Source organism: Salvelinus namaycush, chromosome 4 (assembly GCF_016432855.1).
Source record: "Salvelinus namaycush isolate Seneca chromosome 4, SaNama_1.0, whole genome shotgun sequence".
NCBI lineage: Eukaryota > Metazoa > Chordata > Actinopteri > Salmoniformes > Salmonidae > Salvelinus > Salvelinus namaycush.
This window is the reverse complement of record NC_052310.1, coordinates 31,787,142-31,859,230: the sequence shown is the minus strand read 5'-3', so window position 1 is coordinate 31,859,230 and position 72,089 is coordinate 31,787,142. Positions and strand designations below refer to the sequence as shown.

Below are 72,089 nucleotides of genomic sequence, written 5' to 3'. Positions count from 1 at the left end.
CTAGCATAGCGTCACAATTAAATAGTAGCATCTAAATATCATTAAATCACAAGTCCAAGACACCAAATGAAAGATACAGATCTTGTGAATAAAGCCACCATTTCAGATTTTTAAAATGTTTTACAGGGAAGACAAAATATGTAAATCTATTAGCTAACCATGTTAGCAAAAGACACCATTTTTCTTTGTCCACCATTTTTTCTCAACACCAGTAGCTATCACCAATTCGGCTAAACTAAGATATTGATAGCCACTAACCAAGAAAAAACCTCATCAGATGACAGTCTGATAACATATTTATTGTATAGGATAGGTTTTGTTAGAAAAATGTGCATATTTCAGGTATAAATCATAGTTTACAATTGCACCCACCATCACAAATCGACTAGAATAAATACACAGAGCAACGTGTATTACCAATTTACTCATCATAAAACATTTCTTAAAAATACACAGCACATAGCAATGGAAAGACACAGATCTTGTGAATTCAGACAATATTTCAGATGTTCTAAGTGTTTTACAGCGAAAACACAATAAATCGTTATATTAGCATACCACATGTGCAAACGTTACCAGAGCATTGATTCTAGCCAAAGAGAGCGATAACGTAATCATCGCCAAAATATATTAATTTTTTCACTAACCTTCTCAGAATTCTTCCGATGACACTCCTGTAACATCATATTACAACATACATATAGAGTTTGTTCGAAAATGTGCATATTTAGCCACCAAAATCATGGTTAGACAATGACAAAAGTAGCCCAGCTGGTCAGAAAATGTCGTGCGCCATATTAGACAGTGATCTAGTCTTATACATAAATACTCATAAACGTGACTAAAAAAATATAGGGTGGACAGCGATTGATAGACAATTTAATTCTTAATACAATCGCTGAATTACATTTTTTAAATTATCCTTACTTTTCAATACAGGTTGCGCCAAGCGAAGCTACATCTAACAAAATGGTGGCATAAGCGATTAACATTTTTCGACAGAAACACGATTTATCATAATAAATTGTTCTTACTTTGAGCTGTTCTTCCATCAGAATCTTGGGCAAAGAATCCTTTCTTGGGTCTAATCGTCTTTTGGTCGAAAGCTGTCCTCTTGCCATGTGGAAATGCCCACTGCGTTCGGCATGAACTGGAAACGTGCCCAGAGGTTCAAAGTGTCTCAGAAAGCAATGCCTCAAAATCGCACTAAACGGATATAAATTGCTATAAAACGGTTTAAATTAACTACCTTATGATGTTTTTAACACCTATAACGAGCAAAAACATGACCGGAGAAATATTACTGGCTAAACTAAAGCTTGGAAAAAGAGCAGGTCCGTGTCCACCTTGCATCAGGCGCAGCTGGAAAAGGGACACTACCTACACGTTGTGTTGTTTTATAGAGGCTCTGATTGCGCAATCGACTCCATTCAAAGCGTCACCACGTAATGACATCCAGGGGAAGACGTAAGCAGTGTTTGTATCCTCATAGCATTCACAGGGACCTTTAAACTGACTCCAGATCAGGGGCCAAGATGTCTGAAATCTGACTCCATGTCAGGGAAAGTGCTGTAGAATGAGTTCTGTTCCACTCAGAGACAAAATTTCAACGGCTATAGAAACTAGAGAGTGTTTTCTATCCAATAATAACAATAATATGCATATTGTACGAGCAAGAATTGAGTACGAGGCCGTTTGAAATGGGCACCTATTATCTGGCTACTCAATACTGCCCCTGCAGCCATAAAAAGTTAAAGTGACTAGTGTTCCATTCATTGATTCCTAGTCTATGCCTATAGGCAGCAGCCTCTAATGTGCTAGTGATGGCTGTTTAACAGTCTGATGGCCTTGAGATAGAAGCTGTTTTTCAGTCTCTCGGTCCCAGCTTTGATGCACCTGTACTGACCTCTCCTTCTGGATGATAGTGGGGTGAACAAGCAGTGGCTCTGGTGGTTGACGTCCTTGATTTTTTTGGCCTTCCTGTGACATCGGGTCCTGTAGGTGTCCTGGAGGCCGGAAAGCTTTGCGGTTGCGGGCGGTGCAGTTGTCGTACCAGTCGGTGATACAGCCGGACAGGATGCTTTCAATTGTGCATCTGTAAAAATTTGTGAGAGTTTTAGGTGACAATCCTAATTTCTTTAGTCTCCTGAGGTTGAAGAGGCTCTGTTTGCGCCTTCTTCACCACACTGTCTTTGTGGGTGGTCCATTTCAGTTTGTCAGTGATGTGTACGCCAAGGAACTTGAAGCTTTCCACCTTCTCCACTGCGGTCCCGTCGATGTAGATAGGGGTGTGCACCCTCTGCGGTTTCCTGAAGTCCACGATCATCTCATTTGTTTTGTTGACGTTGAGTGAGAGGTCGTTTTCCAGGCACCACACTCCCAGAGCCGGTGCCATTATGGTGGCATAATGGCACATTTTGTATCTTTGGCTTTGGGGAATGGAATTGACAGTGTTTAGTGGGACTGTGCATTTGATACATTATGATACAGAGAAGAAAACACTTTACTCATAAATTAGCTATGCATTCTGCTCTGTCTTTTACAGTATATGGTCTTCATGCTGCATTCAGAGAAATGGCAGGATACATTTGACAGGTTTATATTAAGTTCTGGTGTGTTAACTTTTCCCATAAGCCTGCATCACCCCAAATGAACTAACAGCCAAAACATGGACATTACATTAGAGTAAAAACACACCAAGCTACAGACTTACTTTATATTACAACATGTGTGCTAATGAATATAGGAGAAACAGTAACCACAGGAAGAACATATGGTCCTGTTAGAAAGGAATGATCTGTGCTATTCTCAATTTAAGTGAATCTCTAAATAATTGTCTTTAGCTCGGGCTGGAACTTTCCAGTTTGGGTTGTGGGGAGAATGTGTGTCCATTGTTGTGTTTGGAGGGGGTTAATAGTGAGTTTAACAGGATGCAGATGTGAAGTCCACTTCCAGACATTTGGCTTTAGCCCACCAGAGCAAATGTTTGTGTGTGTGTGTATGATGTGTGTGAGAGAGTGTGTATGATTGTAGAGGTTTGTGGGCATTTAAATTAATTGAACCAGGGAGGCCGATGAGCACTGTTTACACTGAGATCTGAATACAGAGAGAGAGGAATATCACACAGACACATGTTGACTTATCTCACACAGATGGATACTGAGCGAGAGAGAGAAAGAGAGAGGGAGAGAGAGAGTGTTTAATGTGGGCTGTCTGAGTTTTTGGTTGAGAAGAAAAGAGCGCAATAGAGAGCTTCTAACTACACCTGAACAGTTCTGTGATGTGTCAGATAGGGGCCAGCCATTATCTGTATTGAGTCCACGGGCTGTTGTTTTGTCTCTTTGGGGTGATGGTGGTGTTTTATCATATAATGACTAGTGTCTGTAAGTGACCTAACAGCCCTGAATCAACAAGCTCTTACAGTCTCACTGCAGAGTTAGACGTTTTTGCACTTTTCTCCAAACATCACATTTCAAAGTGTTTTTGACACCCTGGGTTGCTCCTTCTACCACTGGGATTGAACACATGACCTTCGGAGCTGGAGTCATGGGATTATGTTATGCCAATCCACCACTCCTGTTCACAGTGCCCTAGCGAAACCCAAGCCTACTTGATGCTAATAGCGCTCACTGTTGCCCCTTGTGGCCGGTTTCAAGGCATTTCACGGAAGTCCTCAGGACATGGACATCTGGCTGCTCTGAATATATGAACATGTCTTGTCTAAGCAAACACACACAATCTAAGCTAACAATTGCCACTCAACCCAATGCAGCTGGTTCTAAACTCTAAAACATAGACACATTCATTAAATTATGAAGAGAAAACATTTCAACATCTTCCGGCAACTAGAGTTTAGTTTCATCCTAAAGGTAAATGGACATCTGTCTAAACATATTTGCTATAGGTTACATAATCAACTTTGGCACTGTTTCGAAACACAATTGTTAAAGAGCATTCTTTCTGTGCTTTAACTGGTTTGAGTTTTTTTTTTAAAACAAACCGGCATTGCCTAATGTGACACCAGTCTCTCTCTCTCTCTCTCTCTCTCTCTCTCTCGCTCTCTCGCTCTCTCGCTCTCTCTCTCTCTCTCTCTCTCTCTCTCTCTCTCTCTCTCTATCCCACCCGGACGACGCTAGGCCAATTGTGCGTCGCCCCACGGCCCTCCCGGTCGCGGCCGGCTGCGACAGAGCCTGGGCGCGAACCTAGGGAGAGTTTTTTAAATTTAACTAGGCAAGTCAGTTAAGAACAAATTCTTATTTACAATGAAGGCCTACCCCGGCAAAACCCGGGCGATGCTGGGCCAATTGTGCGCCGCCCTATGGGACTCCTAATCACGGCCAGTTGTGATACAGCCTGGAATCGAACCAGGGTCTGTAGTGACACCTTTAGCACTGAGATGCAGTGCCTTAGGCTCCCGAGTGGCGCAGCAGTCTATCTTTTTGGTCTGTAAACTAATTTAGCACCTGGTGATGTCACCAGGCAGGCCAAAACTCCACCCCACCATGACTTGCTGTTATTTCAGGTGGTCTTTTCAAACAGCTCTTACACTAAAAGAACATTATCATAATTTTCACAATTTCGCAGTATTAGTCCAACCTCATAGTGTGGAAATACATATAAAACACAGGATAATCTAGGTTTTGACTGCACTGGACCTTTAAAGTAACGTTCCAGGGTTTCCATATTGTTTAAAAGCAGCTTTTTTAATGTTTGAAAGATGTAATCAATGATTTTCTAAATGCCTATACCCTATGACGTTTTTACTAAATCGTAGACGAAAGTCGTCATAAAACTTGATGAAATACACAGAGGGTTTGGCTACAACCGGTGGTGTGGGCACATGCCAGTCATTAAAAATATTCATGACAAGTGAAACAGCTGACTGGCTTGGTTAGCCAATGAGCCAACGTGACATATGAGAAAATAGCAAGCATTTTTTTAAACAGTCTGTTTGAGATATATATACGTTTGACGTGTTTTTTTTCTGTTTACATGAGGCATGTGTGTGTTTGTGCGAGCGTGTGCGTGTTTGCACGGGTGTACCACACTTTGTACTTAACTCTGAGCAGATGATTAATGTTACTGGTTGGTGTTTATCTTCACCCTGTCTTACTGTCTAGAGATCGGGTGTGTCTGTGTGTCTCTCGGTCGGTATGTGTCTTCTGTGGTATTTCTCACTCCATGGGTCCAACTCTTCCTCTTAGTGTGAGTCATTAGTTAAAGTGCTTTCAAATTACAAGACAGCTGAATCTCTTTGGAGTGGGTTTGTGTGTGTGTGTGTGCGTGTGTGTGTAAATCAGAGGGAAGTAAATGTCTGTATGTTTGACAGTGGGGCAGAGGCACAGCGTCTTTCATATCTTTGGAGAAAACTGTAACAAATGCCTTAGAGGACACACACGCAGATATACTGCCCTCTGTTTGCGTTTACGACTGCCGACCAATCTGTAAATCTACAGACAAGTGACACAAACCACACCACATTGGAAAAATCAAAGACTCAAACAAACATTTGGATTACTCTTATTTCATCTCAGAAATGACTGCTTCCCTAAATATTTTAAACATCCACCGAGGTGAATCTTACCACAATCCAAATAACATCAAAACATGAAGAATTTCCTGACAAATAAAGAGAGAATGTCTCATTCCTAACCATTGCAAACCATTCCTTAACTTATCATTCCTTTTGGTATTTTCTTCATCAAAGGGTATTATATTATATTCAAGATATTATAATGTCACGGGGGGAAATGGCTGCCGTTTTAAGGGCTCCTATTGTGGACCGCCTCTACCATCAGTCCTATTAGTCAACGTGCAATCATTGGATAATAAACTGAATGAGCTCCGATCAAGTCTATCCTACCAATGGGACATTAAAAACTGTAATATCTTATGTTTCACCGAGTCGCGCCTGAATGACCTGGATAACATACAGCTGGCTGGGTTTTCTGTGCATCGGCAATATAGAACAGCTGCCTCCGGTAAGACAAGGGGTGGCAGTCTGTATCTATTTGTCAAAAACAGCTGGTGTACAGCTATGTACATGAAGTCTCGACTTATTAATGAAGTCTCAAGGTATTTCTCGCCTGAGATGGAGTATGTCATGATAAGCTGTAGACCAAACTATTTAACCAAGAGAGTTTTCATCTATATTTTTGGTAGCTGTCTATTTACCACCACAAACTCATACTGGCACTAAGAAGACACTCAATGAGCTGTATAAGGCCATAAGCAAACAAAAAAAAATTCATCCAGAGGTGGCGCTCCTAGTGGCCGGGGACTTTAATGATGGGAAACTTACATCATTTCTACCAGCATGTTAAATGTGCAACCAGAGAAAAAAAAACTCTAGAACACCTTTACTCCACACACAGAGATGTGTACAAAGCTCTCCCTGACCCTCCATTTGGCAAATCTGACCATAATTATATCCTCCTAATTCCGGATTACAAGCAAAAACTAAAGCAGGAAGTACCAGTGACTCGCTCAATACGGAAGTGGTCAGATGACGAAGATGCTAAGCTACAGGCCTGTTTTGCTAGCACAGACTGGAATATGTTCCGGGATTCCTTCGATGGCATTGAGCAGTACACCACATCAGTCACTGGCTTCATCAATAAGTGCATGAATCCCCACAGTGACCGTACGTACATACCCAACCAGAAGCCATGGATTACAGGCAAACAAACCATCAAACAGGCAAAGCGTCAATACAGGATGAAGATTTAATCCTACTACACTGGCTCTGACGCTCATCGGAAGTTGGCAGAGCTTGCAAACTATTACGGACTACAAAGGGAAGCACAGCCGCGAGCTACGCAGTGACACAAGCTAAATTACTTCTATTCACACTTTGAGACAAGCAACACTGAAGCATGCATGAGAGCACCAGCTATTTCAGACGACTGTGTGTTCACACTCACCATAGCCAATGTGAGTAAGACCTTTTTATTATTTTTTATTTAAACTTTATTTAGCTAGGGAAGTTACAATGACAATTTGCATACAGCCCCAACAGATCCGCAGATGACGCAATCTCTATTGCACTCCACACTGACCTGGACAAAAGGAACACCTATGTGAGAATGCTATTCGTTGACTACAGCTCAGCATTCAACACCATTGTGCCTTCGAAGCACATACTAAGACATACTAAGCTAAGGACTGTGGAACTAAACACCTCCCTCTGCAACTGGATTCTGGACGTCCTGATGGGCCGCCCCCAGGTGGTAAGGGTAGGTAACAACAGATCTGCCACGCTGATCCTCAACACGGGGGCCCCTCAGGGGTGAGTGCTCAGTCCCCTCCTGTTCACCCATGACTGCACGGTCAAGCACGACTCCAACACCATCATTAAGTTTGCCGATGACACAACAGTGGTAGGCCTGATTACCAACAACAATGAGACAGCCTATAGGGAGGATGTCAGAGACCTGGCAGTGTGGTCTCTGACCTCCTCCCTAAAGGAGACGATTGTGGACTACAGGAAAAGGGAGGGGCAAACACTCCCCCATTTTCATCGACGGGGCTGTAGTGGAGCAGGTTCAGAGCTTCAAGTTCCTTGGTGTCCACATCACCAATGAACTTGTTATGGTCCAAAAACATCAAGACAGTTGTAAAGAGGCCACGACAATGCCTATTCCCCCTCGGGAGACTGAAAAGATTTGTCATGGGTCTGCATGTCTTTAAAAAGTTCTACAGCTGCACCATTGAGAGCATCCTGACTGTTTGCATCTCCGCCTTGTATGGCAACTGCTCAGCCTCCGATCACAAGGCACTACAGAGGGTACATACGGCCCAGTACATCACTGGGGACAAGCTTCCTGCCACCCAGGACCTCCACACCAAGTGGTGTCAGAGGAAGGCCCTAAAAATGGCCAAAGACTCCAGACACCCTAGTCATAGACTATTCTCTCTGCTACCGCACGGCAAGCGGTACCAGAGTACAAAGTCTAGGTCAAAAAGGCTTCTTAACAGCTTCTACCCCCAAGCCATAAGACTCCTGAACAGCTATCCAAATTGCTACCCGGACTATTTGCATTGCCCCCCCCCCCCCCCCCCCCCCCCTTTTTACGCTGCTGCTACTCTGTTTATTATCTATGCATAGTCATTTTACCTCTACCTACATGTACATATTACCTCAATTACCTCTTTACCGGAACCCCCTGTATATAGCCTTGTCACTGTTATTATATTGTTGTCTTTAATTATTTGTTATCTTTCTATTTTCTTATTTGTTTCATTTAAATGTTTTATTTATTTATTGTTTACTTCACTTTATTTAATATATACTTTCTTAACACTTATTTTTTCTTAACTGCATTGTTGGGCTTGTAAGTAAGCACCTGTTGTATTCGGCGCATGTGACAAATACAATTTGATTTGATTTGATTCAGATGGCTGAGGTATGGATGACTGCATGCATTATAGCAGGGAGGCCAGTTTCCATAGAGCAATCGTGTGTTAGGGAGCACTCAGGCGACTGGCCCAATGGGGGCTCTACATGGCTTCATAATGACTCTGCTGTCTTGAGGGTCTGCTAGTTGTGTCTTTGTCTCTTTTTCTCTCTAACTCTTCTGGAGAGTCAAGCTCCCAAACCTTACAGACCAATACACACACAAACACACACAAACCACCATATGGACCACCACTACAGTGGTCAGAGACATTGTTTAGTCTCAATAAGGTTCCATGATTAACTACTCATGCTGTGATTGTAATAAGTCCTTTTGTTCACCCAACATAGAATACCTCACAATCAAATGCCGACCATATTACTTCCCAAGAAAATGATCTTCGGTTATAGTCACAGCCGTGTAATATTCCCTCTCAAGCCGATACCACGACGGCCCTAAAATAAATACAGTGGACTCTATGCAAACTGGAAACTACATATCCTGTGGCCGCATTTATTGAAGATGGAGTTTTTAACAAAGCTAATTTGAGGAAAAGCTACCGAAGTTCTACCAACACATTGACTGTAGCACTCGCTCTGAGAAAACATTGGACCCCTGCTACTCAACTTTTTGAAATGCCTACAAAGCCCTCCCCCGCCCTCACTTTGGCAAATCTGATCATGACTCTATTTTGCTCCTCCCTTTCTATAGGCAGAAACTCAAACAGGAAGTACCCATGCTATGGACTATTCAACGCTGGTCTGACCAATCAGAATTCATGCTTCAAGATTGTTTTGATTACGCGGACTGGGATATGTTCCGGGTAGCCTCTGAAAATAATATTGACGAATACATGGATACGGTGACTGAGTTTATCAGGAAATCTATAGGAGATGTTGACTGTGACTATTAAAACGTACCCAAACCAGAAACCGTGGATAGATGGCAGCATTCACTCAAAACTGAAAGAGCGAACCACAGCAATTAACCATGGCAAGGTGACTGGGAATATCGCCGAATACAGACAATGTAGTTATTCCCTCCGTAAGGAAATCAAACAGGTAAAACGTTAATACAGAGATAAAGTGGAGTTGCAATTCAGCGGCTCAGACACAAAACGTACACTACCGTTCAAAAGTTTGGGGTCACTTAGAAGTGTCCTTGTTTTTAAAAGAAAAGCATTTTTTTCTCCATTTAAAATAACATAAAATTGATCAGAAATACAGTGTAGACATTGTTAATGTTGTAAATGACTATTGTAGCTGGAAACAGCCAACTTTTTAATGAAATATCTACATAGGCGTACAGAGGCCCATTATCAGCAACCATCACTCCTGTGTTCCAATGGCACGTTGTGTTAGCTAATCCAAGATTATCATTTTAAAAGGCTAAATGATCATTAGAAAACCCTTTTGCAATTATGTTAGCACAGCTGAAAACTGTTGTGCTAATTAAAGAAGCAATAAAACTGGCCTTCTTTAGACTAATTGAGTATCTGGAGAACCAGCATTTGTGGGTTCGATTAGAGGCTCAAAATGGCCAGGAACAAAATAACTTTCTTCTGAAACTCGTCAGTCTATTCTTGTTCTGAGAAATGAAGGCTATTCCATTTGAGAAATTGCCAAGGAACTGAAGATCTCGTACAAAGCTGTGTACTACTCCCTTCACAGAACAGTGCAAACTGGCTCTAACCAGAATAGAAAGAGGAGTGGGAGGCCCCAGTACACAACTGAGCAAGAGGACAAGTACATAAGAATGTCTAGTTTGAGAAACAGACGCCTCACAAGTCCTCAACTGGCAGCTTCATTAAATAATAGCAGTCATGTGTGATCAGGGAGTCAAGGAGGGGGCTGAGCACGCACCCTTGTGGGGCCCCTGTGTTTAGGATCAGCGAAGTAGAGGTGTTGTTTCCTACCTTCACCACCTGGGGGCGGTCCGTCAGGAAGTCCATGACCCAGTTGCACAGGGTGGGGTTCAGACCAAGTTCAGACCCGAGCTTAATGATGAGCTTGGAGGGTACTATGGTGTTGAATGCTGAGCTATAATCAATGAACAGCATTCTTACATCGGTATTCCTCTTGTCCAGATGGGATAGGGCAGTGTGCAGTGCGATGGCAATTGCATGGTCTGTGGATCTATTGGGGCGGTAACCAAATTGAAGTGGGTCTAGGGTGTCAGGTAAGGTAGAGGTGATTTGGTTCTTGACTAGTCTCTCAAAGCACTTCATGATGACAGAAGTGAGTGCTACGGGGCAATAGTAATTTAGTTCAGTTACCTTTGTTTTCTTGCGTACAGGAACAATAGTGGACATCTTGAAGCATGTGGGGACAGTAGACTGGGATAGGGAGAGATTGAATATGTCCGTAAACACTCCAGTCAGCTGGTCTGCACATGCTCTGAGGACGTGGCTAGGGGTGCCGTTTGGGCCGGCAGCCTTGCGAGGGTTAACACGCGTAAATGTCTTACTCACGTCGGCCACAGAGAATGAGAGCATTGGAAGCTGGCCGCATAGGTGGCACTGTGTTATCCTCAAAGTGAGCGAGATGCAAGATGTCGGTGTGCGCGACGTGGCTGGTTTTCCTTTTGTAGTCTGTGATTGTTTGTAGAACCTGCCACATAAACTACAGTTCAAAAGTTTGTGTCACTTATAAATGTCCTTGTTTTTGAAAGAAAAGCATATTTTTTGTCTATTAAAATAACATCAAATTGATCAGAAATACAGTGTAGACATTGTTGATGTTGTAAATGACTATTGTAGCTGGAAACGGCAGATTTTTTAATGGAATATTTACATGGGCGTAAATAATACCCGCAAAACACCAGTCTCAACGTCAACAGTGAAGAGGCGACTCCGGGATGCTGGCCTTCTAGGCAGAGTTCCTCTGTCCAGATTCTGTGTTCTTTTGCCCATCTTAATCTTTTATTTTTATTGGCCAGTCTGAGATATGGCTTTTTCTTTGCAACTCTGCCTAGAAGGCCAGCATCCCGGAGTAGCCTCTTCACTGTTGACGTTGTGACTGGTGTTTTGCGGGTCAAGTTTGCAGATGACACAACAGTAGTAGGCCTGATTACTAACATTACTAACAACTAACAAACGAGAAAGCCTACAGGGAGGAGGTGAGGGCCCTAGGAGTGTGGTGCCAGGAAAATAACCTCTCCCTCAACGTCAACAAAACAAAGGAGCTGACCTAAAACCCTGACAAACTTTTACAGATAAACAATTGAGAGCGTCCTGTCGGGCTGTATCTCCGCCTACTACGGCAACAGCAGCGCCTGCAACCGCAGGGCTCTCCAGAGAGTGGTGCAGTCCGCCCAACGCATCACCGGGGGCAAACTATCTGCACTCTAGGACACCTACAGCACCCGATGTCACAGGAAGGCCAAAATATCATCAAGGACAACAACCACCCGAGCCACTGCCTGTTCACCCTGCTATCATCCAGAAGGCGAGGTCAGTACAGGTGCATCAAAGCTGCGCCCGAGAGACTGAAAAACAGCTTCTATCTCAAGGCCATCAGACTGTTAAATAGCAATCACTAGCAACTTAGAGGCTGCTGCCCTATATACATGGACTTGAAATCACTGGCCACATTAATAATGGAACACTAGTCACTTTAATAATGTTTACATATTTTGCATTACTCATCTCATATGTATATACTGTATTCTATTCTACTGTATTTTAGTATATGCCGCTCCGACATTGCTCGTCGAAATATTTATACATTCTTAATTCCATTCCTTTACTTTAGATTTGTTTGTATTGTGTGTATTTTTGTAAAATTGTTAGATATTACCTGTTAGATATTACTGCACTGTTGGAGCTAGAAACACAAGCATTTTGCTACACCCAAAATAACATCTGCTAAACATGTGTATGTGACCAATACAATTTGATTGGATTTGATTTAAGGGTTGCAGTGGTTTGACAGGCCCCTGGTGTTGTGGTGTTTAGTGTGGCAAGACACCAACAGTTAATCTGGTCAGTCATGACGTGTTAGTTAAACTGATATACAGTTTTTTCTCAAGCCCTGTTGAAAGTTCATATCTAAACAATGTCGCAAACGTTGAAATGTGGATCCTTCCATTGTCAGTTGTTGTTAAAGCTACTCTGTCTTTTGGCTAAATGCTTCTCTGTCTGTGTGGGTTGTGTGCCTGTCTCTCGTTGTGTTGTTTATACATGTTTGGCGTAGATCTGGCAGAGATATATTTAGACTTCCAGTAAAGTCCTGGGAGCCTGGCAAAGAGATACAGTAGGGTTGTCCTCATAATTCTTTGCATCTGGATGAATGGGGAGGTTTAAGGCAAACTTTATAGTGAACATCCAATAAATGTGCAATAACAGAAGTAGGGACATTACACACACACACACACACACACACACACACACACACACACACACACACACACACACACACACACACACACACACACACACACACACACACACACACACACACACACACACACACACACACACACACACACACATTCTCCCACTCAAGCATGAATAAACAACAAACTGCTCTTCTGACATAGAAGTTTATTTTGTCACTGAAACCTAAAACCCCAACACAAACAATGAGCCTCAGGCTTGACTTCCAACCACAACTGCTATCCCTAACAAAGGTCTTGCACACCACCATCCCTCTCATCTCTCAACCTTTTACCCTCTCTGTCTCTTTCACTCCCACCTCTCTCTCCATCTTTCTCTCTCTCACCCACTCTCAAACTCTCTCTCTTAACCTCTTACTCTCTCAGATTATATCTAGCAAACAGGATATGAGTGAAGATGGATTATGAAGGCACAGCTGGTCTGAGATCAGTGGTAGCCAGTTCTCTCCTCACTGGGAGGTTTACTCTGATTGATATGTTCATGGTTTGGAATTTGCTCAAAAACAGATCAAAGAGACCTCAGAAAAAAATCTAATCAAATTGTATTTGTCACATGCGCCGAATACAACAACCTTACAGTGAAATGCTTACTTACAGTACAAGCCCTTAACCAACAATGCAATTTTAAGAAAAAACTAAAAAGAAGTAAGAGATAAGAATAACAAATTATTAAAGAGCAGCAGTAAATAACAATAGCATGGCTATATACAGGGGGTACCGGTACAGAGTCAATGTGCGGGGGCACCGGTATCGAGGTAATTCAGGTAATAATAACAGAGAGTAGCAGCATCGCAATGCAAATAATCTGGGTAACCATTTGATTAAATGTTCAGGAGTCTTATGGCTTGGGGGTAGAAGCTGTTTAGAAGCCTCTTGGACCTAGACTTGGTACTCTGGTACCGCTTGCTGTGCGGTAGCACAGCAGAGAGAAAAGTCTATGACTAGGGTGGCTGGAGTCTTTGAAAGTTTTTAGGGCCTTCCTCTGACACCGCCTGGCATAGAGGTCCTGGATGGCAGGAAGCTTGGCCCCGGTGATGTACTGGGCCATACGCACTACCCTCTGTACTGTCTTGCGGTTGGAGGCCGAGCAGTTGCCATACCAGGAAGTGATGCAACCCGTCAGGATGCTCTTGATAGTGCAGCTGTAAAACCCTTTGAGGATCTGAGGACCCATGCCAAATCTTTTCAGTCTCCTGAGGGTGAATAGATTTTGTCGTGCCCTCTTCACAACTGTCTTGGTGTGCTTGGACCATGTTAGTTTGTTGGTGATGTGGACGCCAAGGAACTTGAAGCTCTCAACCTGCTCCACTGCAGCCCCGTCGATGATGGGGCGTGCTCAGTCCTCCTTTTCCTGTAGTCCACAATCATCTCCTTGGTCTAGATCAAGCTGAGGGAGAGGTTGTAGTCCTTGCACCAAATGTTCAGGTCTCTGACCTCCTCCCTATAGGCTGTCATCGTTATCGGTGATCTGGCCTACAACTGTTGTGTCAATGGCAACCTTTTTTTTATTATTATTTTTGTTTTGTCATTCCAAAACACAACCCAGCCAAGCCACACTGCTTCTTGACACATTGCCCGCTTAACCCGGAAGTCAGCCGCACCAATGTGTCGGAGGAAACATTGTACACCAAACCATCCCCTAACCAAGACTACGCTGGGCCAATTGTGCGCCGCCCATGGGTCTACGGGTCGTGGCCGGCTACGACAGAGCCTGGACTCGAACCAGGTTCTCTAGTGGCACAGCTAGCACTGCAATGCAGTGCCTTAGACCAATGCGCCACTCGGGAGGCTGTCATCGGAAAACTTAATGATGGTGTTGGAGTCATGCCTGGCCATGCAGTCATGAGTGAACAGGGAGTACAGGAGGGGACTGAGCACGCACCCCTGAGGGGCCCCCATGTTGAGGATCAGCATTGTGGATGTGTTGTTCCCTACCCTTGCCACCTGGGGGTGGCCCTTCAGGAAGTCCAGGATACAGTTGCAGAGGGAGGTGTACAGTCCCAGGGTACTTGGCTTAGTGATGAGCTTTGAAGGCACTATGGTGTTGAACGCTGAGCTGTAGTCAATGAATAGCGTTCTCACATAGGTGTTCCTTTTGTCCAGGTGTGAAAGGGCCGTGTGGAGTGCAATAGAGATTGCATCATCTGTGGATCTATTGGGGCGGTATGCAAATTGGAGTGGTTCTAGGGTTTCTGGGATAATAATGTTGATGTGAGCCATGACCAGCCTTTCAAGGCATTTCATGGCTACAGACGTGAGTGCTATGGGTCGGTAGTCATTTAGGAAGGTTACCTTAATGTTCTGGGCACAAGGACTACGGTGGTCTGCTTGAAACATGTTTGTCCTATATACTCAGACAGGGAGAGGTTGAAAATGTTAGTGAATACACTTGCCAGTTGGTCAGTGCATGCTCTGAGTACCTGTCCTGGTAACCCGTCTGGCCCTGCGGCCTTGTGAATGTTGACCTGTTTAAAGGTCTTACTCACATCAGCTGCGGAGAGCGTGATCACACAGTCATTTGGAACAGCTGGTGCTCTCATGCATGTTTCAGTGTTGCTTGCCTTGAAGCGAGCATAGAAGTTATTTAGCTCGTCTGGTAGGCTCGTATCACTGGGCAGCTCTCGGCTGTGCTTCCCTTTGTAGTGTATAGTTTGCAAGCCCTGCCACATCCGATGAGCGTAGGAGCCGGTGTAGTACAATTCGATCTTAGTCCTGTATTGACGCTTTGCCTTTTTGATGGTTCGTTGGAGGGCATAGCGGGATTTCTTATAAGCGTCCGCTCCTTGAAAGCGGCGGCTCTACCGTTTAGCTCGGTGCGAATGTTGCCTGTAATCCATAGCTTCTGGTTGGGGTATGTACACACAGTCACTGTGGGGACGAAGTTGTCGATGCACTTATGAAGCCAGTGACTGATGTGGTGTACTACTCAATGCCATTGGAAGAATCCCTGAACATCTTCCAGTCTGTGCGATTAAAAACAGTCCTGTAGTTTAGCATCTGCTTCATCTAAACACTTTTTATAGACCGAGTCACTGGTGCTTCCTTCTTGAATTTTTGCTGTTATACAGGAATCAGGAGGATGTAATTATGGTCATATTTGCCAAATGGAGGGCGAGGGAGAGCTGTGTACACGTCTCTGTGTGTGGAGTAAAGGTGGTCTAGAGTTTTTTTCCCCCTCTGGTTGTACATTTAACATGCTGATAGAAATGAGGTTAAACTGATTTAAGTTTCCCTGCATTAAAGTCCCTGGCCACTAAGAGCACCGCCTCTGGATGAGCGTTTTCCTGTTTGCTAATGGTGGTATACAGCTCATTGAGTGTGGTTTTTAGTGCCAGCATCGCTCTGTGGTGGTATGTAGAAAGCTACAAAAAATACAGCTAAACTCTCTAGGTAGATAGTGTGGTGTACAGCTTATCATGAGATACTCTACCACAGGCGAGCAAAACCTTGAGACTTCCTTAAATATCGTGTAAGCCCCCGCCCAGTGTCTTACCAGAGGCTGCTGTTCTATCCTGCCGATAGTGTATAACCCGCCAGCTGTATGTTATTAATGTCGCCACGACTCATAAGATATTAACCGTCTTTAAAGTGAAACATAAGATATTACAGTCTTTAATGTCCCGTTCGTAGGATACATGTGCTTTCAGTTTATCCCATTTATTTTCCAGTTTATCCCATTTATTTTCCAGCGATTGAAAGTTAGCTAACAGTACGGATTTCAAAAGCAGATTAGCCACTCGTAGCCTGATTCTCACAAGGCACCCCGATCTCTTTCCCGCAAAATCTCAGTTTCTTTCTCCAGCGAATGACGGGGGTGAGGGCCTGTTAGGGTGTTTGGAGTATATCCTTCCCATCCGACTCATTGAAGAAAAATTAAGAGCCAATAAAACGGCAGCCATCCCTTCCGGCACCATCTTTTATTAAGACAAACTAGCTCTGTGGAGAGTATTGCTGAGTCTGACAATAATGCCAAGAATCTATTCATAAAGTGGCATATAATATTGTATAATAGTAAGGCAAGCCAACATCTGATTTATTGTGTAACAAAATATATGGTATCATTTTTACAACTTCCACATGATTTGTCATATTCAGAGATGCCAGATAACCTTGAGTTTTCCCCATAATGTAGAAGTGGCAGGTGTAAGCCTACTGTAACCAAACTCTACACTGTATTATCCAGTATCCAGCGTGTTGCATTGCCTATGGGTGTTGATAGATACTATATTGAATAGTTATTGAGGTTTACATCTCTATTGCCAATCTCTGTCCCCTCGCTGACACTCAGCTCTTTACTACAGCCATAATAACTTCACTGCTGCCTATGCTATGCTGCATGTCAGGCTTCAAGTCACCATTAACCACTTAAAGAGCCTTTAAACTGAACCACATATTCACAGACTGACAGGTGCTTCATACTCGGGACAGCAGCTGTCAGTCATTCCCACGGCTGTTAGGCCTGGGGTTGAAGATGCACATTGTCTTGTTTAGTGTGATTGACTGTGTATTGAACCTGATTCATCAGAACGATTACGATACTGTGTTAACCCATTGAGCTAAAGCCTTGGTGTGGGAGCTAACACAAATATTGAGGTCTCAGGCAAAGTTACCTCAACTCACATTTGAGTATAGTTCACCAAATCACCTCCAGTACAATAGCTTGTATTTAATCTTGACTCTATTTAGCCTATATGGTATCATGGTAATCAAACTGCTATTAGTCAAAGAGAGAATACAATACCTGAAGAGAGGCCAAGATAGAGTATCTAATCTTCTTTCATATGAACTAATAACAGATCTAGTAACTGGCTGATTCACCCAGTGAGACTGCTTTAAAGTACTGTTGTTTCTCTGTTGGATGACTTAAGGTTATTTTTCATAGAGCAGTAACAGAGAGAAGCAACATTGGGTCATTATTAAAAAAGTGGAAAATTGAGGATAGTTCATGGTTGAACGAAAGGTCTTGCAGGGGTACACAAAGACACACACTGAGGTTAATTTATAAAAGAGGGGCCAGCCTCACATGCTGATCAGAATGCATCAGTGTGTGTGTCTGAGTGACCACAATGAGCATACTGGATTATGTAAACAGAGATGTCTCCGTTGGGGCTCTGGCTGTTCTGCTGTTGCTCTAAATGAGCCATGTGATTCATATGCCCTCGTATGCCCTCCTATGGCTCGGCCACCAGTCGTTTGTGTTTACCTCATAAGTATTCGCTGCTTTGATCACTGACTGTGTGTGATGAAGGAGAGGATAGGAGAGAGAATCGTGGATAGGAGAGTGAAGAGAGGAGAAGGAAGGAAAGAGAAGCGAGAAAGTGAGATTGAGCTAGAGTAGAGCTATAAGAGAGGGATGAGTGTCCAGCTGAAAGTGTTTCCAGAGCTGGCTTTGATTACCGACTGCAGCCATGCTCTGGTACTCGTTAACTCTAGGGTCACACATACTGACACACACAAACACACAAACGCGCACTCTGGGTGGGTATGAACCGACCCGCAGCCACCTACCGTTCTCTCTCTTTACCCCCTCAGAGTCACATATGACAATGTTTGGCATGACCTGGTTGGTTATACCATAGCATTGTTGAATACTTGTTTCTAATTGGCCTATAACACACAGTATATTTGCACGGTAGAATTCAATGGCTATTAGTTCATTCTTACATGTTCTATGTTTGAGCTGTTTTTAAAGCAAAAGTCAAATTGAAAACCTTACTGGCATTGTTGAATTCGATTTTTCATAATGGCAAGCTAGGACTGATGGTTTGGTTAGCTAAACTAGCAAGTCTGTTTATTTGGTTAACACAACAACAACTGTAGCTATCTAGTAAATTGCTAGCTACTTCAGTGGATGTTGAACACATTTCTACCGGCAAATTAACGCATTTCTAGTAGCAAATGTGTTAAATTATAGCCATGGTATAAAAGGGATATTCAACTTGGGGCTCGATGCATTCGTGGAAGGTCAGTTCTACTCCGCTAGCGCATCATGGAACACCTTCCACGTCGTCATTATTTTCCATAGAATGCAAAGCCTCTCATTGATCCCTTAGTGACCTCTCATTATCAGCCCACTCACATACTTCAACACCAGTCTCTGTGTTGAAGTGTTATGGATGAAGGAGAAACTATAAGCGTTGATGCTATGTTACATGAAACAAGCCTTTTGTTTCAACTGAAGCCAATCGCTTGTGTTGCCTGTGTGTGTAGTCTGCATGCATGGGTACTATCTTCGCTATCCACGATGTTGAGGGCTGCTCCACAGGATGTCCATACTCAGCCCCACTCCTCACATACACATACTCTTTGAAGACACATCAGGCACATGAGAGGGGTCACAAGTGGGCCTTTCCTCACACACACGAACACAAACAGGCAACACACACCAGCCCAGAGTCCACCTGCGTTGACAGTGAGTCAGTAAACCTCTGAGTCAGGTGCTGCCACACACATAACCAGTGCTGTCTTTATATTATTATTATTTAAAAGCAACAAACTATCACTTTAGCTATACAACTTCTGCTAATGATTGTCATAGAAGACAGTTTATTCCACATCTCAAGACAGACTGAAGTAGGATGCTCCAAAAATCTGTTTCTTACGTTTTAACCCCAGACTATTTCCATGTCTTGTTCTGAATCCAACTGTTGTGTTCTAATGCTTTTGTTCTCTTGGTTCAGTGAGTCACATATCTGTGTCTCTGCTAGACCATTGAGCAAAAGGTATATCACTATCTCTGCCACCAACCAGGCTGAGAGATCAAAACCAATAGAGTGTTAGCAGTCAATCAATCTCCAACCTACCAAAAATGCTCCTTTCTCATAGGCCTACTGTTAGGCGGAGCGACACAGGGGAACCCAAGAGCAGACTCAGATGAGGAAACAGGGATGAATGAACCAAAATATTTGTTACACAGGTAGATATGGAGTGCAGATCCGGGGAAGATTGGATGAGTTGCAGAAAAGCCACATGTAGAGACTGAGGTTGGAGTTAGCTGAGTAGAACAGGGTGAACAGGTCCTGAGAGGAATCCAAGGTAGTGGTGGTGAGTAATCCAGACCTAGGCAGTTGGGTGATGTGATGTGGAACGGAAGACAGGAGCCAGAGACAGAGCGGTGAGAGGATAAACAGTGTCAGGCAGTGAAACAGGCACAGCAGAGTAACAGGATCTTGAATAATTATAAATGGCTAGAATCATGAACTGACTGAGCAGAGATTACAATCTGGCAGAGTGGAAGTGGCAGGACTGAGTATTTGTAGAGGTCTTGATTATGGGACAAGTTGCAGCTGGTAGGGATCTGCTCTGACTCCAGCACACCTGTCTCCAACCACAAAATCACACAGAGAGGGAGAGAGAGAGTACAGGGGGGAGTAACTGCAGGTCAAGAAGACACCGGATGAACACCAGAGGGCGGAGCAGGAGCAGATGTGACACCTTACACGCCAAGTATCAAAGGATGATAAAAGTAATACATGTACAGTTGAAGTCTGAAGTTTACATACACTTAGGTTGGAGTCATTAAAACTAGTTTTTCAACAACTCCACAAATGTCTTGTTAACAAACTAAAGTTTAAGTTAGGACATCTACTCTGTGAATGACACAAGTCATTTTCCAACAATTGTTTAAAGACAGATTATTTCACTGTATCACAATTCCAGTGGATCAGAAGTGTACATACACTAAGTTGACTGTGCCTTTAAACAGCTTGGAAAATTCCAGAAAATGATGTCATGGCTTTAGAAGCTTCTGATAGGCTAATTGACATCATTTGAGTCAATTGGAGGTGTACCTGTGGATGTATTTCAAGGCCTACCTTCAAACTCAGTGCCTCTTTGCTTGACATCATGGGAAAATCTAAAGAAATCAGCCAAGACCTCAGAAAATTGTATACCTCCACAAGTCTGGTTCATCCTTGGGAGCAATTTCTAAATGCCTGAAGGTACCACATTCATCTGTACAAACAATAGTACGCAAGTATAATCTCCATGGGACGTAGCAGCTGTCATACCACTCAGGAAGGAGATGCGTTCTGTCTCCTAGAGATGAACGTACTTTGGTGCGAAAAGTGCAAATCAATCCCAGAACAACAGCAAAGGACCTTGTGAAGACGCTGTAGGAAACAGGTACAAAAGTATCTATATTCACAGTAAAACGAGTCCTATATTGACAACCTGAAAGGCCACTCAGCAAGGAAGAAGCCACTGCTCCAAACCCGCCATAAAAAAATCCAGACTACGGTTGGCAACTGCACTTGGGGACAAAGATTGTACTTTTTGGAGAAGTGTCCTCTGGTCTGATGAAACAAAAATAGAACTGTTTGGCCATAATGCCCATCGTTATTTTTGGAGGAAAAAGGGGGAGGCTTGCAAGCCGAAGAACACCATCCCAACTGTGAAGCACGGGGGTGGCGGCATCATGTTGTGGGGTTGCTTTGCTGCAAGAGGGATTGGTGCACTTCACAAAATAGATGGCATCATGAGGTAGGAAAATGATGTGGATATATTGAAGCAACATCTCAAGACATCATTCAGGAAGTTAAAGCTTTGTTGCAAATGGGTCTTCCGAATGGACAATGACCCCAAGCATACTTCCAAAGTTGTGGCAAAATGGCTTAAGGACAACAAAGGCAAGGTATTGGAGTGGCCACCACGAAACGCTGACCTCAATCCCATTGAAAATTTGTGGGCAGAACTGAAAAAGTGGGTGCGAGCAAGGAGGCCTACAAACCTGACTCAGTTACACCAGCTCTGTCAGAAGGAATGGGCCAAAATTCACCCAATTTATTGTGGGAAGCTTGTGGAAGGCTACCCAAAACGTTTGACCCAAGTTAAACAATTTAAAGGTAATGCTACCACATTATAGTTGAGTGTATGTAAACTTCTGACCCATTGAGAATGAAAGAAATTAAAGAGGAAAAACTGTATTCTCTCTACTATTAATCTGACATTTCACATTCTTAAAATAATGTGGTGATCCTAACTGACCTAAGACAGGGAATTTTTACTAGGAGTAAATGTCAGGATTTGTGAAAAACTGAGTTTAAATGTATTTGGCTAAGGTGTATGTAAACTTCCGACTTCAACTATATATTGCGCCTTTCATTGCAAACAAGAATCTCTAAGTCGCTTTGAACACAAAAACAAAAACACATTTAGGGATCTGGCAGTTGGTCTTCCACAGCTTCAGATGTCTAGGCAGTTCATAAAGGCAGTCAGTAGCAGTAGCTTGAGAGTAGGGAGCTTCGATGATATAGACAGGCAGAGAGAAATGTCAGTCAGATAGGCTAGTAGACAGGCCCGGAGCTCTTCATCAGGCACGCCGCCACCTCCTCCTCATCCGTAGGTAAGCTGGATCATCCACTGTCAAAGTGTAGCACCCACCTGAGTGATGCTTCGGCGACTGTAAAAGCAGCAGAAAAGACCACCACACCTTGACAGTAGTCTGAAACAGTCCCCTACGAAGCAAGCTTCTTCCATTCTCTCACACTGCAGTCCACATCCTTCCAGGAACTGGGGCAGGTGGAATAAAAATCATTCAAATACCATTTGCCAGCTAAGCCAAATAAACTGACTAGGATATTACAACAAATCATTCATTTCCATCTCTTTCTCTCTTTGACTTCAAAAACTGTTACAAAATAATGATTGAGGCGATACATTTATTTAATTACTTGTTTGTTTATTTATTTACACTGAACAAAAGCGTAAACACAACATACAACCATTTTAAAGATTTTACTGAGTTACAGTTCATATAAGGAAATCAGTCAATTGAAATAAATTAATTAGGCCCTAATCTATGGATTTCATATGACTGGGAATACAGATATGCATCTGTTGGTCACATACCTTAAAAGAAAAGGTATTGGCATGGCTCTGAAAACCAGTCAGTATCTGGTGAATGTTGTCCTACTTCTCTTCAATGGCTGTGCAAAGTTTCTGGATATTGGCGGGAACTGGAACATGCTGTCATACATGTCAATACAGAGCAACCCAAACATGCTCAATGGGTGACATGTCTGATGAGTATACAGGCCATTGAAGAACTGGGATCCTTGCAACATGGGGCCGTGCATTATCATTATCTGAAACATGAGGTGGATGAATGGCGTGTCAATTGGCCTCAGGATCTTGTCATGATGTCTCTGTGCATTGAAATTGCCATCTATAAAATGCAATTGTTTGTTGTCCGTAGCTTATGCCTGCCCATACCATAACCCCGCCACCACCATTGGGCACTCTGTTCTCCACGTTTGCCCACTGAAGTTGGTTACGACATCGAACTGCACTCTGGTCAAGACCCTGGTGAGTACGACAAACATGCAGATGAGCTTCCCTGAGATGGTTTATGACAGTTTGTGCAGAAATTATTCAGTTGTGCAAACCCACAGTTTCATCAGCTCTCCAGGTGGCTGGTCTCAGAGGATCCCGCAGGTGAAGAAGCCGGATCTGGAGGTCCTGGGCTGGCATGGTTACGCATGGTCTGCGGTTGTGAAGCCGGTTGGACGTACTGCCAAATTCTCTAAAACGATGTCGGAGGCTTAGGGTAGGGAAATGAACATTCAATATTCTGGCAACAGCTGTGGTGGAGATTCCTGCAGACAGCATGCCAATTGCACGCTCCTTCAAAACTTGAGACATCTGTGGCTTTGTGTTGTGTGACAACTGCACGTGGCCTTTTATTACAAGGTGCACCTGTGTAATGATTACGCTGTTTAATCAGCTTCTTGATATGCCACACCTGTCAGGTCGATGGATTATCTTGGCAAAGGAAAAATGCTCACTAACAGGGATGTAAACAAATTTGTGCATAAAATTTGTGCATATGGAACATTTTGGGGATCTTTTATTTTAGCTCATGAAACATGGGACCGACACTTTACATGTTGAGTTTATTTATATATATTTATTTATTTATTAAAGGCGTGTGTGTAAATTCACTCTGGAGTGCCCAAAGAGCGCTCAGAGTGCGCTCTGGGCGTTCGTAAATTCAGAGCATTGTCAGATTGTCCGTTTGTAACTGAGTGTTTTGCTGAAGAGTAGTGTTGATCCGAGCTTTCTGACCTCACAACAACAGTCAAGCACCCAAGCTAACTGGCTAAAGTTAGCTAACTTCCTAGATACTTCTAGACATAAATGAGAGAACAACTTACTCTGACCATTTTACTCGCCCTAGCAGAGCTGGTTAGGCTGTTTTCATGTTATCTAGAGCATTGGTAACTGTGCTGCTGGCAAAAAAATTATTGAGTATTTGCGGATGTTTACAGCACCGGCCATAATCGAAGGGTGTTGAGCGGGTGTTGAGTGTTCGTAAATTCACCAGTTATTCTGTGCACTGGCACACTCAGATGAGAGTACTCTGAAATCGTAGTAGATAGCCAGAGTGAGTTTACAAACAAGCCCTAAATGTTTCTGTTTGCAATGTAAATCCTGTAAACTACATGACTATGACGCAATAAAGGAACGATGGCACAGCAGAGTTGTATTTGATGCAACATCACTTATGACATTACAAACGAGGGAGTTCTGGGGGTTTCAACACATGACACCTGTTCATTCACCTGTTATTGTGTGTATTTGAGCCAGCCTCGACATGTGGGAATTAGATTTTTTTTAAAGGTATTCCTTGTATGTTGGTGACCACCAAAATGTCACAATGTAGACTTAAATGAGATTTACATTTAAGTCATTTAGCAGACGCTCTTATCCAGAGCGACTTACAAGTACATACATTCATACTTTTTTGTACTGGCCCCCCGTGGGAATCGAACCCACAACCCTGGCGTTGCAAGCGCCATGCTCTACCAACTGAGCCACACCCGTGTCCCGAGATGTTCAGTGAGGCCGGATCAATCTTTTCCTCGGCTATGCCTACGTTAACTTTTATCAGCCAATCGATGCTGAGCGTGACATGCGCATGTTCAGCAAAGACATGCTTGGAGGAAGATATCTGCGCATCATGAGGTCTGACCCCACACTGAGGAAGAAACATCTTCTTCAATAGTCCAGTGGCGAAGCAATTTTTGGGGGGCTTTTGTGATAGAGGCACCAAATTTTACACACAGCTAAATACGTATTGTTGTGACTATAGAGTCATCGCAAATTTTGTCCATTACCCCCCTGGTGGCCATTTCCAATAAGGCCACCAACCAGTTCCATGGGGCCATATTGAACAGGTGTCACATGGCCATATCTACATAAATAATTGGTACATAAGCCCAATGATTGCTTAAAATGATTGAAGGGGTCTATAGAACACAATAAAATATCACAAATATGCCATATATATATATGTGTGTACCCTTTAAATGTTTAATAAAAAAAGCGAATTAAATACTTGTTTTCATGCCTAGTTCCAATATTTTATATGTGAACCATCTAAAAGTGTTCTATAAGTATTCCCAGAAGTCTGCTGATTACAATCATACATAATATACTATTATATACCGTGGTAATGTTAAGAAATGTGACCAGAAACCTGCCCTGTACATGTCACTCTATGTAAAATCCCATAGGAATGCATTATGTCCAGCAATGAGATATGTAACTCATTTGACCAAAATGCCTTTGTGATGAGACCATTCAACCTTTACAAAAAACAAGTAAAGGTCTAAATAAAGATTTCTAGAAATAGTGCCGTTGCAGATTTAAGCAAAACTATGTTGGGAGAACATGAATGCGCAGCATATGACATAAGATCTGAATTACAGTTGATTGTAAAACAATTTGAGTTTTAAAAACTGCAAGAGTTCGTAAATTTGATGAGAAAGGAATGATTGTGAATCGCAAAGGTAAATGTGGTAATATAACTCAAGTAACACCATCTCTTACAATGTTAAAGAATCAGGATAGAGGTATAGCTGATAGTTTCTGGATGTGTGGGCAGAACAAACTCTTGAATGTTTTACCAGAAGACTGGACAGGTTTCTGTGCTATAGTTAGAGTGATACAACAGGTGTCTATCATTAACTCACAGCAGGATGAGTCTGTAAAGCATAGAGTAAGGAGAGCCTATGAATCAGATCCAAAAGTATACCTAGATGCAATTGGACAGCCAAGGGGAGTTCCTAATGAATACAAAGCAAGAAACTAGGTTAAATACGGGTTTGAATCAATATTTATTTGGATACCACCTAATAAAAACTTAGAATGGATAAATTATATCTACTATAATCATTAACTATACTGACTCTGCATTAACAGCCTTAGGAGAACAGGTACAGGCAACCAGCAAAATGACATGGCAGAATAGACCGGCTTTAAATTTTAGCTGAGAAAGGTGGTGTCTGTGTGATGTTTGGAGATGAATGTTGTACTTTTATTCCCAATAACACTGCACCAGATGGATCTTTTTCTTTAGCTATGACCAAACTGAGGGGATTGCGACAACAGGTTAAGGACAATGCAGGATTTCATACCCATGCTTGGGACTGGTTGGACTTAGCTTTAGGTAAATGGGGTGCAATGTTTACTAAAATGGCTATCACGGTAGGCCTTGCACTTGTGACAATGGGAATTGTTTTCTGTTGTATCCTACCTCTGTTGAAATCTCTGTTGGTCCAACCTACAGTTAAACAGATGGCGATATGTCAATACCGCCCTCCAGTGGTTGTTAACCCGGTACCTGGGGCTCCTGGCCATATACAAATGGATATGGTGTAGCTTGTAATGCTCTTGGAGGACCACTTGATTGTCCTTTTGGTAACCCGAATTGTCTCTATGGGATTACTCCAGGAGGAGGATATGCTTGCCATGATTATAGTGATCAAGGTTTTCCTGTTTTTGATAAAGTACCTGACTCTAATGACTTGAAAATTGCGCATGTACACAAACCTTGTCGTAAAGGTAAATGTTGCAAGTGGTGTACTAAGGATGAGAGAGATGGACATCGTCATTACCCAGAACCATTTTTCTGTGCAATGTGTCAAAGAGGAGAATGTCCTATATGTAAGGATGAGGAATGTGCTTGATTGAAAATAGGATTGCCACAATATATCTAACCTTGTAATCACTTACTATGGAGTGTATTTTATCTTCACTGTTTACTTTGATAATGGATAAATGAAGTTAGAACTTCAAAATGTTGTTTACTTAAACTTGTAGGTAACATAGGGAATTCCGGTTACAAGTGTCTACAGACCATGTCCTTAATCCTTTAACAGGTGTTTTTATTTGTGATATCACTGTTTGTTAGAGAGGTGTCTGAGAGGGAGGATATTGTTTAAGTGTCTTAATTTAAAATGACATTATAAGGGTTTTTATTATTTACTTTATTATTCACACTGTTTTGTTTATTTTTATTATTATTTGTGCTGTTTTATTATTTTCCATATATTCTACATAACTGAGATACCCTCAGGCAAGGCTATGTACTACATGCTCTTGCTTCTACATTGTATTTTAAGTTTGCTTTTACTTTGTATTTGTACAGATTGGATCTTTTACTCCTTTCCATTGTATATGTATGGAGATGTTTGGTCCGGTCTTTTCTTTGAGTTTGTGGAGTCCCAGTCGTTAGAACGGATAGGGGGAAGTTTGCCCCCAGTGCTTGATGACTGATGCTTGTTGGTATGGGACTGGGTTAGTCCCAATGTGGGAGCAAAACTCATGACTATGATTACATTTCCATTATTAGCAGTATCTAGACTGTCCACTTTCAAGTGTTGAGACAGAATGGCTATATAAGGAATGGAACATATATGACTAGGGCCCCACCAACATTATAACCTAGACAGCCGTGAGACGTGGGCGTTAACAAGCAAGAACTGAGACGGAAAGATAATGATGGAGAAAGGTCAAGGGAAGTTATTTTCATATAGAGGGAGGGGATTCTATATGTTATGCAAAGACGGAATACTATAAAGGCAGGGCTCTGTGATAAGAGAATTCAGCTGTTCCATGGAATTGCTCGGCTCTGTTACTTTGTAATAAAGTCTAACTGAATCTACAAGTTCCGGTATCTGTGCAAATATTTGACTCAATATTTTCCACAACACCCTCTGTATGTACTGTGTTGTGAATGCTGGTTTTCACTGCCTTGCTGGATACAACGCTAGTATGACTTATTGTCATGTGTGTGAATGCGCATGTGCATGTGTGCGTGTCATATGACTGATTACCATAGTGAGTTTTAATTAGTTTAGACATGGTTTAGACAAATATGGTGAGGCTGAGACTAGGCTTCAGGGATCTGTCACCTCACGGAAACCATTTCATCTCTCTGCTACTATAACCTCACAATGAGAGCTCTGTTTCTCACACCTCACCCACACGATGCTAGATTAGAACCCACACTACACTGTGTTACAGCCTTCTGACCTGTTCAACGTCTGTCCCTCTTCCTATAACCCTCCTCTCCATCTCCCCTCCCTTTACCCTTTCCAGTCTCTCCACTCTCTCATTATTATTCTACCCCCTCTGTCTTTCTCTGTCTTCCATTCCATCCCTTCTCCCACCCCCTCTCTCCTCTTCCCCTCTCTAATGTTAGACCATGTTGTCCTGCTAAACTTATGCCCCTCTCCCTAAACACTGGTCGTCATAGCAACATGTACAGGTGAGCATGACCTCTGATTGGAGGTCAAGGGGAAAGTGTTGAATATTAGGCTTCAAGAGGGAGTGGGAGGAGAGACACGGATGGAGATTATAGCACAGCAGTGAACGTGCTGACTTGTTACTTCTGTATGGTCAGGGCTGGGTCAGGGGTGAGAGTGACAGGGAGGGACCCAGTGTCCAGGCGGCAGATTGATCCATTTGATGAACGTCCTTAGACATTCACACACAGGAGGAGCACGCTACCAATGTGACACAAGCAACACTCTCATCCATCTTATCTCTCTCTTCTCCCTCTCTTTTCCTCTATTTCTATCTCTCTCCATACTCCCCCCTTCTATCTTACTTTGGAATATTGTTTAATATGAATAGAAAAGCTCAAGAAAGTAATACACACAATCTTTACAACATTTTCACTGTTTTATATAGTCATCGTAATGAAAGTTAAAACAGGACAATGTTTACACAACTTGTTATACAGATTTAAAACACGCTTCTCCTTACAGATTTAATTCACACTCTTTTCTGTTTCCTTCCCTGTACTGTCTGTACTAGATTTACACATACTGTAAATTACAGTCAGTATATGACAAGAAGAGTAGTGACTAGTATCATGTGTACACACTGAGCTTTACTTTGGACACATTCCGTCATACAGTTACTCATATGTATACAAGTAGGCCTGGCACCCGGGATGAGAGGGGATATATCTGGGATGATGGGAAAGTTTCTAACAGGCTGAAACAGGCCCAAAGTAAACTGCATGTTACTCAGACCCAGAAGCTAGGATATGCATATGAATGGTTGTATTGGATAGAAAACACTCTAAAGTTTCTAAAACTGTTCAAATAATGTCTGTGAGTATAACAGAACTGATTTGGCAGGCAAAACCCAGAGGACAATCCATCCAGGATTCTTTTGTTGTTGAGGTCATTGAATTTTCAATGCTTTTCTATGGGAAAGTATAATAATTAGGACCCAGATTTCAGTTCCTATGGCTTCCACTAGATGTCAACCGTCTTTAGAAATTGTTTCATGCTTGTTTTTTGAAAAATGAAGAAGTATTCGTATTCTTTCGAAGTATCCCTCAGAAGGACTCTAGTCTTTTGATGCGCGTGAATGAGTGCGCGCTCCTCTTTCTTTTTCTCCGGTATTGAACACAGTTTATTCCGTCTTAAATGTTATCGATTATTTACATATTAGGGTACCTGAGGTTGGATTAGAAACGTTGTTTGAATTGTTTTGAAGTTCACAGGTAACTTGTTAGATTCCTTTGTAGGCAAGTTGGGCGAGTTGGAACAGGTGTATTTCTGAATCAAACGCGCCAAATAAACGGACATTTTGGGGATATAAAGAAGGACTTTATCGAACAAAACGACCATTCATTGTGTAACTGGGACCCTTTGGATTGATGAAGATCTTCAAAGGTAAGTGATTTATTTTATCGCTATTTCTGACTTTCGTTAATGCCTCTGCTTGGTTGGAAAATGTTTGTGGCGCGCTCCGGTGAGGGCGAGCACTTGGTTATTTATCTCCGGGAATGAACATACTATTTTCCGTCTTAAATTGTATCATTTATTTACATATTAGGGTACCTGAGGATTGATTAGGAATGTTGTTTGACTTGTTTGGACGAAGTATATTGGTAACGTTTGGGATTCATTTCGTATGCATTTTGAATGACGGGAAACCGGTGGATTATTGAATGAAGCTCGCCAACTAAACTGACTTTTTGGGAATATAAAGGACTTTATCGAACAAAGCGACCATTCATTGTGTAATTGGGACCATTTGGATTGCAAAAAGATGAAGATCTTCAAAGGTAAGTGATTTATTTTATCGCTATTATTGAGTTTTGTGACACCTGTGCAGGTTATGAATTCATGTTAATGCAGGAAGTGGGTGAGGTGCTGTCCTCAGACGATCAAATGCTATGTTTTCGTTGTAAAGCCTATTGTAAATCGGACAAAGCGGTTCGATTAACAAGATTCTAAGCTAAAGAATGGTGTATAATACTTGTATTTTTATGAATGTTTAATATTACTGCTTTTGTTTTTTGAATTTCGCGCTCTGCAATTTCACCGGATGTTGTCGAGGTAATGGTCCGAAAGATGTCAAGTACTGCAGTGCATCTCCTCCTCATGGACTGCACCAGATTTGCCAGTTCTTGCTGTGAGATTTTACCCCACTCTTCCACCAAGGCCCTTGCAAGTTCCTGGAAATTTCTTGGGGGAATGGCCCTAGCGCTCACCCTCCAATCCAACAGGTCCCAGACGTGCTCAATGGGATTGAGATCCGGGCTCATCGCTGGCCATGGCAGAACACTGACATTCTGGTCTTGCAGGAAATCATGCACAGGACGAGCAGTATGGCTGGTGGCATTGTCATGCTGGAGGGTCATGTCAGGATAGGCCTGCAGGAAGGGTAGCACATGAGGGAGGAGGATGTCTTCCCTGTAACGAACAGCGTTGAGATTGCCTGCAATGACAACAAGCTCAGTCCGATGATGCTGTGACACACCGCACCAGACCATGACAGACCCTCCACCTCCAAATCGATCCCGCTCCCGAGTACAAGCCTCGGTGAAACGCTCATTCCATCGACGATAAACGCGAATCCGACCATCACCCCTGGCGAGACAAAACTGCAACTCGTCAGAGTAGAGCACTTTTTGCCAGTCCTGTCTGATCCAGCGACAGTGGGTTTGTGCCCATAGGCGACGCTGGTGCCGGTGATGTCTGGTGAGGACCTGCCTTACAACAGGCTTACAAGCCCTCAGTCCAGCCTCTCTCAGCCTATTGCGGACAGTCTGAGTACTGATGGAGGGATTGTGCATTCCTGGTGTAACTCTGGCAGTTGTTGTTGCCATCCTGTACCTGTCCCCCAGGTGTGATGTTCGGATGTACCGATCCTGTGCAGGTGTTGTTACATGTGGTCTGACACTGCGAGGACGATCAGCTGTCCGCCCTGTCACCCTGTAGCACTGTCTTAGGCATCTCACAGTACGGACATTGTAATTTATTGCCCTGGCCACATCTGCAGTCCTCATGCCTCCTTGCAGCATGCCTAAAGCACGTTCACGCAGATGAGAAGGATCCCTGGGCATCTTTCTTTTGGTGTTTTTCAGAGTCAGTAGAATGGCCTCTTTAGTGTCCTACGTTTTCATAACTGTGACCTTAATGGCCTACCGTCTGTAAGCTGTTCTTGTCTTAACGACCGTTCCACAGGTGCATGCTCATTAATTGTTTATGGTTCATTGAACAAGCATGGGAAACAGTGTTTAAACCCTTTACATTGAAGATCTGTGAAGTTATTTGGATTTTTACAAATTATATTTGAAAGACAGGGTCCTTTAAAAGGGACATTACATTTTTTGCTGAGATTATATATACAGTGGGGAGAACAAGTATTTGATACACTACCGATTTTGCAGGTTTTCCTACTTACAAAGCATTTAGAGGTCTGTCATTTTTATCATAGGTACACTTCAACTGTGAGAGACAGAATCTAAAACAAAAATCCAGAAAATCACATTGTATGATTTTTAAGTCATTCATTTTCATTTTATTGCATGACATAAGTATTTGATCACCTACCAACCAGTAAGAATTCCGGCTCTCACAGACCTGTTAGTTTTTCTTTAAGAAGCCCTCCTGTTCTCCACTCATTACCTGTATTAACTGCACCTGTTTGAACTCGTTACCTGTATAAAAGACACCTGTCCACACACTCAATCAAATAGACTCCAACCTCTCCACAATGGCCAAGACCAGAGAGCTGTGTAAGGACATCAGGGATAAAATTGTAGACCTGCACAAAGCTGGGATGGGCTACAGGACAATAGGCAAGCAGCTTGGTGAGAAGGCAACAACTGTTGGCGCAATTATTAGAAAATGGAAGAAGTTCAAGATGACGGTCAATCACCCTCGGTCTGGGGCTCCATGCAAGATCTCACCTCGTGGGGCATCAATGATCATGAGGAAGGTGAGGGATCAGCCCAGAACTACACGGCAGGAGCTGGTCAATGACCTGAAGAGAGCTGGGACCACAGTCTCAAAGAAAACCATTAGTAACATTGGATTAAAATCCTGCAGCGCACTCAAGGTCCCCCTGCTCAAGCCAGCGCATGTCCAGGCCCGTCTGAAGTTTGCCAATGACCATCTGGATGATCCAGAAGAGGAATGGGAGAAGGTCATGTGGTCTGATGAGACAAAAATAGAGCTTTTTGGTCTAAACTCCACTCGCCGTGTTTGGAGGAAGAAGAAGGATGAGTACAACCCCAAGAACACCATACCAACCGTGAAGCATGGAGGTGGAAACATCATTCTTTGGGGATGCTTTTCTGCAAAGGGGACAGGACGACTGCACCGTATTGAGGGGAGGATGGATGGGGCCATGTATCGTGAGATCTTGGCCAACAACCTCCTTCCCTCAGTAAGAGCATTGAAGATGGGTCGTGGCTGGGTCTTCCAGCATGACAACGACCCGAAACACACAGCCAGGGCAACTAAGGAGTGGCTCCGTAAGAAGCATCTCAAGGTTCTGGAGTGGCCTAGCCAGGCTCCAGACCTGAACCCAATAGAAAATCTTTGGAGGGAGCTGAAAGTCCGTATTGCCCAGCGACAGCCCCGAAACCTGAAGGATCTGGAGAAGGTCTGTATGGAGGAGTGGGCCAAAATCCCTGCTGCAGTGTGTGCAAACCTGGTCAAGAACTACAGGAAACGTATGATCTCTGTAATTGCAAACAAAGGTTTCTGTACCAAATATTAAGTTCTGCTTTTCTGATGTATCAAATACTTATGTCATGCAATAAATGCAAATGAATTACTTAAAAATCATACAATGTGATTTTCTGGATTTTTGTTTTAGATTCCGTCTCTCACAGTTGATAAAAATTACAGACCTCTACATGCTTTGTAAGTAAGAAAACCTGCAAAATCGGCAGTGTATCAAATACTTGTTCTCCCCACTGTATGTGTGCACAATTTTTAGGCAACTATTACTGTGCAGAATTATTAGGCAACTAAATTACAAAAATTATTTCTCCCAACTCACTTGTTTATTCTAAATTTTTAGAGTAAGTGTAACAAGTAAGTAACAAAATGAGAATTAAATAACATTTTTTGTCCTTTCAAAAATATTCAGTGACCAATATAGCCACCCTTCATTTCAATAACTGCCATGAGCCTTCCATCCATGGAGACTGTCAGTTTCTTGATCTGTTCACGATCATCTTTCGCTGAAGCAGCAACCACAGCCTCTCAAATGCTGTTCAAAGAGGTATTGTTTTCCCTCACTGTAAATCTCACGTTTGAGAATGGCCCACAAGTTCTCAATATAATAAGTCATGTCAGGAAGGGGGCCAGGTCATTATTCGAGGATCTTTGAGGCCCTTGCTGGCTAGCCAAGCAGTGGAGTACTTGGATGCATGTAATGGAGCATTGTCCTGCATAAAGATCAAGGCCTTCTTGAATGCTGAAGACTTCTTCCTGTACCACCGCTTGAAGAAAGTATCTTCCAGAAACTGGCAGTAGGTTTGGGGGTTGAGTTTCAGTCCATCTTCAACCGGAAAAGGTCCAACTACCTCATCCTTAATGATAGCAGCCCATACCAGTACCCCTCCTCCACCTTGCTGGTGTCTGACTCGAAGTGGTGCATGGGGCCATTATTGATCCAGCCACGAGCCCATCAAGAGTCACTCTCATTTCATCTGTCCCTAAAACCTTTGAACCATCTGTCTTCAGGTATTTCTTTGCCCAATTTTGACGATTCAACTTATGAATCTTATTCAGTGTGTCACGCGGGACTAGGTGAGCGAAAGAACCAGACGCAGAGAGAGAGAGCCGCTTAGGAAAAATAATCCTTATATTTACTTTTTTACAACAAACTGAATAAGCCCGAACATCCAGGGCGCAGTGAAAACACTTGCCAAACACCCAACATACACACACGTAACAAAAACAATCCCGCACAAAACAAGGGCGGGTCAAACTCCTAATTATAGGGAAGCTCATTACGAAACAAAAACAACAGGTGCAACTAATAAGACAAAACAACCAGACAAACGAAAAAGGGATCGGTGGCGGCTAGTAGGACGGTGACGACGACCGCCGAGCACCGCCCGAACAGGCAGGGGAGTCAACTTCGGCGGAAGTCGTGACAGTACCCCCCTCCTGACGCGCGGCTCCCGCAGCGCGCCGCCACCGGCCTCGAGGACGACCCGGAGGGCGAGGTGCCGGGCGATCCGGGTGGAGGCGGTGGAAGTCTCTCAGTAGAGTAGGATCTAAAATGTCCCCCACCGGAACCCAGCATCTCTCCTCCGGACCGTACCCCTCCCTCACCCGGCGTCTCGAGTCCAGAATGGCACGTACTGTGTACGCCGGGGACCCCTCGATCTCCAGAGGGGGTGGAGGGACCTCAGGCACCTCACCTTCTTGCAGGGGACCAGCCACCACCGGCCTGAGGAGAGACACATGAAACGAGGGGTTAATACGGTAATACCTAGGGAGTTGTAACCTATAACACACCTCGTTTATTCTCCTCAGGACTTTAAACGGCCCCACACACTGCGGCCCCAGCTTCCGACAGGGCAGGCGGAGAGGCAGGTTTCGGGTCGAGAGCCAGACCCTGTCCCCCGGTGTGAACACGGGGGCCTCACTGCGGTGCTGGTCAGCGCTCCTCTTCTGCCGTTGTCCTGCTAACTTTAGCAATTCCTGGACGGCTTTCCAGGTGTCCTTGGAGCGCTGTACCCAGTCCTCTACCGCAGGAGCCTCGGTCTGACTCTGGTGCCATGGGGCCAGGACCGGCTGGTAACCTAACACACACTCAAACGGGGACATGTTCGTTGAGGAGTGGCGGAGGGAGTTCTGAGCGAGCTCAGCCCAAGGAACATACCTCGCCCACTCACCAGGCCGGTCCCGGCAATATGACCGCAGAAACCTGCCCACATCCTGGTTTACGCGCTCCACCTGCCCATTACTCTCGGGGTGAAAACCCGAGGTCAAACTGACCGAGACCCCCAGTCTTTCCATAAACGCCCTCCAAACTCTGGACGTGAATTGGGGGCCCCGATCAGAAACGATGTCCTCAGGCACCCCATAGTGCCGGAAGACATGGGTAAACAAGGCCTCCGCAGTCTGCAGGGCCGTAGGGAGACCGGGCAACGGGATGAGACGGCAGGACTTAGAAAACCGATCCACAACGACCAAAATCGTAGTACTTCCCTGGGACGGGGGAAGATCGGTAAGAAAGTCCACCGATAAATGTGTCCACGGCCGTTGTGGAACGGGGAGGGGCTGTAACTTCCCTCTAGGCAAGTGCCGAGGAGCCTTGCTCTGAGCGCACACCGAGCAGGAGGAGACATAAAATCTCACGTCCTTAGCCAACGTGGGCCACCAGTATCTCCCTCTAAGACTCCGCACTGTCCTCTCGATGCCCGGATGACCCGAGGAGGGGAGAGTATGAGCCCAACGGATTAGCTTATCCCGGACCCCTCCCGGCACGTACTGAACCCCCGCTGGACAGTTAGGAGGGGTCTGCTCTAACCGTGAGGCTCTCTCTATCTCCGCGTCCACCTCCCATACCACCGGTGCCACGAGACATGAAGGTGGAATGATGGGAGTTGGCTCAACGGACCGCTCCTCGGTATCATAGAGACGGGACAGCGCGTCGGCCTTGGTGTTTTGGGAGCCTGGTCGGTACGAGATGGTGAACTGAAACCTGGTGAAAAACATGGCCCATCTAGCCTGACGCGGATTTAGTCTCCTCGCTTCCCGGATGTACTCGAGATTACGATGGTCAGTCCAGATGAGAAAAGGGTGTTTCGCCCCCTCAAGCCAATGTCTCCACACCTTCAGAGCCTTGACTACAGCTAACAACTCCCGGTCCCCCACATCATAGTTTCGCTCCGCCGGACCGAGCTTCCTCGAAAAGAAGGCACAAGGGCGGAGCTTGGGTGGTTCGCCCGAGCGCTGGGACAGCACGGCCCCGACCCCCACCTCGGACGCGTCCACCTCCACTATGAACGCTAAAGAGGGGTCCGGATGCGCCAACACGGGCGCATTGGTAAACAGCTCCTTCAGACGACTGAAAGCTCTGTCCGCCTCTGCTGACGAACGCAAGCGCACCGGTCCTCCCTTCAGCAGTGAGGTAATGGGAGCAGCCACCTGACCAAAACCCCGGATAAACCTCCGGTAGTAATTGGCAAACCCTAAAAACCGCTGCACCTCTTTCACCGTGGTCGGAGTCGGCCAATTACGCACGGCTGTAACGCGGTCATCCTCCATCACCACCCCGTAGGTGGAAATACGATAACCCAGGAAGGAAACGGCCTGTTTGAAGAACTCACATTTCTCCGCCTTGCAATACAGGTCATGCTCCAGCAGTCGCCCAAGTACCTTACGCACCAGAGACACATGCGCCGCGCGGGTGGCAGAGTAGATCAAGATGTCATCAATGTACACTACCACTCCCTGCCCGAGCAGGTCTCGGAGAATCTCATCTACGAAGGATTGAAAGACAGCTGGAGCATTTTTCAACCCATATGGCATGACGCGGTACTCATAATGGCCAGATGTAGTACTAAATGCGGTTTTCCACTCATCTCCTCCCCGGATACGCACCAGATTATACGCACTCCTCAGGTCCAATTTTGTGAAGAAGCGTGCACCGTGAAATGATTCCACCGCCGTAGCGATGAGAGGTAGTGGGTAACTAAACCCCACTGTGATGGAATTTAGACCTCGATAATCAATGCACGGGCGTAAACCGCCATCCTTCTTCTTCACAAAAAAGAAGCTCGAGGAGACAGGTGATGCGGAGGGCCGAATGTATCCCTGTCCCAGTGATTCAGTAACATATGTCTCCATAGCCGCTGTCTCCTCCTGGGACAAAGGATACACGTGACTCCTAGGAAGTGCAGCGTTCTCCAGGAGGTTTATCGCGCAGTCCCCTCGTCGATGGGGTGGTAATTGGGTCGCCTTCTTTTTACTGAAGGCGATAGCCAAATCGGCATATTCAGAGGGAATGCGCACGGTGGAAACCTGGTCTGGACTCTCCACCGTAGTCGCACCAACGGCAACTCCTATACACCTGCCTGAACACTCCTCTGACCACCCCTTAAGAGCCCCCTGTTGCCAGGAAATCACCGGGTTGTGCTGAGCTAGCCAGGGAATTCCCAACACCACTGGAAACGCAGGTGAGTCGATAAGGAACAGACTAATCTGCTCCTTATGACTACCCTGCGTTACCATGTCCAGTGGTACCGTGGCCTCCCTGACCATTCCTGACCCTAATGGTCGGCTATCTAAGGAGTGCACGGGGAAAGGTAGGTCTAACGACACAAGGGGAATCCCTAGCCTTAATGCGAGCCCCCGATCAATGAAATTCCCAGCTGCGCCTGAATCGACTAGCGCCTTATGCTGTAGAGAGGGAGAAAACCCGGGGAAATAGGTTAACACATACATATGACTGACAGGAAGCTCTGGGTAAGTCTGGTGCTGACTCACCTGGGGTGATCGAGTAGTGTTCCGCCTGCCCTCCCGACTCCCAGAAGAGTTCCTCCAGCACCGGTCGGCCGTGTGCCCTCGCCGACCACAACTGGTGCAGGAGGACACTCCTCCTCCGGTCCCCCTTGATGCTGCCCCCCCTAACTCCATAGGGATAGGAGCAGGAGGGCTGGGATGTGGAAACGACAGGACCTGTTCCGAACGTCCGCGGGCAGCCAGCAGGTTGTCGAGACGGATGGCCATGTCAATAAGTTCGTCCAGCGTGAGTGTGGTGTCCCGACACGCTAGCTCCCTGCGGACGTCCTCCCTAAGGCTACATCGAAAATGGTCGATTAAGGCCCTGTCGTTCCACCCTGCTCCTGCAGCCAAGGTCCTGAACTCCAGGGCAAAGTCCTGTACGCTCCTCGTCTCCTGACGCAGGTGGAACAGCCGTTCACCCGCCGCACGACCCTCTGGTGGGTGGTCAAACACAGCTCGGAATCGGCGGGTGAACTCAGGGTAATGATCCCTCGCCGAGTCTGGGCCATTCCACACTGCGTTGGCCCATTCAAGAGCTCGTCCAGTCAAACAGGAGACGAGGGCGCTCACGCTCTCCTCCGGAGGGAGTAGGACGAACGGTCGCCAGGTAAAGCTCCAGCTGGAGAAGAAACCCCTGACACCCGGCCGCCGTTCCATCATACTCCCGTGGGAGCGCCAGCCGAAGAGCCCCGGAGCCAGATGCTGTAACAGGAACAGGAGGTGCTGGAGGAGGGGGTGCTGGAGATGAGGTGGGAAGGCCACTCCTCTCCCATCGATCCATCCTCTCCATCATTTGGTCCATAGCCGACCCAATTCTGTGGAGAACACTGGTGTGATGGAGGACCCTTTCCTCCATCGATGGGAGAGGAGACGCGGCTGCTCCTGCTGGTTCCATTTTTGTGGTGCGGGATTCTGTCACGCGGGACTAGGTGAGCGAAAGAACCAGACGCAGAGAGAGAGAGCCGCTTAGGAAAAATAATCCTTATATTTACTTTTTTACAACAAACTGAATAAGCCCGAACATCCAGGGCGCAGTGAAAACACTTGCCAAACACCCAACATACACACACGTAACAAAAACAATCCCGCACAAAACAAGGGCGGGTCAAACTCCTAATTATAGGGAAGCTCATTACGAAACAAAAACAACAGGTGCAACTAATAAGACAAAACAACCAGACAAACGAAAAAGGGATCGGTGGCGGCTAGTAGGACGGTGACGACGACCGCCGAGCACCGCCCGAACAGGCAGGGGAGTCAACTTCGGCGGAAGTCGTGACACAGTGGAGGTCGTGATTCAGCCTTCTTGACCTTGGCCATGTCTCGGAGCACTTGACACCTTGTACCTCTGGACACTTCAGGTAGGTTGCAGTTCTGGAATATGGTGGCACTGGAGGTTAATGGGTTCCTGGTAGCTTGACGTTTAATTCTTCTCAAGTCTTTTGCAGTTAACTTGCACCTTTTCTTCTTCTTGCGTTTTTTTGCGACCCAGTTGACTATTTGCAACAAAACGTTTGATTGTCCGGTGGTCACACCTCAATAGTTATTTCAAGAGTGTTGCATCCGTCTGAAAGGCATTTTACAATTTTTGACATTTCAGTGTCAGTTATATCACTTTTTTGGCCCATTTTACCTGAGGTAATAAGGCTTCCTAATAATTATGCACACCTTGATATAGGGTGTTATTCACTTTCACCACACCCGCCCTCATTACACAAATACATATCACCTGAAAATGATTAAATCCAATAAGCGTTCAAGTTTATATGGTTTGGAGTTGGAAAATGTGCTGTGGCGTACAGCAGGTCAGCCACCAGGGGGAGACTCGTCGAGGAGAGGACTGGGGGAAGTAACGTGACTTCCGTGTAGTTGGAGACGGTGCCCGAGCCGTCTCCGAGACGAGGGAGTTGAGTTTGTGTACCCGACAGGATACAGCAAGACCCGGAGCACAGAATACGGTATCCCAGAGAGGGTCTCATGGGGGAGACCTATCCTTTTCTTTTGATTTATTATTTAATAAACACCTTGAAACCGAGCTAATCATACTCTGTCTGTGTCTGATCTGTGTAAACGTCTTGACCAAACCTCCTGGTTTGCCACAGTGCATAGAAATAATGGTAAGATCAGAATACTCACTTGCCTAATAAATGTGCACGCAATGTAATGGTGTCCTTCAAACGTTGCTTTAGTCAAATAATTCTCCATTTGCAGCAATTACAGCCTTGCAGATATTCTAGTTGTCAATTTGTTGAGGTCCTCTGAAGAGATTTAACCCCATGCTTCCTGAAGCACCTCCCACAAGTTGGATTGGCTTGATGGGCACTTCTTACGTACCATACGGTCAAGCTGCTCCCACAACAGCTCAATAGGGTTGAAATCCGGTGACTGTGCTGGCCACTCCATTATAGACAGATTACCAGCTGACTGCTTCTTCCCTAAATAGTTCTTGCATAGTTTGGAGCTGTGCGTTGGGTCATTGTCCTGTTGTAGGAGGAAATTGGCTCCAAATAAGCGCCGTCCACAGGGTATGGCATGGCATTGCAAAATGGAGTGGTATCCTTCCTTCTTCAAGATCTCTTTTACCCTGTACATTCTCCCACTTTACCACCACCAAAGCACCCCCAGACCATCACATCGCCTCCACCATGGTTGACAGATTGCATCAAGCACTCCTCCAGCATCGTTTCATTTTTCTGCGTCTCACGAATGTTCTTTGTGATCCGAACACCTCAAACTTAGACCCGTCTGTGGCGGATGAATCAGAATTAGTTGGGTAACACAGATAATTAAGATGTCTTATCTGCATAATATGCTTATGTGATATACTTGTTATTAGAATGTATCCCTTCGGACTCTGGTGTTGGCAGTTGCACTTCTTCCCTCAGCTGGGGCTCAGTCAACTGGTGCCCATAGAGGGGAGAGGTCAGGCTTGTCTTTCACATGTCCTTGGTGCTATGCAGAATATCAGAAAGGGAAGAGGACAGGATGGAATATTGTTTTCATATGTGAATGTGTCTTTACCTATTCTTAAACCATGTGAAGGGATGGCGTGATTAATGGGGAACCAATTACTTGTCTCCACAATATCTGTACCCAAGTCACTCCCTCCTTTTCTATTGGGGGAGGTGTATGTCAGTGTTCGGAACCATTGTATGTCCTCTCTGATGTTGCACTTATCCTGGTATAGTGTTTGACCTAGAGGCTCACTCCCCTCAGTGAGCTTGTCCAGGAGTGGGGTCAAGAGGGCGTTTACTTGAGATGGGAGTATCTAGAGTTGACAATTGAGTTATGCCATTGGATGAGTTGGTGTTTTTGTGCTATGAAGAACCAGGCTTAGAACCTCGTCTTAGGGACCAAACTGAACGATAATTTATAGCGATGGGATACTCCTCTCTCTCAAGTAAAAGTCTTCCTTTGTGAACTGTTCCTAATTTTCTGTAGTTTGTCATGTCGACTAGGGGGGGTGGATCTTTGCTATAAAAGATCTCAGTAGCTGTCACGCCCTGACCTTAGTTATCTTTGTTTTCTTTATTATTTTGGTTTAGGTCAGGGTGTGACATGGGGGATGTATGTGTTTAATATATAGCTTCACGTTTGTTTGTTGTTTTGCATAGTTTGTTTAAGTGTTCTTCGTTTCGTTAAATAAATAGAAGAATGTATTCTTATCACGCTGCGCCTTGGTCCTCCTCTCTTCATCCAAACGACGAACGTGACAGAATAACCCACCACAACCGGACCAAGCAGCATGAAAGGAAGGAACAGCGCTTTGTGGAGCAATGGACTTGGGAGGAAATTCTGGACGGCAAGGGACCCTGGGTACAGGCTGGTGAGTATCGCCGCCCCAAAGCTGAGCTGGAGGCAGCGAAAGCGGAGAGGCGGTGGTATGAGGAGGCTGCACGAAAGCGCGGCTGGAAGCCAGAGAGGCAGCCCCAAAAATTTCTTGGAGGGGGGCACACGGGGAGTGTGGCTAAGCCAGGTAGGAGACCTGAGCCAACTCCCCGTGCTTACCGTGGAGAGAGAGCGACCGGGCAGGCACCGTGTTATGCAGAGATGCACACGGTGTCCCCGGTAAGCAGGCATAGCCCGGTGCGTACATAGCAGCACCTCGTCTCAACCGGGCTAGAGGGGGCATCGAGCCAGGTGCCATGAAGCCGGCTCTACGCATCTGGTCTCCAGTGCGTCTCCTCGGTGCGTCTCCTCCACACAGCCCAGTGCGGGCTATTCCACCTCGCCGCACTGGCCTGGCTACGGGGAGCGTTCAGCCAGGTAGGGTTGGGCAGGCTCGGTGCTCGAGACCTGTAGTGCGCCTCCACGGTCCGGTCTATCCGGTGCCTTCTCCACGCACCAGTCCGCCAGTGGCAGCCCCTCGCACCAGCCCAGTACCACCAGTGCTAACACCACGCACCAGGCTTCCTGTGCGTCTCCAGAGTCCAGTACGCCCTGTTCCTTCTCCCCGCACTCGCCTTGAGGTGCGTGTTCCCAGCCCGGTACCACCAGTTCCGGCACCACGCCCGTCTGTCCAGCGCCGCCTGAGCCGCCCGTCTGTCCAGCGCCGCCTGAGCCGCGCCGCCTGAGCCGTCCGTCTGTCCAGCGCCGCCTGAGCCGCCCGTCTGTCCAGCGCTGCCTGAGCCGCCCGTCTGTCCTGAGCCGTCAGAGCCGCCCGTCTGTCCTGAGCCGCTAGAGCCGTCCGTCAGTCAGGAGCCGCTAGAGCCATCCATCAGTCAGGAGCCGCCATAGCCGTCCGCCAGTCAGGAGCTGCCAGAGCCGCCCGCCAGGCCTACAGTGCGCCTCGGCAAGCCTGAGCTGCCCGTCTGTCCAGCGCCGCCTGAGCTGCCCGTCTGTCCAGCGCCGCCTGAGCCGCCCGTCTGTCCAGCGCCGCCTGAGCCGCCCGTCTGTCCAGCGCCGCCTGAGCCGCCCGTCTGTCAGGAGCCGCCAGAGCCGTCCATCAGTCAGGAGCCGCCATAGCCGTCCGCCAGTCAGGAGCCGCCAGAGCCGCCCGCCAGTCAGGAGCCGCCAGAGCCGCCCGCCAGTCAGGAGCTGCCAGAGCCGCCCGCCAGTCAGGAGCTGCCAGAGCCGCCCGTCAGTCCGGAGCTGCATTTCAGTCCGTTTCAGTCCGTTTTCAGTCCGTTCTTCCATGGCCTGCATGTTTGGGATACTCTGGATCAACGTGAAGGATAGCGTGTTCCAGTTCCCGCCAATATCCAGCAACTTCGCACAGTAATTGAAAAGGAGTGGGACAACCTTCCACAGGCCAAAATCAACAGCCTGATCAACACTATACAAAGGAGATGTGTCACCCTGCATGGGTGAATCTGTAGTTCTTCCCCTGAACAAGGCAGTGTTCCTAGGCTGTCACTGAAAGTAAGAATTTGTTCATAACTGACTTGCCTAGTTAAATAAAATTATTGGAACTAACTCAGTAAAATGTTTTTTTTCTATTTTTGTTCAGTATACATTGGAGTGTAGTTCAGCCCAGTGTAATACAAATTGCCCATCTCTGACCATAATGTAACATGGGTAAATTGTGACTGACTGATCTACACATTACAATGAGTAGTTATTTATGATGCAAGGTTCTTTGTAGATCAGTCAGTCGGCAGTCGCCTGCACATTTGGCTGCAATGTCAAACAAGGGCGGCGCAGGACTGAGTTTGGGAAACCCCTATGGCAGGGCATTCCAACCCTGTTCCTGTAGAGCTACCCTTCTGTAGGTTGTAACAAACATGATTCAGCTCATCAACCAGCTAATTATTAGAATCATGTGCTCTAGATTAGTCTTGGAGCGAAAACCTACAGGATGGTAGCTCTCCAGGAACAGGGTTGGAGAGCCCTGCTTTGTGGGTTAGACCAGTGGTAATCAACCCTGGTCCTGGAGAGCTACCCTCAAATTACATTTTTATTGGTCACATACACATGATTAGCAGATGTTATTGCGAGTGTAGCGAAATGCTTGTGCTTCTAGTTCCGACAGTGCAGTAACATCTAACAAGTAATCTAACAATTCCACAACTACTACCTAATACACACAAATCTAAGTAAAGGGATGGAATAAGAATATATATACATATAAATATATGGCTGAGCGATGACCGAGCGGTATAGGCAAGATGCAATAGATGGTATAAAAATACAGTATATACATATGGGTAATACAAGATATGTAAACATTATTAAAGTGCCTAGTGATCTATTTATTAAAGTGGCCAATGATTCCAAGTCTGTATGTAGGCAGCAGCCTCTCTGTGTTAGTGACGGCTGTTTAACAGTCTGATGGCCTTGAGAGAGAAGATATTTTTCAGACTCTCTTTCCCAGCTTTGATGCACCTGTACTGATCTCGTCTTCCGGATGGTAGCGGGGTGAACAGGCAGTGGCTCGGATGGTTGTTGTCCTTGATGATCTTTTTGGCCTTCATGTGACTACGAGTGCTGTAGGTGTCCTGGATGGCAGGTAGTTTGCCCCCCCCCCCCCCCCTCTGGAGAGCCCTGCGGTTGTGGGTGGTGCAGTTGCCATACCAGGTGGTGATACAGACGACAGGATGCTCTCAATTGTGCATCTATAAAAGTTTGTGAGGGTTTTAGGTGACAAGCCAAATTTATTCAGCCTCCTGAATACTGTCTGTGTGGGTGGACCATTTAAGTTTATCCGTGATGTGTACGCCGAGGAACTTAAAACGTTCCACCTTCTTCACTGCTGTCCCGTCGATGTGGAAAGGTGGGTGCTCCCTCTGCTGTTTCCTGAAGTCCACGATCATCTACTTTGTTTTGTTGACCTTGAGTCATGTTGTTTTCCTGACACCACACTCTGAGTGCCCTCACCTTCTCCCTTTAGGCTGTCTCGTTGTTGTTGGTGATCAAGCCTAACTACTGTAGTGTCATCTACAAACTCAATGATTGAGTTGGAGGCGTCATGGGTGAACAGGGAGTACATGAGGGGGCTGAGCACGCACCCTTGTGGGACCCCAGTATTGAGGATCAGCGAAGTGGAGATGTTGTTTCCTACCTTCACCACCTGGGGGCGGCCTGTCAGGAAGACCAGGACCCAATTGCACAGGGCAGGGTTGAGACCCAGGGCCTCAAGCTTAATGATGAGCTTGGAGGGTACTATGGTGTTGAATGGTGAGCTGCAGTCAATGAACAGCATTCTTACATAGGTATTCCTCTTATCCAGATGAGATGGGGCATTGTGATGGTGATTTGCATCATCTGTGGACCTATTGGGGCGATTTTCAAATTGAAGTGGGTCTAGAGTGGCAGGTAAGGTGGAGGTGATATGATCCTAGTCTCTCAGAGCACTTCATGATGACAGAAGTGAGTTGCTATGGGGCGATAGTCATTTAGTTCAGTTACCTTTGCCTTCTTGGGTACAGGAACAATGGTGGCCATCTTGAAGCATGTGGGGACACCAGACCGGGATAGGGAGAGATTGAATATGTCCATAAACACACCAGCCAGCTGGTCTGCGCATGCTCTGAGGACGAGGCTAGGGATGCCTTCTGGGCTGGCAGCCTTGCGAGGGTTAACACGTTTAAATGTCTTACTCACGTCGGCCATGGAGAAGGAGAGAGAGAGCCAGCAGTCCTTGGTAGCGGGCCGCGTCGGTGGCACTGTATTATCCTCAAAACGGGCTCAGAGCATCCCTGATGTCTCTCTGGAAAGGAACCCTTGCTCTAATATACTCAGAAGAGGTGGGTGGTGTGCACGCCTTCTGAGTCTGACCAGTAGGTCAAATGCCTTGGGTGGTGGTGCGAAAAAAGGATCCGCTTTGGGAAAGTCGTATTCCTGGTTGGAATGTTGGTAAATTGATGTCGCTCTGATATCCAATAGTTCTTCCCGGCTGTATGTAATTCCCAGCTGTTTCCTAAGGACTAGAAGCGAGGCGACCCTCTCTGTCGGCGCCATCTTGATCCTACTTATCCTCCTACAGGTTTTCACTCCAACCCCAGTTGTAACTAACCTGATGCAGCTTATCAACAAGCTAATTATTAGAATCAGGTGTGCTGGATTAGGGTTGGAGTGAAAACCTACAGGATGGTAGACCTCCAGTAACAGGATTGGAGAGGCCTGGGTTAGACTGATCATTAGTTCCAGTGCAGTTTGGGATTTCACCACTAGGTGTCAGTGTCCTCACACTAACCCCAATGAGAAACACTCAAAGGCATGGAAGCATCAGAACTACACTGGGATATGGGCCTCCCGAATGGTGCAGCAGTCTAAGACATTGCATCGCATTGCTTGAGGCGTCACTACAGACCTGGGATCGATCCCAGGCTGTGTCACAGCCGGCCGTGACCGAGAAACCCATGAGGCGGCGCACAATTGGCCCAGCGTCGTCCAGGTTAGGAGAGAATTTGGCTGGCTGGGATGTCCTTGTCCCATTGCGCTCTAGAGACTACTTGTGGTGGGCCGTGCGCTTGCAAGCTGACTTTGGTTGCCAGTTGTACAGTGTTTCCTCCGACACATTGGTGCGGCTGGCTTCCGGGTTAAGCGAGCAGTGCGGCTTGGCAGGGTCGTGTTTCGGAGGACGCATGGCTCTCGACCTTAGCCTCCCCCGAGTCCATATGGGAGCAGCGATGGGACAAGACTGTAGGTACCAATTGGATATCACAAAAAAGGGGTACATTTTCTTAAAATAATAATAAATAAATATAAAAATAAGTGTAAAAACTACACTGGGATAAACATCAGTGTGTTGTATGTTTACTTGATTCTCACAATGAAAAATGTGGACTAACTTTATATGTGAACTGCTGTGTGTGTGTGTGGGTTGGTTCTTCTATCCTTGTGGGGACTTAAAATCCCCAAAAGTCCCCACAAGGATAGTAAAACAAGGAACATTCTCCCTTGTAGGGACATTTCCCACATCCCCTTGAGGACAAAGGCTATTTTAAGCTTTGGAGGTAGATTTAGGGTTACAATTTAAGTTCTTCCCAGTACCAAATTACCAAACAACTGTGTTACTGTCTTTGTGTGTTAGTTAATCATTGATGGATGGATGGAAAGAATGATTGACATAATGTTAGTGATGATGTCAGAGGTGACAGTTGATTCCATATGGAAACTGGAGAGGATCTTCAGCGGTACCATTCTAGTCGCTCCTCACCCCAAATGTTTCTTGGCTATGCTAAAAAGTGTGTATAAATACAGTATTAAATATGCTTTATGGAAAACCTACTTGACCTGCAAACAGGCGATCTGGGGTCATACACACAGACACACACACTGCAGACACGGGCATCTATGCATGCACAGACACACACACACACAGTGTTTGTAGTGTGTGTGTGTGTGTGTGTGTGTGTGACCCCAGATCTCCTGATTGCAGGTAAAGTAGGTTTCACAGGAGCCCTGTGGTTTACTGGAAACCATGTGACTGGGACCTGACTGGATATGAACATGCAAGAAACAAAGGGTGAGAGGGTCACACACAAACACTACAGACACTGTGTTTGTGTGTGCATGCATATATGCATGTGCCTGCATTGTGAATGTGTACCTCTCACCCCTTGTTTCCTGCATGCCCATATCCAGTCAGGCCCCAGTCACATGGTTTCCAGTAAACCACAGGAACTGCAGTATATCTATAATACACACACATAACACTTCACTGTTTTCTCCTTTTCTCTCCTGTGTTTTTCCATAGCTCAGCCAGTGTAACTTTCTCAGTTCTGCCTTGATTCTCTGTTAACTCTTTCAGTGACAGGTATAAAGACTCAAACAGCTGCTATCATGTGCCATGGTGTGGATGTGACCAACTGGGTTTTAACCAAGGTCATCAGCGCACCACAATACTGTTAACTCGCTGAGCTAAAGTTTGGGCATTAGCTTGGGGAGATAACATAAATCTAATCACACATGTGCATAATTCACTCATTCAGGACAGAATCATTTATAAAACAGAATCATTTATAGAATGTTTGGTTGTGGAGATGTGTTTTGTATATATGATAATATTTGATAGAGGAGATGTGTGCTGTGTAATATTTACTTTCCTGCTGTAGCTGATATGAGATCCTTTAGTTGATAAAAAAGAGGTTGTAAATTGTGAGTGAACTTCCCTTCATGGTAAACAGTCTATTACGTAATTCCTCAGTGAGAGAAAGAAAGAGGGTGGTTGGAGAAAGAGAGGGAGTGTTGGAAAGTGAGAGAATGAGAGAGAGCGGGACAAATAACAGATAGGTAAACAACTACAGAACTACAGGAATAGGCTACTGTACCTGTTAAAATGACTGTGGAAAACAAGAACATATTCAACAACAGTCAGTCACACTATTAGTTTGATTATTTATTACAAAACTCCTTAAAAAATGTTAAAAGTAATAATATATAGCAGCATAGATACAGTGTTTACAATAAACAGTTAATCAACAATGTCTGTAACAGAACATGATGATATATTCATTCAACACAACACATTTGCCTTATCTGGTCTAGGGTTACAGTGTAGACTAGCAAAAACACTGCAGTCATATTAGTGTGTAGCACAAACTGTTCGGACGCTACAGACAGAAGATGGCAGATTGGTGTACTGACTTCAGACATTCCCAATGCGCTTGTGGGGGTCATAGTGTAAAACTGAGAACATCGTGTTCATGAGAGTCTCATCTTTCCATAGAGGGGTCATAATCGTTTGTAGGCCACACCGTTCGGCCTCTACAGACGATTTTGTGAGAAGACTGATTTTCGGGATGTCCTTTCACTGCACCTTTCACTGCACCTTTCACTGCAGATGCGGAAGTGCAACATCGGTGGATGCGGTGGATAGAGACGCATCCAATATCTCTGACTTAAACTGATGGATTTGTATGGGGATTATTTTTATGCTAATTATATACATTGATAATATTCATTCAACACAACACTTTTGCCTTATTCAGGAACTGTGTATGTGTGGCTAAGCTGGCCAGGTCTCTGATTGTCAGCCATGTCCGTAACATGGTGTCTGTAGTGCCTCTGGTGTCTGTAGAACCTCTGGTGTCTGACATTTCTCTGGTGTCTGACATTTCTCTGGTATCTGTATTATTTGGTATCTGTAGGTTATCTGCTTTCTGTAGTGCCACTGGAATCTGTAATGTCTCTGTTTTGTCTTGATCTGGTTAGGATTTCTAGACTATCTAGAAACCCTGCAGTCTGCTGGTCAGGAGAACAGATGGGTGCTGGCTCTGTGGTCACCCTAAGGCAGGGTTTGGTGTAGTCCATCTTTTTTTGCTCTCTTTAGATTTTCCCCTGAGTTTCCTCTGTTTCTGTTTATTCTGTCCTTGCTTCCCCTTGTCTCTCCTCTTCCTCCTCAGACACTTCTTCACATCCACTCCACCCCCTCTGAGAGAGAGCGAGATAGAGAGAGAGAATACATTGATATGTTTAGTACAGTTACTATCAGAGAGGGGAAAGGGAGAGAGATAAAAGAGAGGGATGAGCGGGATAGAGAAGCAAAGAGATTGTTGCTGAACAGAGGGCTCTTTGTATCACAAACTGTTGACAGGATTTTATGATCTGACTCATAGTCAAACTGAAACTAATGACTCAATTTGATCAAACCCACGACAGTATTTACTCTGCAGCATATTGTATTATAGTCGCTCCAATATGCGAGCTAACACCAGTCAGATGAGTACCAAGTTACAAGCAAAGGAAGCTAGCAAACTAGCTAAAACTTGCAATGGAAGGTTTTCATATGGCTGAAATTATCTGTGTAATCTAAATCAGAGCACAAACAAATAAGCTAGCGAACATCCTTGGCTGCTATAGCCAGTTAGCTAGCCTACTAGCCAGTAGCTACAGAACATTGAGACTGTCTGTAACATAGCTGTATAGATCGTAAACCACAACTAAATTTTGACTATATCCTAGCTAGCTACAAACAACTGCTTGCTAGCCTACATTTCCTCAACCAAGACCAGCCTCTCACAACACAAATTGTAGCTGATAAAACAAATTGTCTTACTGGCTATGTTGAATCTAAACCCGTCCAATAAACATGCAAGTAGCACATCGGCTGTGCATTGCAGTGAGTACACATACTAGCTCGCTAATTAGCTAGATCAAAACATGAGACAGACACAAATTTGTGCTGACTGATCAACAGTGGTGTCAAGTTATCTGAGCCAAAAATCTGAGCCAAGTAAGCAAATCGACATTTAAAAGACATATTTTCCAGACGTTTTAACTTAGGTTCATTTTAGGTTCTGAATGAAAGGTGAAAATACGTATTTTCCGGATGTTGAAAATACGGATATTTTATTTTTTATTTTATTTTTCCAGACGTTGAAAATGCATCTTTTCTGTTCTGAATGAATTTTGAAAATACCTTCTCAACTTTTTTGTACTGCACTCTGCTGTGCTCTACTATAGTGGTTCTCAAACCTCTCCTTGGGGACCCTCAGATGTTTCACAATTTTGCTGTAACTCTGAACTAGCTATTCTTTTTTTTTCATTTTAGTCATTTAGCAGACGCTCTTATCCAGAGCGACTTGCAGTTAGTGCATTCATCTTAAGAAAGCTAGGTGAGATTCAAGAGTTTGAGAATGAGTTGACAAGTTGAATCAGGTGTGCTAGCTCTGGAATAGATCAATTACTAACCCAAACATAGATGTCTATTTTTGGGCAAAATCAAGACCAGTCCGTATCGGACCAAATCTGAACCAAAAACACATCACTTCGATACAGCTATGACTTTTTCGTAGCAGGTTATGAGAACTTACGCAGCAGGTTAGGATAATTAACATAGCAGATTAGGAGAATTAGGTTAAGGTTAGGAAAAGGGTTAGGTTTAGCGAAAATGCTCTCCTAACCTGCAACAAAGTCACTTGTATCAAAGTGACGTGTTTTTGGGGAGTCACGTCCGTGGACGTTGAAATCAAGGCCGGTCCAGACAGGACCAAAAACATATGTTGGCATAGATCCCCTTAGTGGGAAGTAGCCATCAACAAGTAAAAAACTGGAGGTGGGTTGGTTGGGGGGAAACTCCCACAGATTTTTGGGGGGATTTCTTTCCAAATGCTCACTCAGCCAACTTATTCAGTACTTTGATAGTCACTTAGAGGAACTGGTATGTGCTTATAATGTACAGCAGCTGTTGATATTCACCCCCTCCACTCTTTAAAGGGAGAATCCATGTGTTTTGAAAAATGCAAATAAATCAAATTGTATTTGTCATATGCGCCGAATACAACAGGTTTACCTTACCATGAAATGCTTACTTACAAGCCCTTAACCAACAATGCAGTTCAAGAAATAGAGTTAAGAAAATATTTACTGAATACAATTTTAAAAAGTAACACAATAAAATAACAATAACGAGGCTATATACAGGGATACCGGTACAGATGTGCGGGGCTACAGGTTAGTCAAGGTAATTTGTACCTGTAGGTAGGGGTAAAATGTCTATGTATAGATAATAAAGAGTAGCAGCAGTGTAAAAACAAAGGGGAGTGGGGGGTGTCAATGCAAATAGTCCGGGTGGCCATATGATTAATTGTTCAGCAGTCTTATGGCTTGGGGGTAGAAACTCTTAAGGAGCATTTTGGACCGAGACTTGGTTCTCCGGTACTGCTTGCCGTGCGGTAGCCTTCCTCTGACACCTCCTAGTATACAGGTCCTGGATGGCAGGAAGCTTGGCCCCAGTGATGTACTGGGCTGTACGCACTACCCTCTGTAGCGCCTTACGGTCAGATGCCAAGCAGTTGCCATACCAGGCGGTAATGCAACCGGTCAGGATGCTCTTGATGGTGTAGCTATAGAACTTTTTGAGGATCTGGGGACCCATGCCAAATCTTTTCAGTCTCTTGAGGGGGAAAAGGCATTGTCGTGCCCTCTTCACAACTTTCATGGTCTGTTTGGACCATGATAGTTTGTTGGTGATGTGGACACCAAGGAACTTGAATCTCTCGACCCAATCTACTGCAGCCCCGTCGATGTGAATATTCGGCCCTCCTTTTCCTGTAGACCATGATTATCTCCTTTTTCTTGCTCACATTGAGGGAGATGATGTTGTCCTGGCACCACACTGCTAGGTCTCTGACCACCTCCCTATAGGCTGTCTCATCATTGTCGGTGATCAGGCCTACCATCGTTGTGTCGTCAGCAAACTTAAGGATGGTGTTGGAGTCGTCCTTGGTCACGCAATCGTGGGTGAACAGGGAGTGCAGGAGGGGACTAAGCATGCACCCCTGAGGTGCCCCCGTGTTGAGGATCAACATGGCAGACGTGTTGTTGCCTACCCTTACCACCTGGTGGCGGCCCGTCAGGAAGTCCAGGATCCAGTTGCAGAGGGAGTTGCTTAGGCCCTGGATCCTTAACTTAGTGATGAGCTTTGTGGGCGCTGTGGTGTTGAACGCTGAGCTGTAGTCAATGATTAGCATTCTCACATAGGTGTTCCTTTTGTCCAGGTGGGAGAGGGCAGTGTAGAGTGCGATTGAGATTGCGTCATCTGTGGATCTGTTGGGGCGGTATGTGAATTAGAGTGGGTCTAGGGTTTCCGGGATGATGGTGTTGATTAGAGCCATGACCAGCCTTTCAAAGCACGTCATGGCTACCGACGTGAGTGCTACTGGGCGGTAGTCATTTAGGCAGGTTACTTTCACTTTCTTGGGCACAGGGACTATGGTGGTCTGCTTGAAACATTTAGGCATTACAGACTCGGTCAGGGAGAGGTTGAGAATGTCAGGGAAGACACTTGACTTGCCAGTTAGTCCGCGCATGCTCTGAGTCCAATACACATCCTGGTGATCCGTGTGGCCCCATGGCCTTGTGAATGTTGACCTGTCAAAAGGTCTTGCTCACAATGGCTACAGAGTCCGTGATCACAACCTTTAGCCATGTCTATGCAGTTTCCCAATAGCGATGGAACTTAAGCTTACGAGTGTTTTAACGATGCAGCGTTTCTATAAAGGCTGAAAACAGCCTTTCTATAAAGGCTGTTTTCCAAAACACCACGTAGGGAGAACTTTCAATAAGTGCGTCTTTAGAGCATGTGTTGATACTGATGGGATTGAAAGAAAGGCAGCGCTGCTCTCGGATCAGCATTCTCGATTAAAATTTTACTTAAGCATTAGATACTGATGACAGATCAGCTCCTGGAGAGAAATGATCACCTGTGGCTGAAAATATTGAGGCGGCTTATTCTAATACTTTGACTATGCTCTAAATAGAATATTTGGCACATCTTTGCGCACATTTGAGGCAAAAATTATAAACAGTAGCCTACAATTAGCAAAATAGAACTAAATTGATTGAACATTACATTACATTTATTTCAATATGATTGAAATATATAGGCCTACTGTATTTATATTTTAATGCAGTCATCTCTGTTTTCATTTCAAGTATGTTTTTACCCTTTGCTTGTATATAACAATTGCAAAGACTTTGGCAACGTTGTATGTCAACTTCTGAAGTTATCAGTGGTCACAGAGAGACAGATAGAATCAATATGTTTATGTTTAGAGGAGATCTTCTAAACATAAAAGCTGTTCTGAGGCAGTCGGTAAATAACAAGTGTTTTCAAGTGCAACTTTAGTAACGATGGTTTTGGGAAACAGCTCAGAGATTTAACAATGTGCCTACGAAGGTTCTAACGATGAACTTAGCCTTAAGATGCTTTTGGAAAACCAGGATTTTTTAAAATTATATTGACAAGATAGTCAAGTGACCACTCTAATTTTAAAGTAGGCTGATTGCAATCATTGGCTTATTGCTCCCAAATCATAGGAATCCCCACCCAGTTGACTACTTTAAAGTGGTGGAAGCTCTCAATGTCCATGCTAAAACGGGTTATATCCATGATGAGTCTATCTCTAAGAAAACAGGCACTACTCCAACATAAAGTATTTTTTTTTCAAAGTTGCCGAAATGCCATATGCGTCCACTTACAGTATATCAGTGCATTCATAGCAACTGAATCCTTATGAAACATTTATTAGATCAAACAAGCCTCACTTTTTGTTTGCCAAATTTGACACTCTCATTGACCTCTATACAAAAATTTCTCACTTCATGGGCTTATTTTCATGGACAGATTTTGGGCAGAGTAAAACCTCTCGTTTCGTCTCTTCCTCTCAGTTATCAACCAGCTAATTATTAGAATTAGGTTTGCTAGATTAGGGTTGCAGTGAAAAGCTACAGGAAGTTAACTCTCCAGGAGCAGGGTTGGAGTGCCCCGTTCTAGATTGTCTTTCAGAAGTATGTCCTATAAATATCTGTGTATGTTAATAAAGTAAAGTACAGTAAAGTACTGAAAAGTACAGTAAATTAAGGTTGAAGTGAAATAAATAAAGTACTGTATGTTGAAATGTATTTTACTTTTTCCAGCAGCGCAGCAGCTGTTTTCCCAGTGGTCCCTTTGGATTCACACACACAGGCTCACTGGTCCTCTTTTCTACCACTCTACAACACACAGAGAGACACACAGTTAACACACACACTCTAACAAAGGGACACACATACTTAATCTTTACACACAAACTGTAACATGAGGGGGAAGCACATGCTTTATCACACACACACTCCTTGTTTCATGAAATAGCTATGATGTTCAATATCTTTTAACTGTGTGCGTGAGTGCATGTAAGTGTGTGTGTACGTCTGGGTGTGGGCATTTGTGTGTGTGCAAGTGTGATCTGATACTTACATGATCTGGTCAGTGTTGCAGGTGGGGCCTTTGAGCATGACTTTGAGGTCAGACAGTGGTCCTCTGACAGTTGTCTTTGTGTCATAACACTCACACCTCCCTGGGACAAACTGCCCCTCACCTTCCCCCACTGTAGAGCCAATTGTGATTTAAGTGAAATATATCATGCCATCATGTCACACACCACATAGGAAAATAACATTCTATCAGTCTTTCTGGAGTCACACTACAGATTGACCGACAGATTAGAAATAACACAACTAACACAGTGTCGCTTATACAAACTGTAACCCAAACCTGTGTGGACCTGTGCGTGTGTGTATGGTTCTTACCTGTTAGCAGTAGGCAGTAAAGTGATAGGCTAGTCAGCAGACAGACAGACTGGACAGAGTGCTTCATATTGCAGCTGAGACCTGAACTGAGCCGTAGAGCTGCCTGAGCCTCCCTTATGTACCCACACACACTCCCCCTAACGCCAACATCTGGGGTTTCCAAGTACACTGCCCTATTCACATTCTTACTGGAATTTCCCTCTCTCCCTCTCAGCCAAAGTCAGGATCAGGCGGGATTTCCAAAGGATACTGAGATCACGACTATCAAGGACACTCTTGGTCTCTAGAAGATTATTAAAAATGATGAAAGGTTTACAGGAGGCCTAAATAATAATAACCCAGAGGACATTGCTATTTTTGCTTTAAGCTTAATTTATCAAAGATAAAAATTAAATTTCAACAAAATAATCTTTCAGGAATGCTTATCTTGCATTTCTGACTACAGAAACCATTTCAGAACTATCTGAGATGGTGGGTGTCAAAATCCTCTTCTTCCATTCTATTTGAGAACGACTGTCTTTTATCTGGACAATGAAGGGTTTATTTAGTGACTGATGGTTGTGTGCACAGTGACTTCAAAGTTTATTTATCACGTGCAAAGGATACAGCACGTGTAAAACATACAGTGAAGTGCTTACTTGCGAGCTCTTTCCCAACAATGCAGTAATACAAGTAATAATATAGATAAATCAAACACATGATAAATACGAGAATAAAACAACAACACGAGAATGAAAGTTATATACAGGTCAGTGCCAGTATAATTATGACAATGTGCAGGGATACTGGAGTGACTAGAATGCCCAAAAGACGCATGTTGTGTCTCTTAGCTCAGCTCACACACACACACACACACACACACACACACACACACACACACACACACACACACACACACACACACACATACACACACACACACACACACACACACACACACACACACACACACACACACACACACACACACACACACACACACACACACACACACACACACACATTACACTAACTCATCTGGCTCTGTCCCAGCCAGGTCACATGATTTCTACTTTAACCAACTTTCATTATGCCCTATTCCCGATTTTTTCCCCACGGAGAGCTAGGTACTTCCCTGGGAAAATATAAATATAGTAAAAAAAGTTCCATGACCATCTTGAAATTTAGCACAAAGAAATGTAGGAAGTGGAAAGCGTGTTGCCTCTTTTTAGGCATTCCAGGCAGTCTCCTGTAATACACTTTTAGTCTGTAGATTGTACAGAGGAAAATCTTGGTGTAATTCATATAAAACACCTTGCTACTGTGTGTGACTATTGTACACTTTTCCCCCTACAACGTCTCCATAGAAGCCTTTGTTAACATCCAAACATAATTTTTACCAGGATGTGTACTCAGAGCATGCGCTGACCAGCTGGCAAGTGTCTTCGTTGACATTTTCAACCTTTCCCTAACCCAGTCTGTAATACCTAAATGTTTCAAGCAGACCACCAGAGTCCCTGTGCCCAACCGATCCACAGATGAAGCAATCTGTACTGCACTTCACACTGCCCTCCCCCACCTGGACAAGAGGAACACCTAAGCTGTTCATTGACTATAGCTCAGCGTTCAACACCATAGTGCCCTCCAAGCTTATCACTAAGCTCAGGACCCTGAACACCTGCCTCTGCAACTGGATCCTGGAATTCCTGACGGGCCGCCGCCAGGTGGTGAAGGTAGGCAACAACACATCCGTGCACAACTCCAACACCATCATTAAGTTTTCTGACGACAGGACGGTGGTAGCCTGATCACCACTGACAATGAGAAAGCCTATTGGGAGGTCAGTGACCTGGCAGTGTGGTGCCAGGACAACAACCTCTCCCTCAATGTCAGCAAGGGCTCCCGAGTGGTGCAGTGTTCCAAGGCACTGCATCTCAGTGCAAGAGCTGTCACTGCAGTCCCTGGTTCGAATCCAGGCTACATCACATCCGGCTGTGATTGGGAGTCCCATAGGGCGGTGAACAAATTGGCCCAGCGTCGTCCGGGTTTGGCCGGGGTAGCCTGTCATTGTAAATAAGAATTTGTTCTTGACTGACTTGCCTAGTTAAAAAGAAATGTTACATTTAAAAAAAGAATAAGGAGCTGATCGTGGACTACAGGAAACTGTGTCCACATCACTAGGGAATTATCATGGTCCACACACACCAACACAGTTGTGAAGAAGGCATGACAATGCCTCTTCCCCTCAAGAGCCTGAAAATATTTGGCATGGGGCCTAAAATACTCAAAAAGTTCTACAGCAGCACCATTGAGAGTATCTTGACTGGCTGCATCACCGCTTGGTGTGGCAACTGCTTGGCATCTGACCGCAAGGCGCTACAGAGGGTAGTGCGTATAGGCAAAGCACATTACTGGGGCCAAGCCTCCTGCCATCCAGAACCTCTATACCAGGCGGTGTCAGAGGAAGGCCCTAAAAATTGTCAGACTCCAGCCACCCAAGTCATAGACTGTTCTCTCTGCTACCGCAACTATCTGCATTGACCTTTTTTGCACTAACTCTTTTGACTCATCACATACGCTGCTGCTACTGTTTATTATATATCCTGTTGCCTAGTCACTTTATCCCTTAAACTCTTAAGGATTTGCGTCTAAAATGACATACCCAAATCTAACAGCCTGTAACTCAGGCCCTGAAGCAAGGATATGCATATTCTTGGTACCATTTGAAAGGAAACACTTTGAAGTTTGTGAAATGTGAAAGGAATGTAGGAGAATATAACACAATATATCTGGTAAAAGATAATACAAAGAAAAAACCAACCGTTCTTTTGTATTTTTTGTACCATCATCTTTGAAATGCAAGAGAAAGGCCATAATGTATTAATCCAGCACAGCTGCAATTTGGATTTTGGCCACTAGATGGCAGCAGTGTATGTGCAACGTTTTAGACTGATCCAATGAACCATTGTACTTCTGTTCAAAATTTTGTATCAAGACTGCCCAAATGTGCCTAATTTGTTTATTAATAACTTTTCATGTTCAAAACTGTGCACTCTCCTCAAAAAATAGCATGGTATTCTTTCGCTGTAAATTGGACAGTGCAGTTAGAGTAACAAGAATTTAAGCTTTATGTTAATATCAGATACAGTATGTCTATGGCCTGGGAAATGTTCTTGTTACTTACAACTTAATGCTAATCGCATTGGCCTATGTTAGTTCAACCTTCCCGTGGAAGGGACACCGATCCCGAAGAAGTTTTAAGTAAAGTGACATGATATCATAGCGCCGGAGGGAATGGCTGCCATTTTACAGGCTCCTAACCAACTGTGCTATTTTGTTTGGTTTAAAAAATAATAATAATAATTCTGGACATCAAAACAGCGATTACTCACCTCGAATTGGACAAGGATTTTTTTCTTCAATGAGTCCAAAGCGAAGGATATACTGCTTCCCGGAGACCAGGCCCAAACCCCGTCATTGGCTTGAAAAAAAGATGGAAATAAAGGGGCGGAGGTCTGGGTGCCTTGTGAGAATTTGTCGGTGAGTGAATAAACCACCACTGCCCTCAGTATTATTGGCCAAGGTGCAATCATTGGAATACAAACTGGACAATCTACGATTAAGACTATCTTACCAACAGGACATTTAAAGACGGTAATATCTTATGTTTCACCGAGACTTGGCTGAACGAAGACACGGATAATATAGAGCTGGCTGGCTTCTCTGTTTTTCGGCAGGACAGTGCAGCTACATCTGGTAAGACAAGGGAAGGGGTGTGCCTATTTGTCAATAACTGCTGGTGCGCAATGTCTAAAATTAAAGAAGTCTCGAGGTATTGCTCGCCTGATGACTACCTCATTATAAGCTGTAGACTACACTATCTACCAAGAGAGTTCACATCTATATTATTTGTAGCTGTCTATTTACCACCACAGACCAATGCTGGCACTAAAACCACACTCAATGAGCTGTACAGGCCATAAGCAAACAAGAATATGCTCCTCCAGAAGTGGCACTCTTTGTGGCTGGGAACTTTAATGCCGGCAAACTTAAATATGTTTTACTTAATTTAAAAAAAAAACTCTAGACCACCTTTACTCCACACACAGACAGGCATACAAAGCTCTCACTCATCCTCCATTTGGCAAATCTGACCATAATTCTATCCTCCTGATTCCTGCTTACAAGCAAAAACTAAAGCAGGAAGTACCAGTGACTCGATCAATACACAGAAGTGATCAGATGACACTGATGCTACGCTACAGGACTGTTTTGCTAGCACAGACTGGAATATTTTTCCGGCATTCATCCAATGGTTTTAGGAGTATACCACCTCAGTTACCGGCTTCATCAATAAGTGCATTGACGATGTCGTCCCCACAGTGACTGTACGTACATTTCCCAACCTGAAGCCATGGATTACAGGCAACATCCGCACCAAGCTAAAGGGTAGAGCTGCCGCTTTCAAGGAGCGGGACACTAATCTGGATGCTAATAAGAAATCCTGCTATGCCCTCAGACAAACCATCAATCAGGCAAAGCGTCAATACAGGACTAGATTGAATCCTACTCTGACGGTCGTCGGATGTGGCACGGCTTGAAAACTATTACGGACTACAAAGGGAAACCCAGCCTCGAGCTGCCCAGTGACACGAGCTTACCAGATGAGTTAAATGCCTATTTATGCTCGCTTTGAGGCAAGCAACACTGAAGCATTCATGAGAGCATCAGCTGTCCCGGACGAATGTATGATCACCTTTAAACAGGTCAACATTCACAAAGCTGCGGGGCCCCACGGATTACCGGGATGGGTACTCAAAGCATGTGCGGACCAATTGGCAAGTGTTTTCACTGACACTTTCAGTGAACCTCTCCCTGGCCGAGTCTGTAATACCTACATGTTTCATACAGACCACATAGTCCCTGTGCCCAAGAAAGTGAAGGTAACCTTCCTAAATGATTACCGCCCTGTACCACTCACGCCGGTAGCCTTGAAGTGCTTTGAAAGGCTGGTCATGGCTCACATCAACACCATCATGCCAGAAACCCTAGACCCACTCTAATTCACATACCGCCCCAAAAGATCCACAGATGACGCAATCTCAATCGCATTTCACACTGCCCTTTCCCACCTGGACAAAAGTGAGGATGCTGTTCAATGACTACAGCTCAGTGTTCAACACCATAGTGCCCACTAAGCTCATCACTAAGCTGAGGACCCTGGGACTAAACACCTTCCTCTGCAACTGGATCCTGGACTTCCTGATGGGCTGCCCCCAGGTGATAAGGGTAGGCAATAACACATCTGCCACGCTGATCCTCAGCACTGGGGCCTCTCAGGGATGCATGCTTAGTCCCCTCCTGTACTCCCTGTTCACCCACGACTGTGTGGTGTGGTAGCAGGATTACAAGATTGTTATATTTATGCACCAAATGGTTGTTTTATTTAGTAGAGTAAGGTTCTTATGATTCTCTCCTTTTCTGAGTTAACTGAGAGAAGTATTTTGAAGCTTGGGCTGGCAACCGATTAAGTGTTTGCTTGGTGATAAAAAACCTACAGCTGGCATTCCATAGATCAGATGTGGTGGGTGCCACCGAGATAGAGATTGTTCTGTTCCTCCAGACAAGACCTCAGTTTTCCTGATTATCCTGACATTTGGGAGATAACACATCAGGCACATGACCACATGATGTGGCTTATGGTGCCCCCAATCTATATGGGGAGGGGAGTTGAACCAGTTATGACTGAATTCTACATTTCTAAATTGACATCTGGCTGCACTGTCTCAGTCAGCATGATTTATCAATGGCACAAGGACACAATCTCAGAAGTAACATTTGTATCAGACAGTGCTTGAAGTGGAATGAAATTGCAGTTACTCATTTTCGGTGCCGGGACTGTTTATTATTATTAGGTGCCATGTGATGTGTTCTGGCCCAAATCAAGCACTGGTATCACATTTCGACATTTCGACATTTCGACATTCAGTTTGGAATCTTTATTGTTCCTAAAACATTAGCTATGCAAACGTAAAAACAGTGAATACAAGCAATATTGTTACAAAAGTATTTTATTACAAAATAGAATAATCTCTTAAATTAAACTCCACAGATTGGTTTTACTGGATTAATGTTTACAGAGTCCCTGCATTATATCCAGCATAGTGTCACAATTCAGTGAAACAACATCTAGTCCAGTCCAGACCAGCTTAATCCAGTCCAGCTCAGAACCCATCAGTGGGCCATTTGGGGACAGCGCCACACATCATTGGTTACAGCCAGTTAGAGTATTCCCTGATATTTAATATTCCAGGTTTGAGCACCCACAGAGCTGCTGGAACATTCTCCCCTAAACTAGTATGTCCTCATTTGTGGTGTGTGTCCTTGTCTCGGTTTATGTGTGTGTTTGTCCATACAGCCATTCCATGGGATCTTTCCCCCCACATTCCCTCTCCATCCCCAGCCTGCCTGACAGCTGCTCTCGGGCTTGACCTGTGGGTGTGCTAGTCCGGCTGGCCCGGGGGAAACCGCGGGGCAGCAAAGTTGAGACAGAGTGCTTCATCTGGGGCTTGGAGAACAGCCGAGGCCTGCCCGTCCTCTGAAGCCTCACAGGGCCACAGCTAGGGTGCACCACTGGTCTGGCCAGCGCCTGGATACTGGTCATATACTCCTCCAGGGACTGGGAGCACAAGGATGGAGACTGGGAGACAGACTGGGCTGGATGTGCTAGGTGGCCCGGGACCCCCAGGGTATCAGAGTCTTCTAGGGTCTCAATGATGGTGGGCAGGTGAGGCAGAGACAGAAGCAGCCGTCTATGCTGCATACTACAGAGGAGAAAGAGACGAGAGACAGGAGGGTTAAAATATTAAGAGCACATATATATGATAAAAAAAGGGATTATACTTAAAACCAGCTAAATTGTATGTCTAAACAAAATAACATTGACCAGTGGTAACGGTACCACATCCTCAAATTGCAGACCTAGCTGAAGATATGAGCAGTGATATTGGAGATGAGCTCACCTGTGATTAAGTGCAGTTGTCAGTCTGACAGACAAAATATAGATTTGGTTCACTGCTTGCTGCAGTGACAGTAATAATCCACTCTGAGACTGACAGAGCTGTAGCTGGTCCGCAGAGCGAGTGTGTGACCGGCCGCTTGAGTGAGAGTAAAAGCAGAGCGGGAGGCGGGGCCTTTTATACAGACACACTGCATGGAGGGAGCAAGCCAAGGCTGAGGAGGATAAATATAGCCACTAACCTGTGTGTGTGTGTGTGTGTGTGTGTGTGTGTGTGTGTGTGTGTGTGTGTGTGTGTGTGTGTGTGTGTGTGTGTGTGTGTGTGTGTGTGTGTGTGTGTGTGTGTGTGTGTGTGTGTGTGTGTGTGTGAAACATAGGCAGGCTGGGAAGTTGACCAAGGTTCATTGGTGCAGCTGCCTTGACTGTTTACATTTCAGAAACAATTAGGCCCTGGAATAATCATGCACTCATTCTCGCACACACATTCTCTCTCTCTCTCTCTCTCTCTCTCTCTCTCTCTCTCTCTCTCTCTCTCTCTCTCTCTCTCTCTCTCTCTCTCTCTCTCTCTCTCTCTCTCTCTCTCTCTCTCTCTCTCTCTCTCTCTCTCTCTCTCTCTCTCTCTCTCTCTCTCTCTCTCTCTCTCTCTCTCTCTCTCACGCATACACACACAGACACACACAGACACACAGTAACTAACAACAAATTGAGGGTCCTTTTTCCAGCCGAGTTCTCGGGAATCTTTCCATTTTAATGCTTTGATTTTAGGATTATAGGATTAAAATCACATTCTTATTCTTAACCATGACTAGCGAGATTCCTTTCATTTTAACATACATTAAGTACATACTGAATGCTGGGCCTATCAGAAAAATGTTATTATTGTTTATCTTAGATGATCACCACCTTAAGCGACTTGTTACTCTCGCAATGCTTCAGTTCAGAGAATGCTATTATTCTGTGAGAACTGATATAATGTATAACTGTAGATGTATAATATGAGGTCGTTTTAGGCTCTAAAGTGTCAGTGTTGTTACGGCATTGTTTCTCTGCTCTCATTTTCTTTTTGAGCCACTCTTATCTCTCCAAACCCAGTCCAGTCTGCTGGCACTATTAGGATGCTCCCCATAGACACTGATCCAAGGTCAGTTTTGCTCTCTTCCACCTAATGGTTAAGGTTGGGATAGGGGAGGGAAAGCTGATCCTAGCTGTGATAAACCTGGGATTTATTCACTAGACACCAAATTAAAGAAAATGGAGTGAAACAGGGAGGCCCACCTTAACTTGTCCAATGAGAAACGCTCATTTTCATTTTCCGTTGCAAAACATTTTGCTATGATGTGCACTAATGAATATGACCCTAGTAAATTCCAATATGAAGCCTTTGACCATGTTGGGATTGATCAAACCACAATCCGCCTCCACCTGACTGAATGGAATTCAAATTCCACTAAGTGTCTTCCTCAAACAGTCTGGTATATATGTATGTGTTATTAAAACATACCTGTAAGCGAGTACGTGTCATACAGCAGCACACGGGCTGGTCTGATGATTACTGCTCTCCCAGACATGACCTCAGTATTGTCCAGTCGGGTATTTCAGACACTTACAGTTTCCCCCAGATGAGAGGGTTGAACCTGCAACTGGCTGTGCCTGGCGCTGCACGTACACCTGACTCTGAGCCAGCATGGCCCCCGTCCAGCAGGAAATCCTTTCTGATACAGGAATAACCATGATTGTTATTACGCTGCTGACTGATGATTATTATGTGTGTGTTTGTGTGTCCATGTGTGTGTGGTGTGTGGGAACCAAAAATTCAACCAACTGGGGACATTTTGCCAGTCCCCACAAGGAAAAGGGATATTTCTAGAGGGTGTAAGGTTAGAATAAGTGTTAGGTTTCGAATTGGGGTTAGGGGTTAAAGTTTAGGTTTAGTGTTAGGAGTTAAGGGTCTTAAGTTATGGGTCTTAAGAGTCAGGCGACCCCCCTGACTGCAGATTCACAACGACAACGAGAGACTCCGCTACAGAGGAGTCAACAAGTACACACAGACATGTTGAGAGGTTGTGGTGACCACATCCTTCTCTTTGTGACCCCTAACCTTCCCACTTCCCAGGATTTCTTCTGTTCTTCTCGTTAGAGGAAAAAAGGTGTGGGGGAAGTGCAGTAATGGTGTGTGTGTTATCTGTGAGTATCTACCATTTCCGCCTCCCCTTTCACCACTTTTATATCTTTCCCCCTATCTTCTCTCTCATTTTCCCTCTCTCCTCTCTTCTCTTTCCTCTTTCCAGTCGTTCATCTCCTCTCTTCTCTTTTCACTCCCCTTTTCCACATATTGTATCATATCTAGACTACTAAGTGATGGGAAAGGGTTCATCTTGAGATAAGCTTGATGGCTGATTCTTCGGAGACCTTTATTTAGCAATGAGGCTGAGATGTCTCAGTCAGTAGTCAGTAGAGAAAAACTAGAAGACAGGCATCATTCCTCTGCTTTAAGACATTTATTAACTACAAGACTTCTACCAAGTATTTCATGGTCGTATGATATGATATTTGTATGTTGTTTGGGACATCTTGGTTAAATGTGAAATATTCTATCAGTTCTGTGTATAGGTTTATTAAGATTGTCCTATGTATGACATGATTCAATTAAAACAATTTAATTCCAGAAATGCCCAAAGTTCTAGGGTGAAACTCTCCAGTATCTTGTCCAGTAATGTGAATTGTAGCTCCAGGGTGAAGTTTTCGCCCTCCTCCCCCAATCTTAACCAACGAAAAATTTGTGGGAAAATGCTAAACTGATCCAAGATCAGCGTCTAGGAGTAACTTCACCCTACACCGTGACGGGTAATGTGACCATAAATTATGTAGTGTGTGTACCCAGCCTTACTGTTTGTATTTACAAAAACTCCCAAATTTATATTACCTTGTTTGTGGAGGGTTTGAGTTACTCCCATCCAATTAACCAACTTTGAGTTTGAGAAAAGCACTAGGCCTATGTGAGTGCCAATCAGCAATGTCAATTATTTGTCGTTGTAGGAATTAGAGATCCCAGGTTCTTCCAAAGCAGACAGAATCTAACAACAACATTCGACAGAACTGACTTTGCCTTGACCAGTAAGTACACGCAAATTGACAGACAGACAACACGCACACACACGTAATCCTGCTCTATCAATCCTGTAACCTGGCGGATTACTCTATAATTCAATCTTTAGGATACACACCTGCTACAGCACATGTGCAGATAAACACACAGACACCTGAACAGGGATTACGGCTTTAGAAATGCTGACGTGTAATTTCAGCTGGGAGGGGAAACATACACGTGTAGAGCACAGCTCAAGTTAGATGAGTGATCAAAAGCATTGATTAAAACTTCTTATGGCTGGGGGGCAGTATTGAGTAGCTTGGATGAATAGGTTGCCCAAAGTAAACGGCCTGCTCCTCAGTCTCAGTTGCTAATATATACATATTATTATTAGTATTGGATAGAAAACACTCTAAAGTTTCTAAAACTGTTTGAATGATGTCTGTGAGTATAACAGAACTCATATGGCAAGCAAAATCCTGAGGAGAAATCAAAACAGGAAGTGAGAAATCTGAGCTTTGTATGTATTCACCAGAGTCCCCAATGAAATCCCCTTGAGATATTAATGATGTTGCACTGCCTAGGGGTTCCACTAGATGTCAACCATCAATAGAAATTATAATGAGACTTCTATGGTGTTGTGGGAGTGAATGATAGCAGAATATTTCAGGTGTCTGGCAGTCAGCCATTTTCTGATCACGCTTAATCCTCATGGTACCCACTTGCGTTCCATTTCTCATGAAGACAAGAAGGAATACTCCAGTTGGAACTTTATTGAAGCTATATGTTAAAAACATCCTAATGATTGATTATGTACTTAGTTTGAAATGTTTCTTCGACCTGTAATATAACTTTTTGAAGTTTTTGTCCGATGTAACGCTGACCAGAATGAGCGTTTGGATATGTATACCAAACGCGCTAACAAAAGAAGGTATTTGGACATAAATAACGGCCATTATCGAACAAAACAAACAGTTATTGTGGACCTGGGATTCCTGGAGTGCTTTCTGATGTAGATCATCAAAGGTAAGGGAATATTTATCATGTAATTTCTTGTTTATGTTGACGTCAACATGGCGGCTAATTGTGACTAATTTTTCTGAGCGCCATCTCAGATTATTGCATGGCTGGCTTATTCCGTAAAGTTTTTTTTAAATCAGACACAGCGGTTGCATTAAGGAGAGGTATATCTATAATCCCATGTGTATAACTTGTATTATCATCTACATTTATGATGAGTATTTCTGTTGAATGATGTGGCTATGCAAAATCACTGGATGTTTTTGGAACTAGTGAATGTAACGTGCCAATGTGAACTCATATTTTGATAAATATGAACTTTATCAAACAAAACATACATGTATTGTGTAACATGAAGTCCTATTAGTGTTTTTTTGTTTTTGAAACTCCTCTCTTTCACTGGAAAAAAAAATGGCTGTGTTTTTCTGTGGCTATATGTGGTGACCTAACATAATCGTTTGTGGTACTTTTGCTGTAAAGCATATTTGAAATCGGACACTGTGGTGGGATTAACAACAAGAATAGCTTTAAAATGGTATGAGATACATGTATGTTTGAGGAATTTTAATTATGAGATTTTTGATGTTTTGAAAATGGCGCCCTGTTGTCATATCGATCCCGTTACCGGGATTGCAGCCATAAGAAGTTTTAAGGAAACTTTCTAAATACAGTGCATTTTAAAAATATTCAGACCCCTTCCCTTTATCCACATTTTGTGACGTTAAATGTTTTCCTTATCAATCTACACACAATACCCCATAATGACAAAGTGAAAATAGGTTTTTAGAAATGTGCAAATGTATGAAAAAATATATAACAATTGACATAAGTATTCAGACCCTTTGCCATGAGACTTGAAATTGAGCTCAGGTGCATCCTTTTTCCATTGATCATCCTTGAGATGTTTTTACAACTTGATTGGAGTCCACCTGTTGTAAATTTAATTGATTGGACATGATTTAGAAAGGCACACACCTGTCTATATAAGGTCCCACAGATGACAGTGCATGTCAGAGCAAAAACCAAGTCATGAGGTCGAAGGAATTGTCCATAGATCTCCAAGACAGGATTGTGTTGAGGCACAGATCTAGGGAAGGGTACCAAAACATGTCTGCAGCATTGAAGTTCCCCAAGAACAGTGGCCTCAATCATTCTTCAATGGAAGAAGTTTGGAACCACCAAGACTCTTTCTAAAGCTGGCCACCTGGCTAAACTGAGCAATCGGGGGAGAAGGGCCTTGGTCAGGGAGGTGACAAAGAACTCGATGGTCACTCTGACACAGCTCCAGAGTTCCTCTGTGAAGATGGGAGAACCTTCCAGAAGGACAACCATCTCTGCAGCACTCTACCAATCAGGCCTTTGTGGTAGAGTTGCCAGTAGGAAGCCACTCCTCAGTAAAAGGCACATGACAGCCCACTTGGAGTTTGCCAAAAGACACCTAAAGGACTCTCAGACCATGAGAAACAAGATTCTCTGGTCTGATGAAACAAAGATTGAACTCTTTGGCCTAAATGCCAAGCGTCACGTCTGGAGGAAACCTGGCACCATCTCTACGGTGAAGCTATAGGGATGGTGCCAGGTTTGGTGTAACATCTCTTGAGAGACCTGAAAATAGCGCCGCAGCGATGCTCCCCATCCAACATGACAGAGCATGAGAGGATCTGCAGAGAAGAATGGGAGAAACTCCCCAAATACAGGTGTGCCAAGCTTGGAGAGTCATACCCAAGAAGACTCGAGACTGTAATAGCTGTCAAAGATGCTTCAACAAAGTACTGAGTAAAGGGTCTGAATACTTATGTAAATGTGATATTTCAGTTTATTTTAAATTTGCAAAAAAACATCTAAAAACCTGTTTTTGCTTCCTCATTATGGGCTATTGTGTGTAGATTGATAAGGGGGAAAAAACTGTTTAATCAATTTTAGAATATGGCAGTAACGTAATAAAATGTGGAAAAACTCAAGGGGTCTGAATACTTTCTGAATGCACTGTACATCAATAAATTCCTAAATAACATAGATACATACATTGGTTTATTACATTTTTTTAAATGTATACATACAAATAAAATAAATTACCGCCTGTCCACACACTATATGAACATTACTTTTGAGTTGGAGTTCTACTGGTTCTAAGTTCAGTTGAAACCATTTTGAGGTGGACTGAGGTGGTTGAGAAGTACAAGAAGTGTCACGTTCTGACCATAGTTCTTGTGTGTTTTGCTTGTTTTAGTGTTGGTCAGGACGTGAGCTGGGTGGGCATTCTATGTTGTGTGTCTAGTTTGTCTGTTTCTATGTTTGGCCTAATATGGTTCTCAATCAGAGGCAGGTGTTTTGTGTTGTCTCTGATTGGGAATCATATATAGGTGGCTTGTTTTGTGTTGGGGTTTGTGGGTGGTTGTTTCCTGTTTTTGTGTTTTCTCTGCACCAGATAGGGCTGTATCGGTTTGCCACATTTTGTTATTTTGTATCGTTGTAAGTGTTCACAGTTTCGTTTTATTAAACATGTTGAGCACTGGCTACGCTGCGTGTTGGTCCGATCCCTGTTACACCCTCTCTTCTTGTGAAGAGGAGGAAGGCTGCCGTTACAAGAAGAAGGAAGAGGAATTTCTAACTCTCTGTGGTGTCTCCCTCAGCTAGTCTAGAGGAGGAAAATGAGGAGATCCCCCAGCTACTGTGGACCATGAGTGATGCCTCCTTCATGGGGGTCACCAAAAGGTCAAAGACACACACACAACGGACAACGGACACTTCTATAACCACAAGGTAACACACATAGAGATGGAGCTATGCTTACAAGTGATTAGTATCATATGCCCATCTTCCAAAAATGTCTGAAAACCTACCTCTTCAAAAAGTATCTTGATTAATCCTACAGCAACTTCCCCCCACCCCCCCACCGAAGCAAAATAAACACACTTGCACTATCACTCACACTTACTACTACTGACTTTGCTGATATCTGCTTTATTGAGGAAACATTTTTCTTACTACAACAAAAATAATGTGGTTTTCTCACTTCAGTACCGTACAGTTTTTTATCGTCTTATGGCAATTTGTACAAGTATGTGGTACATTTTCACAAGTCTTAGTACAAAACTCAAAACAGATAATCAAAAAGCCAGTTGTTTAAAAATTCTAAGTACATCTTCAATTGTACAACACACAAAATCATTGTCACTTTTCCACCGAACTTAATCAGTGTTTCATCTAGAAATACACATTTCACACTGCAGTACATTTTCATATGAAGTAATTGCCTTTCACAAAACCATGCTCCCATTACTTTTTCGACTGCTCTTAATTGATGATCACTTAAAAGTTTGGTAAATCTGACAACTACATAATGAAAATGTATGTCTGTAAAGTACACTGAACAAAAATATAAACGAAACATGCAAAAAAAATGTTTTTCGGAGTTACAGTTCATATAAGAAAATCAGTCAATTTAAATACATGAATTAGGCCCTAATCTATGGATTTCACATATGCATCTGTTGGTCACAGATACCTCAAAAAAAAGGTAGGGGTGTGGATCAGAAAATCAGTCAGTATCTGGTGTGACCACCATTTGCCTCATGCAGCGCGACACATCTCCTTCGCATAGAGTTGTTGATCAGGCTGTTGATATTGGCCTGTGGAATGTTGTCCCACTCCTCTTCAATGGCTGTGCGAAGTTACTAGATATTGGTGGGAACTGGAACACGCCGTTGTACATGTCGATCCAGAACATCCCAAACATGCTCAGTGGGTGACATGTCTGATGAGTATACAGGCCATGGAAGAACTGGGATATTTTTAGCCTCCAGGAATTGTGTACAGATCCTTGTGACATGTGGCCATGCATTATAATGCTGAAACATGATGTGATGGTGGCAGATAAATGGCACAACAATGGGCCTCAGGATCTCATCACGGTGCATTCAAATTGCCATCTATAAAATGCAATTGTGTTTGCTGTCTGTAGCTTATGTCTGCCCATACCATAACTCCACCGCCACCTGCCCGGTACAGTTGAAACCCGGGATTCATCCGTGAAGAGCACACTTCTCCAGCGTGCTGGTGGCCATTGAAGGTGAGCATTTGCCCACTGAAGCCGAACTGCCGTCAGGTCAAGACCCTGGTGAGGACAACAAGCACGCAGATGAGCTTCCCTGAGATGGTTTCTGACCATTTGTGCAGAAATTCTTTGGTTGTACAAACCCACAGTTGAAACCCAGTGGTGAAGAAGCCGGATGTGGAGGTCCTGGGCTGGTGTTGTTACAAATGGTCTATGGATGTGAGGCCGGTTGGATGTACTGCCAAATTCTCTACAATGACGTTGGAGGCGGCTTATGGTAGAGAAATTGTCATTCAGGCAACAGCTCTGGTGGACATTCCTGCAGTCAGCATGCCAATTGCACGCTTACTCAAAACTTGAGACATCTATGGCATTGTGTTATGTGACAAAACTGCACATATAGGGTGGCCTTTTTTAGAGTGGATTATCTTGCCAATGGAGAAATGCTCACTCACAGGGATGTAAACAAATTTGTACACAAAATTTGAGAGAAATAAGCTTTTTGTGCGTATGGAACATTTCTGCGATCTTTTATTTCAGATGGTGAAGCGTGATTCATCACTCCAGAGAACACGTTTCCACTACTCCAGAGTCCAATAGAGGGGAGCTTTACATCACTCCAGCCAATGCTTGGCATTGCGCATGGTGATCTTAGGCTTGTGTGCGGCTGCTCAGCCGTGGAAACCCATTTCATGAAGCCCCCGACGAACAGTTCTTGTGCTGACGTTGCTGCCAGAGGCAGTTTGGAACTCGGTAGCGAGTGTTGCAATCGAGGACAGACGCTTTTTATGCACTATGCGCTTCAGTACTCGGCGGTCCCATTCTGTGAGCTTGTGTGGCCAACCACTTCGCTGCTGAGCCGTTGTTGCTCCTAGACATTTCCACTTCACAGTTGACTGGGGTAGCTCTAGGAGGGCAGAAATTTGACCAACTGACTTGTTGGAAAGGTGGCATCCTATGATGGTGCTGAGCTCTTCAGTAAGGCTGTTGTACTGCCAATGTTTGTCTATGGCGATTGCATGGCTGTGTGCTCAATTTTATACACACAGCTACGGGTGTGGCTGAAATAGCCGAATCCACTCATTTGAAGGGGTGTCCACATACTTTTGCATATATATATCTTGATTACGTAAGTATACAACCCCCTGAGTCAATACATGTGTCACCTTTGGCAGTGATTACAGCTGTGAGTGTTTCTGAGTAAGTCTCTAAGAGCTTTCCACACCTGGATTGTGCAACATTTGCCCAATATTATTTTCTAAATTCTTCAAGCTCTTGGTTGTTGATCATTGCTAGACATTTTCACGTCTTGCCATAGATTTTTAAGCAAAGTCAAAACTTTAACTCAGCCACTTAGGAACATTCACTGCCTTCTTCGTAAGCAACTCAAGTGTATAGGTTATTGTCCTGCTGTAAAGGTGAATTAATCGCCCAGTGTCTGGTGGAAAGCAGAATTAACTAGGTTTTTCTCTAGGATTTTGGCTGTGCTTAGCTCCATTCCATTTATGTTTTATCCTAAAAAACTCCCCAGTCCACAGCCACATTTCTTGCAGTATTATTTGTGTGCCTTGTAAACAGGATGCATGTTTTGGAATATTTTATTCTGTACAGGCGTCCTTCATTTCACTCAGTCAATTAGGTTAGTATTGGAGAGTAACTACAACATTGTTGAACCATCCTCAATTTTCTCCTAGCAGAGCAATTAAACTGTTTAAAAGTAGCTATTGGCCTCATGGTGAAATCCCTGAGCGGTTTCCTTCCACTCTGGCAACTGAGTTAGTGACTGTGTGTATAGATACACCATCCAAAGTGTAATTAATAACTTCACCATGCTCAAAGGGATATTCAATGTCTACTTTTTTTCCTTCTTTGCGAGGCATTGGAAAACCTCCCTTGTCTTTGTGGTTGAATCTGTGTTTGAAATTGATCAACTGTATGTGTGGTGTACAGAGATGAGGTAGTCATTAAAAAATAATGTTACACACTATTATTGCACAGAGTCCATTTAACTTATTATGTGACTTGTTAAGCAAATCTTTACTCCTGAACTTATTTAGGCTTACCATAACAAAGGGGTTGAATACTTACTGACTCAGACATTTCAGTA

At 44.3% G+C, this 72,089-nt stretch overlaps 1 protein-coding gene across 1 annotated transcript; it reads right to left on the bottom strand.

Annotated features, from left to right (window-relative positions):
* Positions 1-48,125: 48,125 nt before the first annotated feature.
* LOC120046441 (C-X-C motif chemokine 9-like) lies at positions 48,126-54,896 on the bottom strand. The gene is made up of 4 exons (XM_038991671.1): positions 54,821-54,896; positions 54,489-54,618; positions 54,161-54,244; positions 48,126-49,180 (listed from the first exon to the last, which is right to left on the bottom strand). Exons 1-4 carry the CDS (start codon positions 54,885-54,887, stop codon positions 49,030-49,032), a joined length of 432 nt encoding a protein of 143 aa, XP_038847599.1. The 5' UTR covers positions 54,888-54,896; the 3' UTR covers positions 48,126-49,029.
* Positions 54,897-72,089: the final 17,193 nt, after the last annotated feature.

Bases quoted from the DNA above. Each gene is read 5' to 3' on its own strand.
- LOC120046441 (XM_038991671.1), bottom strand. From the start codon at position 54,887: ATGAAGCACTCTGTCCAGTCTGTCTGTCTGCTGACTAGCCTATCACTT. The intron at 54,619-54,820 runs GTAAGAACCATA...TTGGCTCTACAG, and splicing joins TTACTGCCTACTGCTAACAG to TGGGGGAAGGTGAGGGGCAG. The intron at 49,181-54,160 runs GTAAAATACATT...GCTCTCTCTCAG, and splicing joins CTGCTGCGCTGCTGGAAAAA to AGGGGGTGGAGTGGATGTGA.